This window comes from Thermobia domestica, chromosome 17, assembly GCF_964235325.1.
Source record: "Thermobia domestica chromosome 17, izTheDome1.hap1.1, whole genome shotgun sequence".
NCBI classification, from domain to species: Eukaryota; Metazoa; Arthropoda; class Insecta; order Zygentoma; family Lepismatidae; genus Thermobia; species Thermobia domestica.
This window is the reverse complement of record NC_137470.1, coordinates 168,002,327-168,074,415: the sequence shown is the minus strand read 5'-3', so window position 1 is coordinate 168,074,415 and position 72,089 is coordinate 168,002,327. Positions and strand designations below refer to the sequence as shown.

The following is a 72,089-nucleotide window of genomic DNA, read 5'->3' as shown; positions in this document are numbered from 1 at the left end:
AAATGTATAAACCTAGCATTTTAATATATAGTCTAGCTGAACCTGCGCTCTCTACACAGCGCATCATCCATATGAGCATGTAATAAGCAAATACGTTACGTACACAATTAATTATAATGTCAGTGATATATTGTGTTCATTGAGCAAAACACTCCAAACAATAAATATGAATCTACGACTGGAGAAATGGTTATCCTTAGTTTTTCGTTATAATTAGGGCTTGAATCAAATGCCTGAGCTATATATATACAACCCCTATATACAACCACGTAGTGTTGGAATGCATATCTCGTACAATATGATGCTTTACCTTTTTAGGGATATACACACCTCATCTCAACACCTCCAGTGTACCCCTCAAAAATAATAACAACCATGTTTTTCAAATATTCAATTAGAACTGAACAATCTATACAAAATTTGTAATCGACCAGTGAAAATGGCACTTGTCGTTTTCGAGGTTTCATTGTAGAAATGATTGGAAATGAAATCCAAGTTTTACGTCCCACGGTTATGCCGGTTAGGCTAAAGGAGACAGTGATAATGAGAGATGAGTGAAATGGTGGAATGAACAAAGTGGGAGGAAACGGGAGAACCCCGAGAAAACCCACGAGCACGGTGTTTGTCCACCACAAAGTCCACACGGCGCTAGCTGGGATCGAACCAGGGACCCCAAACACCGGAGGTGAACGCTCTACCACTGAGCCAGCGCGCCCCCTTAGAAATGATTGGAGGCAAACATATAAACATAGCATTTTAATATATAGATGTTAGTCATTCCCATGCGTGTAAGATTTAAGCCCCCCCAAAAAGTCTAGTGATTTTTAAAAAAAAAATCTGAGTGAAGGCTCTCTCAAATTAATTTTCTGGGTCAGCCAGTGTTCGTAATTTATTTTCCAACAAGAAATCCATTCCGGCATATACCTAAATTAGAAATTTACCTAAAATTAGGAGACAGGACCTACCAACAGTATTCATTTCCTATATAAGGGGTTACTTTGGTCCTGTGCAAAGTAACCCCGATTAGAGGCTGAAAGCCATTTCTCTTAGTTTTATTTTTTATGACTTTAAAACGTTTCACACTTCAATTTCAACTATTGCTTCAATGTCCCATTATACACAATACTATTCTACGAAACTGACTTAACTTTGACTGAAATTCTTGTAGGTGATATTTTTTAAATTTTGTCAGATTTTACAATAACTGCTTTCCATACCTCTAAAACAACAGATCCTCCGAGTAATTACAACTGATGTTAACCGCCAACATTATAATCAAAATACAGTTAGATGTTCTATCTTATGGTGATAGTTGAAACTTCCTTTTTACTATAATGGTTTTGCTGACAGAGGACTGTACAACTCTTTTCAAATTTTGTGCAAAGTAACCCCTTCTTACGATGTTTTAAACTTCAAATTCCTCGACAGAATTCGCGATGATAAAAGATTTTGAACTGAATAATACGAATTTCCTGTTTTCAGTCGACCTTTAATTTCTTCGTGGATATAGTTTTCGCCTGTTAACATCGATCCTAGATATTTGAAAATATCCACTTTGTCGAAAGTATTATTTGATGTTTTGACACATCCATAATTTTCAATACTACGATCCCGACGAAATAACGTGTATTTAGTTTTCTCTTTATTTACTTTCAAACCGGCTTTCCTGGAAGCGTTTAGTAAGACATCTGCATTTCTTTTATTGTTCTCCTATCTTCTCCTATTATATTTACATCATCAGCATACGCCATAACCTGGTGAATACCATTCAAGCTTTAGGCCCCGTTTGCTGTCTTTGATTTTCCTTATTTCTCTAAACTCAAATCTTTCTACTAAAATCGGAAGTGGTAAAATATATTCTATCGCTTTCAGTTTCAATATTAATTCGGAAAATATCACACTATAGAAACCAAACTCCTTCTTGTGGTGTACACGTGATAGTGTTACTTGTTTCTGAAAGTCGCTATCACCACACAGAACTGTGACAATGCAGGTTTTGCCACAACACATTAACGAATACTGTTAATTTCAACAGCAATACTAAATATAATATTATACGTGAATTACATAAAGTACTGTAACTTACTACATTATAAGAAATGAATAAATAAAGTTTTGTTTTTCTAATTTCAGATTATTACAACGGTTTTTAATATACTACTATTCTGTTTCTTGGATTCAAATCTTAAATTTCACACACTTCCATACCAGGTCTAGCTACAAAATTTTATACAGATATAAATCCGACGACAGAATAATAAGTTCACACAATCATCCCTGTAGCTTAATCGTTTTACTGTAAAATTATTTTCTGAGTTATTACTAAAGCCCGCGATTAATGGCAAAATGCCATAAGTGTTACTATTGAAATTTTCATGATATTCTCAGGAAAAGTGCAATTTCACAATTTAGAAGCAATTTGTTGCCATTGTCACAGGTTTTCTCTTCCACTACTCTTTATTTACTCATGAACGACAGCATATCACAGACCTGAGTTGCTCTTATCTGGCCAAGTGATCTCAGTGTCTGATAATAACAGGCCATTTCCCGTTGGAATGTGACAAGTGGAGGGGCGGGGATGATAGTGCGTATTCAGTTCTTGGAATTTTGAAGGAGTGTTCGGTTCTTGGAATGACAAACGAAGATTCTTACTTTCAAGAAGTAGCCAGGTGGGCAGTTATTGTGAATCTTAGGCGTGCGTGATATAGAACTGGCATTTATGTGCGTTTCAGTATTTCAAGATGCCGAAAGTTGGTCTTTCTAGGCAACAGAAGTTGGAAAAATTTGTGAGTGAGTTCGGGCGTACTGTGTTTTCAACAGACGGTACTGTATTTTTTGTAAGTTATGTGAAACTGTGGTTTTCGATGAAAAGCGTTATTTTGTAACACATCATATAAGCACTGCAAAACACAATTCTGCAAGGACACGCAAATCAGCTGGTGAAAAGTTTCAAAATTTTCTTGGAACAGTCACGAATTCCGCTTCATGTACTAACAGTTTCGCGAATGATCTGTGTGAAGCTCTAATTAACGCGGACATTCCTTTATGGAAGTTAGAAAATGTTTCCTTTATGGAAGTTAGAAAATGTTTCCTTTAGAAACTTTCTCGAGAAATACACAAAACAAAAAGTTCCAAGTGAATCATCTTTGAGAAAGACTTACGTTGATAGCGCGTACAGCAGAACTAGTGACACCGTAAAAGTGTTGCTGACAAAAATATATGGATTTCAATCGATGAAACTTGCGATATTCTAAGACGTTCCATTGCCAACGTTGTAATTAGAACTTTCGGAGGGGAAGAAGGCACACAAACATTTTTGATTGCATCAGAAGTTCTGGAAAAAAGTAAATGACATGGCAATTGCACAGGTTTTTACAAAATCGCTGAGTATTCTGTGGCCAGAATGTGTAAAATACGATAAGGTCCTTCTTTTTGTCACAAACGGAGCTGCATACATGAAAAGTGCAGCAAAAGCCCTTAAGGTTCTATTCCCACGTATGCTGCATGTTACCTGTCTGGCACACGCGCTACATAGAATTGCAGGGGAAGTTTGTTCTCACTTTCCTGACGTTGACCTTCTTGTGTCAAATGTGAAAAAAGTATTTCTGAAAGCTCCCTTGCGAAGAAGCGCGTTTCGCGAATTAGCCCCTGAACTTCAGCTTCCAATACAGCCTGTTTTAACGAGATGGGGTACATGGATTACAGCTGTTCTCTATTATGCTAACAACTTTGAACCCATCAAAAGAATCATTGATACTTTTGAAGAGGATGGTGCATCTTCAATTAAGGTTGCTCAAAGTTTGCTTAAGAAAAATTCCTTGAAAAAGGACTTAGTCTTCATTGCAACACATTTTGCAAAGTTACCAGATGCTATTCCCAAGCTTGAATAAAATAGAACAGACTCTCGCTAGTTCTCTGAAAATCTTCAATGATACTCCCAACGATCTGAGTGTTGTGCCTGGTGAGAAGGGCGAGTACATTCGGCTTAAGTGTGATCGTGTTGTAAGTGCTAATCCAGATTTGGGAAAATTGAAAGACATCGCTAGTGTTATGGAAGGTGATACTGATACAACTGTTGACAGTGACATGGATCCTTCCCAAATTACATGTTTCAAGTATGGTCCAGTGACATCTGTAGATGTGGAAAGATCTTTTTTTTACATCTAAAGCGAATTCTTTCTAACAGGAGACAAAATCTTTCCTTTGAAAATCTTAAAAAGATGTTAACAATTTCAGAGAACAAAAATATGGAAAACCTTTCATAAGTGAAAATAAACTGCTAGTGTAGTATAAAATGACCTCACTTTAGTATTTCTTATGCTTTAAATGTTTGTGCTAATGTAACCGCGTGTGAATAAAATGTGATAGTGTTTTTAAGTTATTGTTTCATTGTTACTACTAAAGAATGGCGAATGAATTGTTAGATGTCGTCACTTCATGGGTTGCGCAAGTTTCCAGAATTTTAAGTGGTAACTACAAAGTGCAAAATGAAACATTTTATTCGATTAGTAAACGAATTATAGCCTATTATAGATTTTACATAATTTAGTATATATTTTTTCCCAAAGTTCGTGATTGCTTGTTTATTTTAATTTGCCATTTTACCTGCCATTTTTGGGTGTTTATTTTGCAATTTAGCCAGCCATTTTCAGGTTTTTATTTCGCAATTAATTCCGGGCTTTAGTTATTACGTTCATTCTCTTGCCATGCTGAGCTCATAAAGTGCAAGGGCTTGCCGCTAGATGTCATACTAGTACAAAAACTTAACAAACTTTTAGTTTCGCTCGAAAGATAATAGATGGCTCTGATAGTTGTAAGTCTAAGTTAATACGAAGTAAGAAATAATTTCCTCAAAATAAATAAATAAAATAAATAAGATTAAAAAAAGGCCTGAGAAGCTTTTACACTTTTTCTACCGAGTATTCCTATCGGAAATCGAACCCGAGACCGTTTAGCAACGTGTCTATATGAGATGTGGACCTACAAATTAACGGGGATTCGAACCACATGAGCACACATCAGAAATTGAATCTGGATCTTCCACGATAAAAGAGAATAAGTTATGAGCTTAGACTCGAAAGAGCTCTAAAATACTTATAAATAATCTCTGTGTGTATATATATATGTAAATAAAAGTGATATTTTGTGACTTCGGACTGCTTTTAACCACCCGACCGATCTCGATCAAATTTCGATCATAGGTGACATTTGGGCCTGGGAGCTTTTTTTTTTTTTTATCATTTCATGTTGACCATACAACATAGGTAACGGGGAGATATACATATAAAAATAAATAAAATTTAATTACTCATGAACTATGAGACCGATCTCGATCAAGTTTGCCACATAAATGAGGTTCGGGCCTAGGAGTGTTTTTATCATTTCACTTTGAAGGTACAACATAGATGAGGGAGAGAATATATATATATATATATATATATATATAAACTTAGTAACTCTTCAACCACGAGAGCTCGTTCGTAGTTAAACGGTTAGAGTATGCAACTCTGGCGTGGGACACCCGGGTTTGATTTCCGGCTGGAGCTCATGTGGTTCGGATTTCACGTTAATCAGTAGGTCCACGCCTCATGAGCCTCGCTGCTGAACGGGACTATAAACTCAAAATCAACTCAACTCTTGAACCACGACACCGATCTCGATAAAATTTGCCACATAGATGAATTTCGGACTTGCAATGGATTTTGACGGTGCAAGTTAGAGGAGGGGGAAGGGTAAGATATTTATAAATGATCGAAAGCGGCTGTTGTTGATGTCGAAGCTATAGTTTTGGGGGTGCTTGAGATGAACAGTGACAGTTCGGATGCCATTTAAATCCAATTTCAGCACCACATCTTTGGGAGGGGGAGGAAGAAGATATATGCAAATGGCCGAAAATGACTGACGTTACTTTCGGATCTATAGTCTTCAGGGTCGTTGGGGTGAACAGTGACACTTCCGATACCGTTTAAATCCAAATTCAGGCTCGCAACTTGGGGGCTGAGGGGTGACAAAATAAAAAATGATTGAAAATGGCAGATAAATGGTTTTCGAGATCGCTGAGATGAACAATATAACTTCCGATGGTGTTTAAATCCAAATTGAGCCCCGCAACTTGGGGAGGGGGAAATACATAAAAAAATGATCGAAAGTGTCCTATATCAGAGACCGCTTTAGTAATAGTAAAAAGTGTCTGACTAAGGAAACATTACAAATTTATCGTATTTTAACCCAGGAAAGCGAGTTTTTGATGAAGTGTAAATCCACTGACTGACTTACTGATTCAATCATCAACAGATTTCCGAAACTGATATGCATAGAACCTTGAAATTTTGTGGAAATGTTTTCCTTGCATCCTAGGGCAAAGCTTGAATGACTGTTTGCAGTTTGTCACATCTCCGAAGCCTTAAAACGTATAACCTTGAAATATTTGTCTAAGTATTCTCCTTACACTCTAGGCTGTAAATCGGACAAACTTTCGGGAATTTTGTGTGCTAAGTGCTGTAGGGCCTTAAATATGTGTTTTTTTCGATTTTGTGTTGATTACTTGCATTCAACATTGAATATTTTATCTACACATGTAGGGGTTGACATCCCTCGGCGAGCACACTGTCTAAGGAAATGGTAAAGTAAGGTAGGAAGGGAGAAGGAAGGAAGAAGCCTAGAACCTATATGCTAGGTACCATACCGACATTGGCCTGAGTGAACGAGGAAATCCTCACGCAGCATGGTTGGCCTGAAAATGTTGTAACACATTTCCGACCGAGTATCACCACTGGATATCGAATCCGGGACAGCTCGGTTCCTTCCTCTTCAACCAAATGGCCCTGTAGCACTTTATAGCTCATTTTTAAAAAATCTTCTCCTTGTCTTTAGGCAGAATAGGAGTTCCTGTTCTGCATAATCGTTGCAAAATGGGATATTTAGCTTTCAGGGAAATGTAATAGGAATTATTTTCCTGACCAATTTCAGTTGCTTTTAGGACACCTTCATATTCCTATATAATTTCTTACATCATATCAAGTATTAATTGCATCTTAAACTGGGTGTCATAGAAGTTTAGTGTTTTCTTTTCGACATTTGGTTAGAAAAATAAAATGAAATATTTCAGTTTAACGTCCCACGTTTGTGTCCACTAGGCTAGGGGAGACGATGTGTAGAGCAGGTGAATAATAATGGAAGAATTGGTGGAATGAGAAAGTGGAAGAAAAACGGGAGTACCCCGATAAAACTCATGTGCACTATGTTGTCAACCACAAATTTATTTGGCCGGAAATCGAATCCAGGGCCCCACGCACTAGAGATAAGCGCTCTACCACGAAGCCAACGTGCTTCTCCTGATTGGTTAGATTTTTACTGTACGAAAATGGAAACAAATAATTGACTGTGATTGGCTGGAAATATAGACTCTTCCGCAATCGGTATATTTGTTTTGATGTATGTTGGTAGCATACACGAATACAGCGAAGTTTTTCATATTTCGAAGTCACGAAAAAAAAGTTCGAATTTTCCATAAGTATGCATCGTCAAACACCTAGAATCAAGCAAACAAAATTACTGTATCAACAATGAAAGAAAAAGTAATACAGTTGAATTTAGTTTTAACGATCGAGCGGAAAACGAATGAGACGTTGTTAGAAATAGTGAGGGAGAAGAGAACAATTTTAGATATTATTAAGAAGAGGAAGAGAAACTAGTTGGGACATGAATTAAGAAGGAAGTTTATCGTGAGGAAGGTGCTCGAGGGTATGGTGGTAGGAAAGAGAGGGAGAAAACGAAGGAGACTCCAATTAATGGGCAATATGAAAACAGAAGAATCGTTCGTGAAGACGAAGAAGTTAGTGGAAGGCCGTGGAGCATAGAAGCTTCTCGGTTGCAGCAAGTGATCTGCCAATAACGGCGATAATACATATGATGATGATGATTACCTTTAGGAGACCAAGTCACTTCTTAATGAAACAATTCGCAAACAAACAAACGACATCTAATTGCACACAAATTAAACCAAAAGTACCATGGGGAAATATACACACGTACAGTGCCACTTACATTGAATTAACACATAAAACCACATACTCAAGTATCAGCTTTGTCTGTTCTCACTTCTGACTTCTGATCTAAGTTTCTGACCTTAGTTTGATTCAATTTAATTATTTTTCCACGGTCATTTATTGCCTGAAATACGGAAAAAAAACTTTAAATTAATTTATTGCCCGAAATACGTTATTAGTAAGATTTGGTTTACATTCAATAAATAGACATTAACATTTTCAATCATTTCAGATGCAGATGAACTTAGCACAGTCTATTCTTACTTCATCAATGATCCCATTCTCTTCTTCATAATCAGAGAGATTGTGTTCCGGCGTCACTCTCTCTATGACTGCCTCTGCATAACTGAAAGCCATTTAAAACACGAAAATCTTGTTTGGAATATGTCCAAAGCTTTAAAAAATATATTGTACTATATTACTTCGAATTATCCAAATAGAGGTTCAAAATTTCGAATTACTCACGATTTTTTACCATTATTTTCAATACAGATTTCAATGGGGAGAACTTTCATTCGAATTATCAAATATTTAGGATTATCCAAATTCGAATTAACGAGAGTACGCTGTATATCATTTTATTGAAGCGCAGATAATAAACAAAATTTGAAACTTGAAAAATTAATACGAAAAATGATTATTAATTTGTTCCATAGTATTTCAGAAGTTGCTCTTATGGAATAAACACTAATGTCCATTCATTTTTTTAAAAAACAATCAGTTTAACATCCCACGATTATGACCTTTAGGCTAAGAGAGACGGATGATTAGTACAAGAGAATGATAATGGAAGAATTGGTGGAATGAGAAAGTGGGAGGAAACCAGATTACCCTGAGAAAACCCACGGACACTATGTTGCCCATCACAAACTTACTTCGCCGGGAATTGAACTAGGGACCTCACACACTAGAGCTAAGCACTATACCACTTTTTTTTCAAAGTTAACTGATTTATCGAACGTTACTCAGTAACTTAATTTTTCCTAATGACTGGAGGTTTTACTATTTTCCATTAAGAACAGAGACACGAACACAGAAATATCAAGGACAGTTAAAATTCGAAAGAATTTCCCACGTAGAGCGCTTACTTCTCGTGTGTGGGTTCCCAAGTTCGACCCTCGGCCAAATAAGCTTGTGGAGGACAAACGATGGGTGCGTGAGTTTTATCGGGGTACTCCCGTTTCCTCCCACTTTCTCATTCCACCAATTCTCCTATCATCATTCATTTACTTTAATCATCGTCTCCCTTAAAATAAAAGGGCATAAACATGGGACGTTAAACTGAAAGTTAATATACAGACAGCAAAGTATCCAAATGTATTGTTCTTCAGAATTCATGAAGGTACTCATTGTTTTGGCAATTGGTTCACAGTTGAGGTAGGAACCTCTGAATTATAAACATGTCACGGGGAAGTTTAATCCTCTCTTTCACTTCTACATTTATTTCTACGATTTGTTTTACATTTTCAATGTATAGCTACATGTGATAGATTAATACTGAAGGTACGTCTGTTTGATGTGGAGCAAAGGCACCGGCGTTGGTCAAGCGCCAACTCGAATCACTTTGTCCTTTCCAGTCCATACTTGCATCGATATAGCCAATGCCGACCACAGCAGAGATGGTCATTTTCCCAGCCCTCATTCACACTCACCCTTACCTATTTCTCTATTTTCAGCTTCTTCTTCTAACTCCCAATATTTTCTTATCTTCTTCAAATCACCGATCAGTTGTCTTCTCCTGCTTCCTACTCCTCGTTATACGTCTATCTTTCCTTCTATGGCTGTATGGAGAAGACAATTTATTTGCAAGGTATGTCTAATCCAGTTGACCTTTCTACGAAGGATACTGGCTAAAAGTGTCCTCTTCTCTCCTACCTGTATTAGAAGTTCTTCGATAGGAAAGAAAGGATAAAACAACATGAAGATGATGTTAGGAAGAAAAAAGATACCAATGCCATATACAAACATGTTAAGGAGACGAATCACGCAATTAATTGGGATAAGACGGAAGTATTGGAGATGGAGAAAAGAATGATAATAAGGAAGTGGAAAGAAGCGGATTGGATAAAGAAGGTAGGAAGAGATAAACTGATGAACTGGACGGGGGCTTACCAATTAATGAATCATGGCAAGGAAGTTTGAATAACATAGAGAAATAAATAAATAAAAATAAAAAAGTACAATGACTATGACTGTTAAAAGAATTTAAAATTTTTTTATAACAATGAATATATATATGACGGTTAAAGAATTTAAACTCTGTTATAACAACATTTATATATATGTCTGTATTTTCATTAATTTCGATCGTGTCTGAAGAAGGATATGCTAGATATCCGAAACAATTACAAATTATAATTTAAAATAAAGTAAAGTTTTAAGCTTTGGTCAGTGTCTCTTTTGTTAAAATAATAGAAGTTCTTCGTTTGTTACTCTCTCTGTCCATTTTATCTTCTTCGGTTGGATAGGTCCGTTTCACAGAGATGTTAAGTCTGCGTATTTGTCTTGGGCGACTTTCAGTTTTCACAGGTTAAGCTTTCCGACCTTAGAAACTTTTACGTTCTTCTTGAGGCGCTTAAGTTGGAGTTCCTTGTAATCTAATTGTAGGTGGCTGGTATTATAGAAAATAGTTGTGGGTAGTGACGTAACTAAGGGGGACGGGCTTGTGCCACAGGTGCCGGATTAGGAGGACGCAAAACTGGGCAAATAAACATTTGTTTACACTATAAGGCATTGGAAGGAGTTTTAGGAAACTAAAGATCATTAAAAGAAAAATACCTTAGAAGCTTAACAGGACAACAACCTTATAAGCCTTAGGATCATATCCATAGAACATAAGTTAGCTTCAAAGCTATCTTTTGAGAACATTGTAAAACACTTTTCACACAAAATAACTCGCCAAGTTAAATTTTAGTTCCAGCTTTTTGCGTTTTCACTTAACTCACATCGATTTAAGAAATTTGCAAAATGTCCGAGTATAATACTCTAGAGAACAGCTCGACTGTTTGTCGTAATTAAATATTCTATTCTAAAGCAACAGACTGTTTTTTTTTCGTTCTACACATATGCACACCCCGATATAATTTCAAAAACCTTATGATTTGCACTTATAAGTGTAAGACTATAAGAGTATGTATGTCAAGCATGTTATTCTCAGATTGTTTGGCAATCAAATACTAATTAGTTTGGTGTTTTATCTTGTGCTAAAAAATTAAACTATGTACTGCAATTTTGAAATCAAGCTTTACCACTTCAAGAAAAAAATGGAATAGGAAAATTACTGTGTCATGCCAATATGATGTATAGTCAAGGAGCGTATTGGTTTGGCTGGTCATGTGGGAGTTCTTGCCCCGGGTGATAACTAGCCTATTTGCTTCGTTGATTGTCGGTGACGTCTCCAAAACTCTTATTTCAATCGTGCTCTTCCAGTTTACGTCTTTTGCATTACTTCTCCCTGTTTCTCGAATTTGTAGAATTCTAAGTTCTTTGGAGAGCTGTTCGAAGTTGAGGAAATCAATATGCTGTAGTTCCACTACCTCAAAAGATTGCTTTCTACCAGCCAGCTTGATCACACGGACCAGTTGTAAAGGCACATAAATATTTTCTGCTTCCTTAAACATCACATTAAAACAAATTATGCGTTAAGGTGAACACACATACACACACACAAACAAAAAGATAGAAAATCGTTTGAGATACGACTCTGTGTGAACAATAGAAACTTACCTTAATTTTTCTTGCAAACTGTCGTATCTTGAGTTACGGCAGTTCGAGAGAAATTTAATTCTCTACAATTGAGATAAGACGAACGTCAAACTGCTTATTCTACAGTTAGGGTCTTTAGGAATTTAGATACGGTTATTAAAGAGATACGACACTTTGCAAACAAAGGGACAATATATTTTCTTACTTTAAATTTGGAATGTATAAACCGAAATTCCACTATGCAACCTTCTGACATTTAGCACTTTCTGACATTTAGCACTATGTGAGTAAAGCAAGGGAGATTTGAGTACTTTAGAAATATCCCCAGTTTCGGCCTGAGCAGGGGACGCTAAAACACATATTTCATAATGTTTAAATAATATTTTGTATACTGAATTTCATGTCCCCAAGTAGCAGTTCATCAAATTCTGTGCTTCGTAAATAAGGGAGAAGTAATACGGATGCTATAGAAATGACCCCCCATTTCCGTCCTACTCCTGACAATTCGGCGATTTCTAAATAAAGATAAGGAAATTCGCTTGTTCTAAGTTCAAAAATGAAATCTCTGAGTTAACGTTCCACGATTATGCCCTTTGGGTTAAGGTAGACGTATGATTAAAGCAAGTGAATGATGATGGAAAAATTGGTGGAATGAGAAAGTTGGAGGAAACGACAATACTCCGAGAAAATCCACGGACACGATCTTATCCATCACAAACTTACTTGGCAAGGGATCAAATCAGAGATCCCCACACCAGAGGTAAGCACTCTACCACTGAACCACCGTGATCTCTTTCCTGTTCTTTACTCAATGCAGGTATTTGATATATTAAGTTAAGTATAATTATCAGAGGAAAGAGTGGTCTTACGATTAACGTACGCAACTACAAGTCGGGAGACCAAGGTTCGAATCCCGACAGAAACACAAGTAGTTTGGATCCCTCGCTAAGTATTATATACATATCTTATGTAGGCTTGGCGCCAGCACGTAAAGGAGTTCATCTAGTCCTAACCCCTCTCCAAAACTTCCTAACTCAAGAGGCCCATAGACGATCCACGGTTTGTGCAAACGGTTTGTGCAAAAAAACGGTTTTTCTCCAAAGTCGGTTCGGTTTTTCACCGAAACCGATTTCGGTTTTCTCCAAAAACCGGTTCGGATTTATACCGAAAACGGTAATCGTTTTTTTTTTTCGAAAATCGGTTCGGTTTTTCACCATTAGGAACACCTAAGCGCAGGTGGGAGGATAATATTAAGATGGATCTCGCAAAAACAGGAATACAGAGTAGAAACTGGTTACAGTTGTCTAAGGATAGAAATCAATGGAGAGCTTTTGTGAACGCTCCATAAACCTCCCAGTCCCATAGGCCATAGAGTTTATTATTATTATTATTATTATTATTATTATTATTATTATTATTATTATTATTATTATTATTATTATTATTATTTCAAGGAACAGTTCTAGGAATGTAGTGAATATATCGGTTTGGTTCGGTAGATTTCCCCTGTTGGGATACTTCTCAGATCAGTAATCCTGAGTTAAGTTTTCCTGGGTTTTCCTCATTCACAGTAGACAAATGTAATTATACCTAGCATACAGGTCCCTGGTTCCTCCTTTTCTTCCCCTTTCCTTTGTTCATTTCACTTTCTCAGGATAATACGCTCCCCAAGAGACGTCATCCTTATATAAAGGTAACCAAAAAAAAAAAAAAAAAAATCTGTCGCTTTTTCACAGACCACCTTCGAACATCGAAATGTCACCTGGTCACCTGGATAAGACGTACCTGGAAGATCAAAAATAGCCCCCATCAGCATCGACCACCTTCTTCCAATGTTATGGAGATCCATGGATTCCATCACGGTAGAGCTTGGTGGGCCGTGAAGCGAAGAAAGTATCTACTACATTTTGCACCTCTACTAGGGATTAGAACTGGCGTCCTATAAGGTGATAGTCCAAGGTCTCTAACAGGTGATAATCGGATGGTGCAATGTTTGGGGAATATGGCGGATGCAATAGTGTTTTCCATCCGAGGAGTAGAATGGTGTCCCGGATCATCCTAGCCACGTGGGGCAGCGTTGTTCTGTAACAGGAGGACCCCTTTGCGATTTAGAAGTACTGGTTCAAGAGTTTTGAGTTTTTCTTGTACACGGCTCAACTGCTGACAGTACATAGTTGCATTGATGCTCTGATCAGCTGGTATCAGTTCCCAATGCACGATGCCGCGAGCAGTCCACCAAACACACAGGTTCTTCTGGTGCAGTGTTGGTTTCGGCTGTTTTAGAACCGGTTCATGGGATGGCAACTAACGATGACGGTGCCGTGGAGCTTCGTACAGGACTCCTTCTCGTCACATGTCAACACTCTGCCCAGAAATGGCTCATTCCTCAAACGAGACAGCAAAGACACACACGCGTCTGCTCGCGTTGCCTTTTTTCTCGGAGTCAAATCAAGTGGGACCCATCGACCCAAATTGTAGTGCTTCCCAAGTTGATTGAGGTGCTGTCAAATGGTTTCTCCACTCGCACTGATTTGTAGTTCCAGTTCCTCACATGTATGGCCATTGTTCGCCTCAATTCCTGACTGAATATCTTCATTCTGTACATGTGTTTGTCTTCCGGCACGTGGTGCCTCTTCAAGTGTTTCGTCAACGTCCTTAAACTTGTTTAACCACCGCTGTACTGTTCGCGTAGTCACGAAACCCTCATCAAAGGTATCTTCCGCCCCGCTGCAGAGGCATTTGACCCCAGTTTGAACTCGTACAGCATACACGCCCTTATGACGCTCTGTGGGGTCCTATGTTCACCTTGTCCTTACGCAAGTTCACGGTGTAACTGAACTGCCACAACTAGGTAGTATGTTGGATATACCCACACCAACAACTGACCTTCACCTTATCTCCATTCTCATTCAAGCCACGGTGTGAGGGCTAATTGTACACAAGCCTCCACAACAAGCGACAGAACTTTTTTGTTACCTTTATACGTGACAGTTTTAAAGCCACAGATGTACATAATGCCCGAACATATAAATAAATAAATTTTTTCTATTCGCAGCACATATGCTTGTGGATCTATTTGATGGTACTTCCACAGCATAATAAAATTTCAATTCTGTAATGATTAACGTTTTCTTTCATTAGAAAGAGCATCCTTTTCAATCTCACATGATTGATTTCATAGCGTAACTGTGTCGGTGTATCTTTGAAGTCTGCTTGCTAACCAGATAGCCAGCTTTGATCCCCACTATCGGCAGCATTTAGATGGTTCTAAGCTCGATCGAAAGTTTATCAGAAGTTTCACCGGCTTCTGAAATCTCGGTTCTTTGGAAAATCTGGAAGAGTTGAAGCATGGTACAATATCACTTAAGAAAAAGAAAGGGGTCCTAACTTCACACTGCCCGTAGGCCACATCAACATTTTCGGAGTGTGGGTTCCACATGTCTGATTCCTTGTCGGGAGCGGACACAGCGGCTCAGTAATAAACGCTTATCTCTGGTGCGTGGTTTTCCTGGTTCAATCCCCGACCAAGTAAGTTTATGGTGGACAACATCACGTTCGTGGATTTTCTCGGCTACACCTGTTCCCTCCCACTTTCTCATTCCACCAATTATTCCATCATAATTCATTTGCCTTAACCAATCTCTCCCTTACACTAAAGGGCATAATCGTGGGACATTAAACTGAAAGATTTCATTTCTTATTCATTTCAGTTTTTGACTCCTTGTGGGAAGAAAGTCATGACATTCATTCTCCCTAAAGAAAAGCCACAAATGAAACACTACTATGAATTTTTTTTAAAAAAATCTATGGAGCCAAGTTAAAGCTCTCACAACTTTGATTTGCATAGGATACTATCTGAAATGCCCGTTCTTCGCACGAAATAAAAGGTTAATAGAAAATATTTGAACCCTTTCCCTCTTAAGATACTCATCGGAGATGAATTTGGACCTAAACAGGTTCTGGAGTGTCACTATTTATCTCCGCGACCCCGAACTATGAATTGGGCACTAATATTCGTTGTTTTCGATTTTTTATACACGTCATCATCTTTTCACCCACACCCTTACCCCACATACCGATCAGGTATAGATTTGGACTTAAACAGTATTGGAAGTGTCACTATTTATCTCAGAGACCCCGAAAGTAATATATTGGACCCTAATATCGATTCGCATGCGCATTTGACGCGGAAGACCCGGATTTGATGGCCCGCCTGAGCTCATTTGTTTCAGATCCCATGTTAAGCTATAGGTCCACGTCTCATATAGCCTCGCTGCTGAAAGCGACGATGAACTGAAATTAAAATCAAACTAAATCTATTGGTTTCGATTATTCTTTACGTTACCCTTTCTCACCCGCGCTTAGCTTATGCTGATGGGATATTAATTTGGACATAAACGACATCGTTATGTGTCACAATTCATCTTAGCGACCTAGAAAACTATGGATTCGATACTAATATTAGTCGTTATTCATGATTTCTACACAGAGCCGGTCCTAGGCAATTTGCCACCCGTGCAATGGCATAATTTGCCCTCTCTCTTTCAGCGGATAAAGCAAACACACCTGTAGAGAAAAGATGGCAATCCTTTTCATAGAATTAAATATCGAACTTCAATCTCAATATATCAGTTTGCAATTCCAGTGCAACTAGCTCTTTTATTTTTATTTCTTCATTTTTCTTCTACATTTGTTAATTTAAAAAAAAAAAAAACTTGTTTCCGCCTTCAGTGATAAGGAACTTGTTTGTGACAAAGACAAGACTAGTTTTCATATCAAAACTGTGATAACTAACTAAATGGAACAGGTGTTTGCTACTGTTCGAGAGTTTAGTTCTTGTATTTGGCAACAATCAAGCAATTATTCATGCTGTGATTAGACTGACCATTTGCTTTAGCACTATCCATGTGACTTTAAACTAATACAAGCTAAATATGATCTATTGAATGTAGTATTCAAATAGAATGTCAACGTAGTAAATTAACTACCATCATCATGAAAACTGTTTCCAACAACAAATATTATTTTAAATAATGTAGTTATGACAGATTTTGCCACCCTTCGAAATTTGCAGCCCCGTGCAAATCCACGTGTTCCATATATGATAGAGCCGGGCCAGTCGGAACTATTTCTACATATTACAAAATCCCTCACCCTTCTTTCTCTGCAAAAAAAATATGTCTAAAGTATGTTAGGACAACCTTCCACTCATGTACCAAAATTAATCAAAATTGGTGCAGCAGTCTAAAAGAATTCATCCAGACCCTCTGTAAATTTCGTAGCCCGACACACATTTGTACACTTTTGTTAATAAAACTATAGTTGTATAGCAAAGAAATATTTGATAGAGACTAAAGATTTGACGCTATTTATGGGGACACGGTGGGCCAGCGGTAGAGCACGTACTTCTGTTACGTGAGGTTCCTGGTTCGAATCCCGGCCACATGAGTCTGTGGTAGACAACATTGAGTAAGCGGGTTTTGTCGGGGTAGTCTCGTGTCCTCTCACTCTCTCACTCATCCAATTCCTTCATCATTATTCACTCTCTTTAATCGTTGTCTCCCTTAGCCGTGAGACCTTGAACTCAAAGATTTCATTTTAATTATTTCATTTTTCAACTCATGCACCAAACTTCATCAACATCAATGCAGTTAGAGAGCATATAAGGTCGCAGTTATTTTTATTTATATAAAGTCAAACATTGAATGTTTACTTGTTAGGGCCTTACGTGAACTGGGTAATGACTTGAGTTGAATTGGTTTTGAGTTTAACATCCGTTTTGGCAGCGAGGGTATATGAGACACGACCTATTGATTAACGTGGAATCCGAACCACATGAGCTCCCGCCGGGAATCAAATGCTGGTCTCTCACGTCATGGAGCCTACGCTAACCGCTTAGCCACGAAGGATCTCTTAAACTGGGTAAATGTAACCTAGATGGCGTATATATATTACATACATACATACATACATATATATATACACACACACACATAAATATATATATATTTCAAAAATACTACTGCTAGCAAATTATTAAGAAAGATATATCTACGCCATCATATGTAAGTTTTAAATTTGGTTCTAACTGAACCTTAGTCGACCCATCGGAAACATATCTACCCCCACCCTCAGATATATTTTTCTTAATAATTTGCTAGCAGTAGTATTTTTGAAATAGATAGAGTGAAAATGCATTATTTTGTATTTTTATTTCGTTAGAGTGCTTACCTCTGGTGCATGGGGTCCCTGGTTCGATATTTGGCTAAGTCAGTTTGTGGTAGGCAACATCGTGTCCGTGGATTTTCTCGGGGTACTCCCCTTTCCTCCCACATTCTCATTCCACCGATTCTTGCATCATTGTTAACTTGCTTTAATCATCCCTCTTCCTTAGTCTAAAGTGCCTAATCGTGGAACGTTAAATTGTAAGATTTCATTTTCATTTTTTTAAAATTTCATTTTCTATTTTCAAACAAAGAGTATGGCCAAAAAATGGGATAAGAAGTGACCTTAAACGGATTGCTGTGATATTTATAAAAAAGTACTTCATATCCAAAGATAACATTAGTCAAAAAATCAACTTCAAATTCCTTCGAATTTCCAAGTTATTGTGGAAAAGTTGAAAATGAAAACTTTTCATGTCTCAGAAACGATATCAGTTACAAGTGTGAAACAAAACATGCATATTATTTGCTAAAAAGGTCTTACAAGAAACAAGAAACAATGTATTTCGCCCTTCAAATTTATATCGAAAAACACGTCGAAAATATTCGAATTCAAATCTTGTAACTTTATCTTTGAGTAACCGCCTTCTATTTTCCACCATAAAAGTAGCATCAACCCACCTATAATATATTCTCACCATGGTTTGATTTCTTAGGTGCAACTTGGTGTAAAATAAGGAAAACCAAAACTGGGATGCTGTATTTTGCCTGCAAGATAGGCAACCCAAGTTGCACCATAATTTGGGGGGGGAGGCACTAATACTGTCAGGAGTCAAAGATGGTTGACTTTGAGTTTGTGCCTCGTCATGAATGACTACATTGCAATATAACTCCCACAATGGTACCTATTCCAGAAACCGCGTGAGAGCGCTAATGCTACCGATTTTCAGTCTATCTTAGTAGGATACCAATATTTTAAATCGTGATTTACAGAAAACAACTTTCTGGAAGAAGTACGATTGTGAGAGATATATTGCCATGCAGGGTAATTCATGACGAGTCAGAAACTCAAAATCGACCGTCTTTGACTTCTGAAAATATTCGTGCCGGCCAAAACATGAATGGCGTAAAGTGGGTTGCCTATCCTGCAGGCAAAAATACAACTCCTGCACTTCTTTTTCTTTCTTTTTTTTTTTAATTTTACACCAAGTTTCACGGAAGATATAAACTATGGTCCAAATATATTATAGATTGGTTGCCTTTGCTTCTGTGGTGGAAAATAGAAGGTGGTCACTCAAACATAAAGCAACAAGATTTGGATTCGAATATATTCGACGCGTTTTTTTTTCGATAGAAATTTAAAGGGTAAAATACATTATTTCATATTTCCTATAAGGCCCTTCAATCAAATTACACTCTTATTTTGTTTTACCCTTGTAGCTCAAGTCGCTTCCGAGATACAAACTTTTTATTTTGGATTTTTTTGCAATAACTTTGAAATTCGATGGAATTTAAAGTTGATTTTCTGGCCAAAATTATATTTAGATATGAGGTACCTTTGGCATAAATATCACAGCAACTAATGTAAAAGCACTTTTAATTTCGTTATCCGGATATACACTTTGCAAAAAGGAAAAAAAAGAAAGAAAGGAAATAACAGCTTTTCGAGTGCGATTTGTCCCCCAATATTCCACACTTGAGGAGTTACTCCCTTTCCCCCATAAATGTTTAAACTTTAAAATTACGTAAAAATCGAATTTACAGCTTTATTCACCAGACAAATGAAATGAAAAATGAAATCTTTGAGTTTTACTTCCCACGGTTATGCCGGTTAGGCTAAAGGAGACGGGGATGATGAGTAATGAATGAAATGGTGGAATGAAGAAAGTGGGAGGAAACGGGCGAACCCAGAGAAAACCCACGCACACGGTGTTTGTCCATCACAAAGTTCACCACTCTACCACTGAACCACCGCGGCCCCTTTATTCACCAGAAAAAACACGGTGGAAAACACCATTTTCTCTTACAGCACTGTGCCTACTGATAACATTTTAACCATTTGAAATGAAATATTTAGTTTAACGTCCCACGATTACGCCTATTAGTCTAAGGGAGACGATGATCAAAGCAAGTGAATGATGATTGAAGAATTGGGGAAACGAAAAAGTGGGAGGAAACGGGAGTACTCCGAGAAAACCTACAAGCACGATGTTGTCCAACATAAACTTACTTGGTCAAGCATCGAATCAGGACCCTCAGGTACCAGAGGTAATGACTATATCACTAAGCCACTATGCTCCCCGTCTTTTTGTCTTTTCCCCTGACAGTCCTTTTTCCTACATTCGTGAAGTCTATTTGAGTCTTTGATTTCAACAATAGGAAAAACAGGCGCGCGCCCAGATATATTTGCTGGGAGAGGTCGAAAGTATTTTGGGGGGTCCAATACATCTATGTAATATTGAACTTGCTTTATTCTACATCCAAAAAGTCGATAAGTAATTGTTAATTACTGCCGCTTATTTTTTTAAATGATAGAACTATACTATTTTTATAAGAAAAAAGGGAGTATAGATGAAGCATAAAATCAAATCTTTATCCTACATCAATCATTTCTCTGTTAAACGAGTATAGTTCTGTAAAGAAGGCCTACAAATGTTGCAACTCCTTCGTGGCTAAGTAGTTAGCGTACACGCCTTTGGCGTGGGAGACCCGGCTTCGATTTCGGTTCGGCGGGAGCTCGTGTGGTTCAGATTCCACGTTAATGAGTAAGTCCACGTCTCATATAGCCTCGCTGCTGAACGTGACGTTAAACTTAAAATCAACTCAACTCTACAAATGTTGGTCTAGTTACGAAATTTTGGAGTCTGGACCAGGTGGAGAAATATACTTAAAGTCAGTTTAATCATTATCATAATATAGTCTAGAATTTGTTTGAAACAAGAATATTTGTCACAAATCTATAACGTGACTACCCTTTGGCTAGCTGGGAGCTCCGCCAACAGACTCCCACGTTTGCTCGACCTCCGGTCTTGCATTTCTTAAACCCACAATTCTACCGAATTTGAAGTTTCTTTTCCTATTCCAACTACCTATTCCTATTCCAACTACATTTAAGATTTTGTATCCCAAGAAAATGCCCATTTAAATAACATGGGAATTTCTGCATCCTCCTTTAGACCCCCTTAAAAACTAAAAATATTCAGTTTTGGCAATTTTCCTGTCGGTTAATTCTCAAAGTCGACAATCATGCCAGATTTCATTATTCTAATCATACCGGATGTAACTAAACATTTTGGGGTGTAGAAGATGTCCCATATAAATAACATAGGAAAGATTTTTCAGATTCCCATAAAACCACTATACCTTTGGAAATTTTAATTTTTGGCGATTTATTTAGGTAACACTAATGAAAATTTACAAGTATATCGAATTTCAAGTTTTTATTCCAATTCCAAGAACGTAAGATATATATATATATATATATATATATTCACTTTGGCAATTTTCCTGTGGGTTAGTTTCGGAAAACTACAATCATGCCAAATTTCAACTTTCCATGTCAAACGGAAGCACCCGTTATTTTATGACAGTCAGTTCATTTAGTTTTATAGTTAGGATACAATAGAATTTAAAGTTGATATATTTTGCAATAACTATTTCAAATGAAAAACATTCTTTATTCCTATAACATAATGATGATAATTTCTAATTTAAAGGAAGGGAATATATAAAGAAAATATTTGTGGGTTTGAGCTTCTGACGCAAAGAAATAATCTTAAAAAAATAAAACATGTGATAGTCCAGAAACAACTGTTGGATACCTCGATAGTGTCAATTTATTATTATTATTATTATTATTATTATTATTATTATTATTATTATTATTATTATTATTATTATTATTATTATTATTATTATTAAATGTCTAGAAAATCATATTTTAAGTATAATCATCATAAATTTTGAGCGAAATATAGACGCAATAAAAATATTAACAAGTAAATTTAGGTATTGTTTATTTCTTAAAAGTGGGAGAGGCCTTGTAAATACTGCTTTTTTTTTCGCTTACGACATCCGTATTGTTATATTAATCTATAAATACGACGCACTCCTAAGGAATGTATAGCGAAAATATGCGTTAGTTACTGTTGTATCCTGTATGACACATCTTCTTCGTAACTTTAGTACCTGGCGGAAGCAGGAATATAATACAAATTGACGTCACATATCCTGTACAGAATGTTCGAGAATATTCTAGAAGGTTCTAGAACCGCATCACTTCCTGTGCTGTTAGCACACGTGACGTGAATTTCGTCTTATAATTGGTCTTCACAAACGGGCGTTGTTCTTCTTTCTGATTGGCTGAAATTGTCTATAAAAGGAGCCCGGCTTGTGGCCAGTCCATCTTTTCTGCTGTGCTTTCCTTGGAGAAACATTGGACTTCTGAGCTTGGTTCTAAGGTAAGAGCAATTGCATTGTATTAGTGTGCTATTCAATAACACGTGACATGTTCTGTGATTTTAGGATAGGGACAATGTAAAGGTGTTCTAACATTAGAAAACGTATTTCAAATTTAGCAAAGTTTTAGAAACTTGTGAGTTAAATATTTTTGACATGATTTTGTATCGTTACGTAAAGTGAGATGAATTACAAGTATTTTACGAAGAATTGCTTTAACAAATTTCTATTGTGACAAATGTAGTTTAGTTTCTGTTTCTGAAATATGTGCATACAATATTGTCCGAATTCAGTGAAATTTCTTAACAGACTTAACTTCGGAGATTTTCTTTAGAATTGGACTTCAAGCTGATTAGGGAATATTTTACTGTTTATACTGTGTATGTATGTACGTGTAAGTGTGTGTGTGGTGAATGTGTGTTTGTTAAAAGTGATATGTTCCAATCTTAATTTTAATATTTAATTTTTGTTACTTTTTCAGATATCATCAACATGACGGCAAGACTTTTCTTGCTGCTAATCACCGCCAACATTTGGTTCTTGTAAGTATTTTTTTGTTAATTTCTATAAAGAAGAATAGAGTTATCTAGTTAGAATAAGGCAATAATAATATTCGTAAAACCAGTGAAGACTGTTCCTAGTGAAAAGTTCTTTGAGGATAAAATTAGATTTTTTTTATTAAGAGGAGATAATTTGTTAAAACATTTCTTAGGAATAAATTCCCTTGTAATACACGCAATAGCTGATATAATGGATGGAAAAAGATGGAGAGGAAAGAAAATATTTCACTTGATTCGTGAAAGAAAAGAGGACAATTCTTACGGCAGGTTGAAGATATGAGCAGGAAATCGTAATTCATACATTTTCTTTTCATTTGCCTGCTAGTTGACTTTGTAGTAATGGCCGAAACCTCATAGGCATGAGATAATGTATAAAACATAAATATCTATAATAATCGTGGCCATGATGACTTAGAAGTAGAGGGTTCACGCCTGGTTCAAGGGGTCTCTAGTTAGATCTCAAGCCATGCTAGTTTGTGGCTTTTCTCGAGATTTTTATTTCCTCTCACATTATCATTCTACTTATTATTTTGTGATCACTAAATTTTAATAATCATCCATTTTTAGCCTACATTAAATGAAAATGAAACGTTAAACTGAAATATTTTTTATACGAGTTATTGATAATCCATATTTGATATTTAGGGACAGTAAATACTCTTATAGGTTTAGTAAGTCTTCCCGGGCTATCGCCCGGGTGAAGATATTGGCATCCGACGTTACCTGTAACATTACAATCCCTGAAGATGAATGCGATGTCTTCATTCGAAACGTTGGATGTCAATATCTTCACCTAGCTGATAGCCTGACAAGACTTATTAAACTCACGTCGCCAGGAAAAATTCAATTGAATCGTTGAGTTCAAAAACCGGTCATTTGCATCGAAGCTAATTTGAGAGGAGTGACAAACAGAGCTAAATTAGTCAATATGCATCTGGCATATGGGGCTGTTTTCAATTTCGGACCGTATAACTGACATTTTTCCACTTTCCGAAAATGAAAATAACCCTATATGTCAGATACATATTAATTAATATAATTTTGTTTGTCACTCCTCTCAAATTAGCTTCGATGGAAATGACTGGTTTTCGAGCTCAACGATTCAATTCTTTCTAAATTATTGCAGTTCTATTTCGAAATGGCACATACTGAGTAATAACATTGAACAAATATAACTCTTTTTAAGTGCTCCTTCGTGGCAAAGTGGTTAACGTACGCGCCTTTGCCGTGGGAGAGCCGGATTCGCTTCCCGGCAGGAGCTCATGTCGTTCGAATTCCACGTTAATCAGTAGGTCCACGTCTCATATAGTTTCGCAACTTACAGAGGCGCTAAACTCAAAATCAACCCATGTTTTTTTTTTCAAAGTTAAGTTCTGGACCATTCACCAAGCAGATCTAGATACATAAACTAATCTACTATAACAAAGAAAACGTGGCCAGTTTTTTTTTCTATCTGGTTCTAAAGAACGTTTTTTTTTTTTCGTTAAAGATTAACATTTCTTTTGTAAATTGAGGGCCCATGAGACACAGACCTATAGTTTATAATGTAGTTCACAAACCACCGTAATCTGATCAAATGCCCCCACAGAGAACTGAACCCGAGACGACGTTCACTGAATGCGCACGCGAAATCCACAAGACCAGAGGGATGAAAGGAATATGCAAAACTGAAAATTTTGGAACTGAACTGGAATTAAGAAAATTGTGAAAAAGGATTCGATATCACATATATGAGAAATAAGAAAAATTGATTACCCATTCTTCGCACGGGGAGAATACATTGAAGTTGAACACAAAAGGGGCCAACTTGAATTTAAACGGAATCGGAAGTGTCACTATTCGTCTCAGCGATCCCGAAAACTATGGATTCGGCACTAATATCGGTCATTTTCCATCATTTTTAAATATCTTCTTGATCGAGATTGGTTGGGTTGTTCCAGAGTTATTAAAACACAGTCGTAGTCACTTTTATTTTTATATATTAGGATATAAGTATATCCTAAATTTACACTTTAGAGGGATGACGTCCTTCGAGCATTCTATCCGGGGCAGGGGAAGGGAAAAAGGAACGAGAAAGAAGGAATTTGCTTGTGATATGTATGTTAAGTACCATCCCGTCAGTGGCACCGCGTAGCGTAGTCGCTAACGCTCTCGCCTTCGGTGCGAACGGTTCCGGGTTCGGTTTGTGGTGGGGTCACTCGGTTGAAAAAGTGTAACACGCTTTTTCAGGCCAGCCACACTGAATGAGGTTTTCCTGGGTTTTCCTCATTCACACCAGGCAAATGACGGGGTGGTACCTAACTTATAGGTCCCAGGCCGCTTCCTTCCTTCCTTCCCTCTCCCCGGATAGTGTGTTCGCCGAGAGACGTCATCCCTCAAATCGTGATGGGCTAAATGGCGTTAGATGCCGAAAGACCAGAAATATAAAAATCCTAAATCCTACCATCCCGTCATTTGCCAGGTTGAATTAGAAAATCTCAAGAAGAACTTAATCTCAAAAGAAAGCAGTTTACACCTTTTAAATCGAGTGTCCCCGTCATTATATTTTAAAAGAGAAACATTGTTCAAGTATCAACTTGCCCAACTTTGTTTTATTCTTTTATTTTTCCTTTTTTACCTTTAGGAGTGGGTAGATTTTTAAATTTGATTTGAGTTTAGGGTCTCGTTCAGCAGCGAAGCTGTATGAGACGTGAAAGTACAGAGTAGCACGGAATTCGAACCACATGAAATACTGCCGGGAACCAAACTCAAATCTTGCGCAGCGAAGTCGTGTAGGAAAACCATATAGCGACGAGGAAGCTTAGAGTTTGATTAGAATGCTGAAAATAGCCGAACGGTATGCAACCAAACTGACTTTTAGGTATTTAGTTAGCTCCATACTACAAAGGAGCAAATCATATATTTATAATAATCCTCTATGGAAAACTTGGGAGTATGCCTACAGAATAATCGAATGCTATGCAACTAACCTGATTTCTAGGTGTGATTAGGTTGTATATTATAAAGGGGCAATTCATATAAGTATAATAATACCCTATCCAAATGCTTGGGAGCATATTTACTGAATAACCGAATGGTATGCAACCAACATGACATTTATGTGCAGTTAGGTTGCATATTATAAAGGGACAATTCATACACACACAATTAATCCCTATGGAAATACTAACGAGCATACGGAGTAACTGAATGGGATGCAACCAACCTGACTTTATGGTATAGTAGGCTTACATACCGTAAAGGTGTGCTTCATATACGTATGGTAACCCTCTATAGAATTACTTGGGAGTATATCTACGGAGTAACCGAATAGTATGCAACCAACATGACTATTACGTGCAGTTAGGTTGCATATCATAAAGGGGCAAATCATATACAATAATAATTCCATTTAGAAATACTTTTCAGTATATCTACGGTAATACCGAATGGTATGCAAGCAACCTGAATTTTAGGTGTGGTTGGGTTGCATATTATAAAGGGGCAATTCATATACTTATATAATCCTTTATGAAAATACTTGGGAGCGTATCTAGAGACTAACCAAGTGCTATGCAGCCAACATGACTTTTAGACATGGTTGGGTTGCATACTATCAAGGGTAAGTCAAATACGACAATCCCCTATAGAAATACTTAGGAGCATATCTAATGATGACCGAAATGTATGCAACCAACTGATTTTAGAGTAGAGTTGGGTGGCATACTAGTAGGGACAATTCATATACTGTACTTATCGTAATCGTCTATATGGGAGCATATCTACGGAATAACCAAGTATTATGCAACCAACATGGCGTTTAGGTGCATTTAGGTTGCATGCTATAAAGAGGCAATTCATTTACATATAATTATCGTCAATATATATACTTTGGAGCATATCTAAGAAGTAAACGAATGGCATGAATTAACCTGACTTTAGGTTCAGTTGGGTTGCATACTATAAAGGGGCAATTGGTAAACATATAATAATCCCCTGTGGAAATACTTGGGAGAATACTACTGAATACTTGGAGGAACCTACTTAGTAACTGACCTGGAATGTACTTGAACCTAAACCCACAAAGTGGGGGTGATGCATATATTTCCTGAGAGCTTGGATCAAGGTAAGTTAAAAACCGGTTTCCAAAATTGGGAAAGTCTTATGCATTCCGCTTGGGGGCAGCACTTTACTCATTGTTATTAAAATCTTTGAGCGTGTCCATAAAGTCCGTTGCAACCCCGAAAAAATCTGAAACGGTGAGACATAAAAACATATCTTTCATCATTTCAAAAGTACAACGTATTAAAGTAAAATAAATTGCCTGAGGGTCCCCAGCAGGGTCCCAAACGGGATCCAATTCAAAATTTTTAAATCTAAATGGGGATCGACTTGCATATCGTATGAAAGTTGGTGTTAAATGAAAAATGATAAATCAAGTCTCGACTCTCTACTTTAACCTTATGCAAAATAGCGGTGGGTCAAAATATCAACACAATCTTCATTGCAAAGTCTATGGCCACTCCTATGAATCTGAACGGTGGGATAGGTGTAAAAACAAAAACACGGACATGCCATTATATTTTAAAAGTGTAATGATTTAAAGTAAAAAATGTTCTAGGGTTCTCCACAGGTTTCCAGACGGAGTCCAACTCAAAATGTTGAAATGGGAAAGGAATTCTCAAGTTGAGGTTACAAATGATGTCCTAATTTCTTCCCTTGGCATTTGAAACTTTTGAGTTGGACCCCGTCTGAGATCCTGCGGGTGATCCTGGGACATTTGTTTTTTACTTTGATGTATTCTAGTTTTTTTTACGCCTCACAGTTTCAGATTAATAGGAGTGGCCTAGACTTTTTAATTACGCTTGTGTAGACATTTTGACTCACCGTCATTTTGCACAGGCTTATCATCTAAACTGGAGACTTGTTTCATCTTCTTTCACCTAACATCAGCTTCCATGCGATACTAAACTTGAATCTCTTTCCCATTTCAACATTTTGAGTTGGACCCCGTCTGGAACCCTGGAGCAATTTATTTTACTTTCATACGTTGTACTTTTAAAATGATGAAATACATGTTTTTCTGGTTTCATGTCTGTCTCACCATTTCAGACTTTTCAGGATTGCAGCTGACTTTATGGACACGCTTAAAGATTTTAATAAACAATGAGTAAAGTGCTGCCCCCAAGCGGAATGCATGAGACTTTCCCAATTTTGGTAACTGGTTTTGATCTTACCTTGACCCAAGCTGTTAGGAAATATATATATATATCACCCACTTTGTGGGTTCTGGTTCAAGTACATCTCTAGTGAGTGTTATGCAACTAAAATGACTTTTAGCTGTTGTTAGGTTGCACATTATAAAGGGCAATTCATATACGTAGAATAATCCCCTATAGAAATGCTCAGGAGCATATCTACGGAGTTATCGAATAGTATGCAACCAACCTGACTTTTAGAGGCATTTAGGTTGCATATTATAAAGAGGAAATTCATATATATAATTAAACCCTATGAAAATACTTGGAAACATAACTGAGTGCTATGCAACCAGCATGACTCTTAGCTGCGGTTAGGTTGCATAGTATAGAGGGGCAATTCATATACTTAAACAATCCACTATTGAAATGACTTAGAGCATATCTAGGGAGTGACGGACAGGTGTAATTCATATCCGTATAATAACCCCGTATGGAAATACTTGGTAGTATATCTACATAACAATCGAATGGTATGCAACCAACCTGACTTTTAGGCGCGGTTAGACTACATACCATAAAGGAGCAATTCATTTCCACTTTGAATTTCTTTGACAGCATTTCTCTTTGTTAGCCCACTACCTAGATTTCTGATTCGATTCCGGATCACAATTTCGAATTTAAGCCTCATCTAGAGTTAAAATTCGGGAGCAAATTTTGTGGAGATTTTCTCCGACTAATTCCGAAAAAAAAAATCTACAACTCTACAGTCGACGTTGCTTGACGAACGGCATGAGTATTTTCGGTACCCAGCGCACTCCTTTTTTTTCGTTTTTATTTTTCATGTTTAATTGTTTGTGCAAAATTTTTCAGACTCGTTCTTTACTTATCCGCAACTGTCCCGCTATTTGACACAATTTTGCTTTTCATTGTGCCAGAACTATATATATTTTTGAGAAGCCTTTTCTCGGCAACCGTAAGTCATAAAGAGATGATGTATGTTCGTTCGTTCTGGCAATGCTCTTGGAGTATTCTCAGCTGGTTTTTAAATCTATCTATCTATGCTATGTTTTCTTTAGTGTTCCAATCATATTATTTGCATGTCCCTATCATGTACCTGAGTGGAGGAATTCCTGCCCAAAATTTATTAAAAAGTAGCGGGAAATTCGAATTTTCAAATATTCCCTTTTACGGAAATTATTGTTCTCAGATACATGACAACGCAACAGCAGTGGTACCGTTGGAAACTTTGCAACATTACAAACAAACTGAGGTGAACGATGATCCTACGACAAATAGGGATGACACTGTGGCTACTTTACTAAACACATTGACTAAAAATGTGTAATAGGGGGAAAATTCCGTTATTTTTTTAAAAAAAATCTTTATTTATCCTACGATCATGATTCGTACCTCGTTTTGTTTTGAATGACGCTAGGTTTTAAACGGTACCACTCACATATCCCTATCATGTACCTGAGGGGAGGAATTCCAGAAAAAAGATAAAATCTCCTTTTAAAAAATCCCCCTTTTTCCAATTTTGGGCGAGATATTTCCGCTTCTGATACATAATATAGAAATTTGAATGGTAAAGTTGGAAACATTCCTTCATTGCAAACCCAACGAGGTACGGACCATGATCCTAGGATTAATAGTGATGTGTCAGGATTTTTTTTATTATTTTTTAATAAAAAAGGTTTTAAAATTTACCCTTTTCTGTTTTCCATGTTTGGAATATCACTGTCCCCAGGCATCGCACGGTGACTGCAAAATGCAAATGAAACATATTCTTTGATGCTTTCCCGCATGAACGAATGAAAAAACGGTGTGCAAAGCGTTGCTATAGATTTAAAAAGCAAATTCAGAAGATCGACGCCATGGCACAGATTTGTGCCAAAAGTCTCCAAAGGGATAAAAATCATTGCTAAGTATGCGAACTTATCAGCCGTCCCTCGTACTTAGCACTTGAGTTAAGCTGTTAACGTATATTAATTCCGTCATCATATTGCAACTAATAGCAATATTTTAATCATCCGTTAAAAAACTATTGAATGCCTTTATACAACTACGAGTTTTAATTTATTAAAAAGATCAAAGATATAAGGAATTACACGTTATTCCTTATTTATTTTCTTGTTCTTGGGTGATAAAAACTGAAACCGGAAGTCGTTAATTTGAACCACTTCCGATTCGAATAAAGGGTTAAGGAAGGAGAGAGTAACTACTCTTAAGAAGCTAAATCGATTGCAGAAAATGCTTCTCCAGATCTTTACGGTTCTTGCTCTAAGGAAATCAGTAATGAAACCGGAAGTACTAGTCAATTTCGAACATTCTCGGTTTCGGAGTAATGTTGCAGGTTGTGATGATATGTTCCCTTGAGACCCCGATTCGAACACAGAAAACTACTTGTCGTTCTCCATTAACATCATTTTTGTTCTATTGTGATAAATATTGAAACCAAAGGTGGCTAATTTGAATCACTTCCGGTTTGAATAGAATCTTATTGGAGAATACAGGGTTATCCTTAGGGAAGCCGAATCGACTGCAAAAGTCCGCGTCTCAATATCTTTTACATTTATTTTTGTTCTACCATAAAAGTATTTAAACCGGAAGTAGTAGTGAACTTTAATCACTTCCGGTGTTTCGGGTTGTGGTGTATGTTCTCTTCACACCCTAAATCGATTGCAGAAAACAACTTGTCACTGCCAAATACCATTTTTGTTCTAAGTGGTAAACGTTAAAACAGGAAAAGGTTAATTACAACCATTTCCGGTTAGAGGGTAAACGGAAGATATAGAGCATACTGTTGGAATGCTGAATAAATTGTAAAGAAACTAATCTCTATGTACCTTTCCGTTTCTACTCTACAGAAATAGTTATTAAAACCGGAAGTGATAGTAAATTTGAACCACTTCTATTTTGTGAAGTGTTTTAGTTTGTGATTATATGTTTTCTTGAGACCCTGAATCAATTGAATAATAACATTTATGGTTATCTATTAGCATTTTTGTTTTATGGTGATAAGTGTCGAAACTAGAAACGGATAATTTGGAACCACTTCCGGTTTGGATAGAGAGTTAACGGAGAAGAGGAAACCTATTTTGGGGACGATGAATCGATTGCAGAAAGCCACATCTCGGTATCTGTTACCGTTTTTGTGCTGTGGAAATCAGTAAATTGAGACCGGAAGTAATAACAAACTTGAACCACGTCTGGTTTGATTTAAATATTTTGGAAAATGTTGGCATATTACATTGAGACGCTGAATCGTTTCCAGAAAAACGCTTTTTGTTATCTGTTACCGTTTCTGTATACATGATGATAAACATTTAAACCGGAAATGGTCTAAATTCAATCAATTCCAGTTTGAATAGTGGTTAATGGAGAAGATGATACTGAATCAATTGCAAAAAAATCACTTGTTGATACCGTTTTTACTCTCATTCTTGTCGACGAACGGACAAAGTTCTTTTATAAGATTTTCGCATAGTAGCATAGTTTGGAAGTCTTAAAAATAGAATAAAAACTCATACGATATATATATTACATTGTCCTTGATTTTTCAAGAAAAAACAATGAACGACGAAAACAAGTGGAACGCAGTAGTTGTACCGAATTCGGAAGTTTCCGGTATGCAAACTGTAGAACACTGTATCCGTTGCAGGCTTACTTGCCCACCAAATATCCTTGAGATCGGGTGGTAGTTACCCAGGTATTAAGTACCACATAAAAACAGAACCAACTGAGCCTCTCCCTAGCCAAACTTGGTCACTAAGTACACATATTTTTATTTCCTGGAGGGTAGGCTTCTTGCCCACCAAATTTGGTTTAGATCCGACCTGTACTAGGGGATATCAAAAAATTCGTGCAATCACCTAAAAGAAAAACACTCTGGAGAACCCTGACATCATGATGGTATTAGTCCCTTTCTATGTAGTGGCTGTGCCTAGCGGCACATTTTTGACAACGGTTCTTCACTTTCCGAAGCCCGTTTTGTAGTAGTCTGCAGTTTGGCTTTGAAACCACAGTTTAAACTCAGAAATGACGTCAACCCTACTGTCAAAATGCTTCATTACTGAGTGAATGCTTCATTTCTAAGAAGAGAAAGAAGTCACTTGGTGCTAGGTCCGGTGAGTGGGGTTGAGGCAATATTTCATATCCTAATTCTACTGCCTTTGTTATGGATTCGTGGGTGGAATAAGCTGGTGCATTGTCTGCTAATAGAAACACCCCTTTTGTGACCAATCTACAACGTTCCTTCCTCAGTTCCTTTCGTAACTTAGTCAGGAGATTGGAATAATAGGTACTACGTAGTAACAGTTTGCCCTTATGGTAGATTATCTGTAATGATAACTCCTTCATAATCCCAGAAAACGAAACGAATCACCTTGGCGGCAGACTTCTCACTCGTGCCTTTTTAGGGGTGAGGGAAGAGGGATGTTACTACCTGACACTTTCTGAAGATGCAATTGGTTGTGAATAATATTCCAGACAGAAGCATACCTATTGCACACATAACACTTGCAAAGATTATCCCCATGTCTTCCATAATGATCTTCTCAACTTTCTCCGTCAAGGCTGTATCATCAATGAAAGATTGTCTTCCAGGTCTAGAAGCGTCCGCGGTAGTCATTTCTCCAGTTACACTTGGACATCATCTTATAGGATGGGCTTTCATCCTCATACAGTTATTTCATCTCTTCGTGGATCTGCTTTGCTTACTTCCCCTGAAGATGAAGAACTTAATGATGTTCCGTCCCTCAAGTGTGTCAATCATCGCACCTTCAGTGATTCATATGCAAAAAAAAAATAAAGAGAGAAATAAATAAATAAATAAATAAAATAAAGAAAGAAAGAAAGAAAAAGAAAAGAAAAGAAAAGAAAATGAGTCGTTCTAAGGAGTTTAGAACTTGTATGATTAACATACACGGTCCTAACTATAAAATGCATGTCTGAGGACCGTAAAATGCATGATGTAGTTCGTCACCTTTTAAGTGATTGCACGAACATTTAGATACCACCTCGTAGTTACCCAGAAATAAAGTACAACATACACACATGCACACATGCATACACCTGCAGTGAATGTATAAGCTCTCGTATGCTAAGAAACACGAGAAAGAGAAAATCAATGGTGATTGGAACGAAGCAATCTGAATCAAATATTGAAGTAAGGGCGGAGAAGAAATAGCATAGCTGACTATATTTCAGGTACCTATGTAGCTTTGTTAGTGAGGTACGAAGTGAGAAAGTGAAGTAAAGGGTAGGGGCCACCGCACTAAACTTTGTGCTCTCAATTCTCATATTGAATCATATCAAAACAGTAATTGTCCCGAAATCGTTTATTTACGGAATATGAATTAAATTTAACAGGCCAGACGCATTTGGAAAGCCGTATCCAAGAGAAAACTACCTTTTATAAAGTTTTTCACTTGTCTACTTATTCAAGGTCCCAGAAAATAGTATTTTTTTTGTAGGGGTCATGGTGCTCAGTGGTAGAGCGCTTGTTTCTGTTGTGTAGGGTTCCTGGTTCGATCCCCTACCAAGTAAGCTTCTGGTGGACAATCTCGAGTCCGTTGGTTTTCTCTTGGTACTCCCGTTTCCTCCCACTTTCTCACCCCGCCAATTCTTCCATTAGCATTCACTTACCTTAATCATCGTCTCTCTTAGTCTAAAAGGCATAAGTGTAGAACATAAAACTGAAGGATTTCATTTCATTTCAAGATCAGCGTTATACGAAAGGTCATTTATGAACGAACAGGATATGTACAGCTATCGTTAAAATCTCCATTACTTGTGAAAATGATAACAAGATTGACACCATTAAGATACTTGGCCGAGATATTAGTAGTAAGAAAAACTACTTACTCTTTTTCTTATAGGCAACCAACAATTCTTTGTAACTGTGCAGGTTGCATACACACTAGGGAGTGTTACAGGTTTTAAACGGGATATTAGTCACCGTTACCCATGAAGATGCTAACGGATTAACTCCATTAAGGAACTTGACCGAGATAACACTTTTAACTTTCTGTTGCAAAAATATATATAGAATTCAAAAACTCACTTCCATTTAAGACTTATCTTGCATAGTAACAGACGGACACACGTACTTATAGTGCAATATTATAAAGCCCTCTAATGTGATTTTAATAGCTAACGTTGTGTTAGTAGTATCTTTATGTTTGGGAATCCGCTCCTTCTTCACATTACTGAGTGTATATTCCCGTTATGTACCTTGGGAGGTATAATTGCTCAGTGTTGCGGTGCCCATCTTTGAGGCGAGAGGGTATTGATTCGATCCTAAGCCATGTGGTGATTAAAATTATATTTGTCGGTTTTCTAGGAGTTTTTTCCGTTACTTCCAAAATTCCAGTTCCATCCTGTTTTCATAACTATTCATCTTCACTATTCGTCTGATTTAGCTGCAAGAGTATAACCTTAAAATGATAAATTAAGGTTAATTCACACATATTGTGCCATTCTGATGCCGTGCCCGTCCGTGGTTTGGTCCACAAAGTTTCTTTTCACACTTTGCCATTGAAATTTCATTTAAATTCATAATTCACACATGACGCGCCGTGCCTGTGCCGTTCCCATACCGTTCCCCGTCCGTGCCGTGGTCTACAAAGTTTATCTTCAGACTTTTACATTAATAATTCATTGGATTCCCTTTTTCAATTCACACATGACGTGCCGTGAATGTACCGTTTCCTTTGCCGTGCCCCGTTCGTGCCTTGGTCTACAAAGTTTATTTTCAGACTTTGACATTGAACATTCAGTGGGTAGTCTTTCTCAATTCACACATGACGTTCCGCGAATGTACCGTTCCCATGCCGTGTCCCGTCCGTACCGTGCCTCACAAAGTTTCTTTACAGACTTTCTCATTGAAAATTCATTTAATTGTCATTTCTAGTTCACACATGACATTTCGTACCTGTGCCGTTCCCATGCCGTGCCCCGTGCGTACCTTGCTCTACAAACTTTGTTTTCAGACTTTGACATTGAAGATTCATGGTTGTCTTTTTCAATTCAGAAATGACGTACCGTGCCTCTGCTGTTCCAATGCCGTACCCCGACAGGCCGCTTTGAAGGGAAACCAGCCTGTCGTGGTTTGTCGGCCGCGATACTTCGACTTTCTTCGGAGTACACGAAGCGACACGAAGTTCACCAGAACCAAGGGAAAGGGTGTAGGAAGCAGTAGCAGAACGGCACGATACGACACGATATGATATGATGAGAATTGTTGTGGCCGTGGCACGGACGGAGTATCGCAAGGAAATGGCACTGACATGGCACACTATATATGAATTAACTTTTATAGATTTCATTTCCTTATTGCTCCTTGCTTCAACATTGTTTCCCGAATCCTCGAGCGAGCTAGCGTTTTATACTCTTGCATACCTAGACACGAACGCAAGAGTTTTGGATTAGGAACAGTAAATTTTAGTTGTGTAGTAGCGATAGTAATAAACAATAAACCTACGACAAAGTATAATGCAGTTACGTCTGTATGTACCCCAGAGACTATCCCCGTTGTTAACGTTGCATTCAATTAAACCAATTACGTCGTTGAAATTTAAAATCAAACTAGCATATATTACCCGCTTCGCTGGGTTGAAATGAAAATTTAAATGCACAACTCGAATCTCATTTGTTTAATACCCGTGAAATATGCTGTTTTCGTTTTTAATGGCATCGATTTAAGCAGCATCAGAAAGATCACTGATCATTTCGGCGACCCCAAAAACCATGGTTCCGACCTTAACATTGGTCATTTTCGATCACACACACACACACACACACACACTATATATATATATATATATATATATATATATATATATATATATATATATATATATATATATATATATATATATATATATATATATATGTATGTATATATATAAAGGGTGGTCCATTTTAATTAATCCACGGAAATATCTGAAAAATGATAAAACATAGAAGAAATGTTTGAAGTACACGTTATATATTGCTAAGGGGGAAAACCATTTCCGCCAAAAGTACCCCTCCCCACCCCCTGGAAATGGGGGTAACGGGGGGTAACTTTGAAATGTCAAATGGGAACATGGGTCGAGTAATACCTCGTTCGAAAGGACTTGGAAAACTAAGTAACGCTGTACCAAAATTTGTTTCATATGGAGCACCAGTTTCAAAATGGCCGCCATGATATAGTTCGGAAACTCCAGTAGCCGTAGTATGAAAACCATGGAAGGTAAATGAATGGAACAAAATTGAAATACGTAAATATCATAGGGCATATCGAATGATGTGACCCCTGCGATCCCAGCGGCTTCCCTGAAGGGATCTTGTGAGCTAACTTCAAAATTTCAATGTCCGACCGGACAACGGTTCGGGCGTACGCTTGACCTACCCAATGCTGTTTGGAAGGCAGACTTCAGGGATAGAGAATTAGTGCGCTCAGTTAATGCGGATGGCCACAGTCAAGGGCGCCCATAAGGGGGGCAAGGGGGGCTCTCGTCCCCCTAGAGGAAATTGTGCTTCGGAATATCGACTCAATAGAATTTTTAGAATAGCTACAGCAAAATTTGAAACTATATTTGAAATGTCCCTTTTTCTTGCCTCCCTTGGAAACCACAACATGGGCGCCCTTGGCCACAGTTACATTTTAATTAACTATTAGCACTCATGTCATATTGTGAGCTTGAGGGACGAAACAGTGTGTACGTATATCCCCGAAATGCTTTCCGAATAACCAGCACGCATTGCATAAAAGTTTCTGTGGCGACGGAGATTAGCAAATTCACACGTTTGTAAGTTCCAGCAACTGCATTATTCGACAACTTCTTTCGTATAACGTTCCTTCTGTTTTCGCATCATATCATACTTAGCCATACAGATATGCGTTACCATTCAAATAAAATTTCACCTTTTTTAGTCACTACAGCGTCATCCTTACAAACAAATGTTTCAACCATACCATACCTATTTGTAAGGTAGCCTTAATTTGCGAATTAAAGTAGAGTTCTCATTTGAACTTTCACAGTTACTTTCCACCCCACTCACATACAGAGCACAGGAAAAGATTATTTTGCAGGACTTGGATATCTCTCTATACATTATGGCAATTTTACTCTAACATTTTTATCTCTGTTGTATCATTCTCGAGCCTTGGAACGCCTCCGTGGTTTTCCTATTTAATTTTCGTTATTTTCATTTATCTCTACCCGTATTCATACTATGGGCACTAGAGGTTTTCTTAGACACATTCACCATGTCTTGGCGATCATTTTGAAAACGGTATCTCATGTCGAAAATATTCTTACAGAAGCTGTTTAATATTCATTTGTCTATGTAACATGATGTTACTCGCTTCAAGTTGCTATTTGAAATTTTCAAGTTGGCCCCGGGTACCTTTCAGTGGAGTCACCCCGACAACACCTCTCGATGTGCCTTACGTCAGTTATATACTCCAGTTTTTCTTCTGTTGATTTATCTCCAATCGCTTTCATACTACGGATACTAAACCTTTTCTCTGACACTGATACTATGTTTCGGCGGCCTTTTGAGAACACTGCCATTTCACCTCAATCGTTTTCTCCTGCAAGATGTTTGATTTTGCAAGATTTATCGAACGAGGTACCACTCGACTCATGTTACTATTTGAAATCTTGAATTTAGCCCCCAAGACCCCTTCAGGGAGGCCACTGGGATCACAGGAACCACACCATTCGATATGTCCTATGATATTTATGTATTTCAATTTTGTTCCATTCATTTACCTCCCATGGTTTTCATACTACGGCTACTGGAGTTTCCGAATTATATCATGGCGGCCATTTTGAAACTGGTGCTCCATATGAAACAAATTTTGGTACAGCGTTACTTAGTTTTCCAAGACCTTTCGAACGAGGTATTACTCGACCCATGTTCCCATTTGACATTTCAAAGTTACCCCCCATACCCCCATTTCCGGGGGGTGGGGAGGGGTACTTTTGGCGGAAATGGTTTTCCCCCTTAGCAATATATAACGTGTACTTCAAACATTTCTTCTATGTTTTATCATTTTTCAGATATTTCCGTGGATTAATTAAAATGGCCCACCCTGTATATATATATATATATATATATACAGGGTGGTAGGTAACTCCACCGACAAACTTTGGGAGGTGATTCCTTATATGAAATGAAAGAAAATAGTTCTGATAAACATAGGTTGAAAAAACGTCTCCTTTCAGAGTTATGAACCGCCGAAAATTCGAAAAATCATGTTTCGAAACAATCTGCCTTAGAAACTATAGTTCATATCCCAAGCGCTTTAAGGAATTACATAGGAACTAGTATGCGATTTATCTAAATATCCCTGTTTTAACATCCTCCGTTATTGGCGAAACGAACGCGCCATTAGTACTTAAAGGAGTATCCGTATACCTCAACTTTCCTTTTCCAGTTCGTTTCGCAGATAACGGACTACGGTAGAACATGGATATTTAGATAGCGCATATTAGTTACTTTGTAATTCCTTAAACCGCTTGGGATCGGTCCTGTAGTTTTTAATGCAGAGCGTTTCGAAACGTGAATTTTCGAATTTTCGGCGGATAATAATTCTGAAAGGAGACGTTCTTCGTCCCATGTTTAATAGAACCTTTTTATTTCATTTCATATAAGGAATCACCTCCCAAAATTTGTCGGTGGAGTTACCAACCACCCTGTATATATCGGGTGTTGCAAAATAAGTGTTACAACTCTTGGGAGGTGAATCCTGCCACTGAGACAAGAAAAAAAGTTCTCTTGAACTTTCGGCTATCGGACATAGTTTCAGATCTACAAGGTGCCGAAAGCGTGGGAAAATGACTTTCGGATGCCAATAGTTCGGAAACTATCCAACGTAAAGAGGGCGGGTAAAAAAATCACTGAAGAAGCCATACCTGCTGTATTGAATTTTGCATGTTTCACAATCCTACCATGCACGCGCAAGGGATTCCCCAAAGGAACGTAGGGAGTCCCGAATAATCTGCTAAATGAAAGTTGGTCTAAATGGATATGAATTGATGGGGTTTCTACCAGATAACAATAATTCGTTTGTATTAAGTCGATATCTGGAACACATACAAAATGGCGGAAACTTTAATGTATGTTGTGTGTGGTTGCATAATCGCCAGGTACGGATGATGGCCAACAGTGAAGTTCTGAGTGTTAAGTGCAGCGAATTTGTATTCAGATGCTCTAGAAATACATCTGGAGTGTCGGTAGAGCACAACAAATGGAGCAGGGGATTCACATGTGTGGAAACAAGTAACGAAAAATGCCAAGAAATGCACTCATACTCAGTAAACGTGAGTTCAAAGCGTCGGAAATGTAAAGATTAGCGTCAAGAACATGGAAGTCAATTCACCAATAATATTCCCTCAAACGGACGCAATATGATGTGCACGGTTGCATACCAATAAGGATGCAACAACTGAGGCCAAGTTGAAATTTTGCAAGGGGACTCACTAAGAAACTGGGTAAACTAAATGAATGTCTCTAGTGGGATCACATGATCGATATTGTAATGCGGACAATTTGTGTGTTGATATCGATACGTAACTAGTGGAGGAAGGTCAACATGTGCCACTACTGCTGGGACACCGTCCCACGTGGGAAAAATAGGAAAAGAACTATTCGGGTCTTTAATCTGAGGCCGTGGGCTCCCAGTAGGATTGGAAACTGCGACCACGCGAGCGAAAGCGAGTGCTCTAGCCCTGAGTCTCGAGGAAGCCTCACTTTCTCTGTATACATTTCTTTGAGGAGTACCCACTTTGTTCGGCAAGCGCTCTTGTACAGCCTCCCGACATGTTTGTGTGTTACATTTTGTTACTCCTACTGCACAGTTGTAAACAATCAGAGCTTTAAAACGTTTCTTCCTATTTCTCATGTCGTTTTATTTTCCATATGTATGGTGTTCCAGCTGTAGTGTTAGATGTGCCAAATTAGTTCCTTTTCGTCTTTGTCTTGGCATGTGTACTGTGTGTAAGATACATATTTCTGGAGGTATTTTGATATCGAGTACGTCATATGTCCCAGAAGACGTGAGACATGATACAACTTTGTTATTTTCACGCTCTATCACAATATGAACCATGGATTAAGAGATTTCTTTTCATATGTGTCGACTGTGGGACAATGTCCCAAAATAAGTGGGACATTGATACAATCTTGTTCTAGTTACGTTCTACCAAAAAAGTGCACCAGATGTAATAGCAGAATGTACAACGTTACTTTCCTAGTTTTCGCATGTGAGACGGTGTCCCAGCAGTAGTGGGACATGTTGACATTTGTCCATTAGCTACATGTCGATATCAACACAGACATTGGCCACATTTCAATATCGATCATGCGATCCCACTAGAGACATTCATTAGTTTACCTAGTTTCTTAGTGAGTCCCTTTACACAATTTCAACTTGGCCTAAGTTGTTGCATCCTTATTGGTATGCAATCGTGCACATCATATTGCATCGGGTTGATGGAATATTATTGGTGAATTGGCAATGGCTTTCATGTCCTTGACGCTAATCCTTACAATTCTGACGCTTTGAACTCACGTTTACTGAGTATGAGTGCATTTTTGGGCATTTTTCGTTACTTGTTTCCACACATGTGAATCACCCTGCTCCATCTGTTGTGCTCTACCGACACTCCAGATGTCTTTCTAGAGCATCTGTGTTCAAATTCGCTATACTAATTACTCAAAACTTCACTGTTGCCCATCATCCGTACCTTGCTATTATGCAACCACACACAACAGACATTGAAGTTTCCGCCATTTTGTATGTGTTCCAGATATCGACTTAATACAAACGAATTATTGTTACCTGGTAGGAACTCCATCAATTCATATCCATTTAGACCGATTTTCATTTAGCAGATTATTCGGGACTCCCTACGTTCCTTTGGGGAATCCCTTGCGCGTGCATGGTAGGATTGTGAAACATGCAAAATTCAATACAGCAGGTATGACTTCTTCAGTGAACTTTTTACCCGCCCTCTTTACGTTGGATAGTTTCCGAACTATTGGCGTCCGAAAGTCATTTTCCCACGCTTTCGGCACCTTGTAGATCTGAAACTATGTCCGATAGCCGAAAGTTCAAGAGAACTTTTTTTCTTGTCTCAGTGGCAGGATTCACCTCCCAAGAGTTGTAACACTTATTTTGCAACACCCGATATATATATCAGGGTGTTTCAGATAAAACGTCCAGTGCTTATAAATCCGAAACGGCTGAGAATAAAAAGATGAAACAAAAACTGAGATAGGAAAATGTCATAGGGCACATCACATGGTGTTGTTGTGGAAACCCCCAGGGCCCTCCTACAAGGGGGCCCAGGGGCCAACTTCAAATTTTCAAATATGAACATGTATTGAATCATACCTCATTCAATAGTCCCTGAAATACGAAACAACTTTTGTAGGAAACAAATTTCGATTTGGGCCACCGTTTTCAAAATGGCCGCAAAAAGTGGGTCCTGTATCAGATAAAACGTCCAGTGCTTATAGGCCTAAATAAGAAACGAATGAGAATAGAAAGATGAAACAAAAACTGAGAAAGAAACGATGATAAAGCATATCAAGTGGTGTTGTTGTGGTGACCCTCAGGAAACTCCGTGAAGGGGGCCCAGGTGCCAACTTCAAACTGATACAGGACTTTTTGCGGCCATTTTGAAAACGGTAGCCCAAATCGAAAATTGTTTCCTACAAAAGTTGTTTCGTATTTCAGGGACTATTGAATGAGATATGATTCAATACATGTTCCTATTTGAAAATTTAAAGTTGGCCCCTGGGCCCCTTTGAAGGAGGGCCCTGTGGGTCACCACGACAACACCATGTGATGCGCCCTATGACATTTCCTATCTCAGTTTTTGTTTCATCTTTTTATTCTCAGCCATTTCGGATTTATAAGCACTGGACGTTTTATCTGATATAGGACCCACTTTTTGCGGCCATTTAAAAACGGTGGCCCAAATCGAAAATTGTTTTCTACAAAAATTGTTTCGTTTTTCAAGTACTATTGAATGAGATATGATTCAATACATGTTCATATTTGAAAATTTGAAGTTGGCCCCTGGGCCCCCTTGAAGGAGGGCCCTGGGTGTCACCACAACAACACCATGTGATGCGCCCTATGACATTTTCCTATCTCAGTTTTTGTTTCATCTTTTTATTCTCAGCCGTTTCGGATTTATAAGCACTGGACGTTTTATCTGAAACACCCTGTATATATATATATATATATATATATATATATATATATATATATATATATATATATATATATATATATATATATATATATATATATATCCCTCTTCTCATGTTGCGGATCATGGCATCGGAAGTGCCACCGTTATCTTTGCCACCCCAAAAATGTGGTTTCAGCACTAATATCGATTATTATCTATCATTTTTAAATATTTCTTCTTCCTCTGCCCCAAGTTGCGGGGTTAAATTTGAATTTAAACGGGGTCGAAAGTATCACTCTTTATGTAAGTGACCCTGAAAACTATAAATTCGACACTGATAGTGGCCATTTTCGATCATTTTATATATCTTTCTCCCCCTCCCCCAAGTGGCGGGGCTGATTTTGGATTTAAAAAGGATCGGAAATGTCACTGTTAATATGAATGATCCCGAAAACTATGGATTAGTCAGTTTCGATTATTATTATTATATATAGCTCACCTCCACTCCTCCGTGCGGCGGAACACGGCATCAGAATTGTCACTGTTAATCTCAGCTACTTCTAAAACTATCGATTTGACACTTATTTTAATCATTTTCGATCATTTTTAAATGTTTATCCCACACCCCTACGTTGTACCCTCCTCCTTCCCAACTATCAGGGCTGAATTTGGATTGAAACAGCATTAGAAGTGTCACTGTTTCTCTCATCGACCCCGAAAACTATGGATTCAACACTAATATCGGTCATTTTTGATCATTTTTAATTTCTCTCCTCCTCCCCCTCCCCTTCGTTGCATCGTCATAGTTAATAGCCTAAAGCAATCCTTGCCCCTAAACTCATGTATGTTGAAAATTTGATTGAGATCGGTCGGGTGGTTCAAGAGTGAAGAAGTCACAAAGACAAATTTTAACTTTCTTTTACATATATCTCCCCCTTCCCCTCCCTACGTTGGCTCGTCAAAGTGAAACGACAGAAAACACCAAAGGTTCGACCCTCATATATATCTAAAATTTGATCGAGATTTGTTAAGTGGTTCAAAAGTTGTTAGGTTTTATTAGTTTTTATTTATACGTCCCCCTCCCCTAGGGTCTACCATTAAAGTGAAATTACAAAAATATTTCCAGATCCGAACCTCATGTATCTTGAAATTTTGATTGAGATCGGTTGGATAGTTCAAGAGTTATTAAGTTACAAAAATAGTCACTTTCATTCTTATATAAATTTATTTTTATATATCTCCCCCTCCTTCTCCTTACCTACGTTGCTTCGTCAAATTTAAATCATAAAACGATCCCAGGTCTGAACCTCATCTATATTGAAAATTTGATCAAGATCGGTCGAGTGGTTCAGGAGTTATTAAGTTTTATATATATTTTTATACTCCATCCCCCATCCCTCACTTCTACCATCAAAGTGAATAACTTAAAACCAGCCCAGCTTCGAACCTCATCTATGTTACAAATTTGATCGAGATCGGTCGGGCGTTTCAGGAGATTTAGAGTCACAAACATAGTGATTTTCAATTTTTTTATATATAGATAGATTGAAAAACTGAGGTTTTAAACGGGTTTAACATTTCAATTATCTGCAAGTGAGATATTCGTTAATTCACGATTATTGATTGTCGACAGCAGTTTGTTATAATAGTACCTTTTTTTTCTTTATATTGTTTCACATAAAGTTGTTTATCGATTTAGTTACCCAATTTTATAAATTAATACACAGGGCGTTACAAAAATGTGTCAATCTTTTGGGAAGAGGTTCCTCACATCAAAATAAGATAAAAAGTTAATATGGACTGTGCTCAAAGGTGGATATTTTAGGAGTTACAGGGTTCCGAAAACGTGAAACAACTAAACTTTAAAACTTGAAAGCTCCACTACTATGGGACCGATCGTAGTCAGGTCAAGATATCACTGAGGAACTGAAGTAAGTGAACTTTAAAATTTCATAGATCCACTACTATGAGACCTATCGTAGTCCAATCAAGTTACCACTGAGAAAGCTGATCCATCCAAATATCCATCTTTTAGAACCTCCAGTACTTGCACAATTATTTTTAGAGAGGATGTTTGGGAGTACTTGATCACTCTTCACCTACCTCTCTAAAAATTGGTGTGCAAGTACTGGAGCATTCTTCAACATGGATATTTGGATGGTATATGAATTTTTAGAGAGGTAGGTGGAGAGTGATCAAGTACTCCCAAACAGCCTCTCTAAAAATGATTGTGCAAGTACTGGAGGTTCTCAAAAATGGATATTTGGATGGATCAGTTTCTCAGTGGTAACTTGATCGGACTACGACAGGGATCATAGTAGTGGATCTATGAACTTTTAAAGTTCACTTATTTCACGTTTTCGGCACACTATAACTACTAAACTACGAACTTCCGACCACAGGTTAATATTAACCTTATTTCTTATTTTGGTATGAAGAACCCATTCCCAAAATATTGTGAAGCATTCATGTAACACCCTGTGTATATATATATCATTAGTTTACTTATCTAAGAAATGCATTTCTTTCTTTTATTTCAGTACTGGTTACGACACCATACCAGTCCCTGAAGATGGAATTACCGGCTTGTTTATTATCGACAATTTTGGCGACATAGTCACGGATATGGCAGTCATGGACGACGTTGAGAACGACATCGCAGATATCGATTCACTAACAACGGACGAGAAAGGCAGCAACATTGGTAAAAATCCAGGCATGAACTTACTTGTCGGGAATGAGACAAATGTTGTCAACGTTGATGAAAACGCAGATGTTAACGTAACCGTCTTGAGTAAAACAGTCATTGCCATTCCAGTCAAGGTCAGCTTGATCAGCGACATGGCTTTCACAGAAAATACCGTAACCGACGCAACAAACAACACAATCGATGACAACAACGGAGAAGGTATTGGCAAAACATCCACCGATAATTCAATCATTAACATGGCAATCACCGATGACAACTCAACCACTGATATGGCAGTCACTGAGAACTCAACCACTAACATCACAACCACCGACAAGCCTCTCACAAAAAGGTGCGTCAACGACACGAAAAACATTTGCACAAGCGATAGCAACGCAACATGTGTCGAAATGTCAGTCATCGACAACTCAATCATCGACTTGCCTGTCACCGGCAACTCAACCACTGACAAGACGGTCATCGACAACTCAATTATCGACTTGCCTGTCACCGACAACGCAACCATTGACATGACAGTCACCGACAACTCAATCATCGGCTTGCCTGTCACCGACAACTCAACCACTGACACGACAGTCACTGAAAACACACTCATCGATTCGACAGTCACCGACAACTCAATCACTGATATAACAGTCAGCGACAACACAACCTCCGACAACTTAATCGATGACATCACAGCCACCGATATCTCACACACGAAAAGGTCCGTCAACGACACGACGAACAGTTGCGCAATCGATAGCAACACAACATGTGTTGACATGGAAATCACTGACAACTCAATCATCGACTTTCCTGTCACCGAAAACCCAACCACTAACAGGATAGTCACCGGCAATTCAATAATTGACTTGCCTGTCACCGACAACTCAACCACTGACATAACAGTCACCGAAAACTCAACCACTGATACGACGGTCACTGGCAACACGATCATCTACTCGACAGTCACTGACAACACAATCACTGAAACAGCAGTCAGCGACAACACAACAACCGACAACTTAATCGATAATATCACAGCCACTGACAAAACGGTCACAAAAAGAGCCGTCAATGACACTGCAAACAGCTGCACAATCGAAAACAACACAGCATGTGTTGACATGGAAGTCACTGACAACTCAATCATCGACTTGCCTGTCACCAACAGCTCAACCACTGACACGACAGTTGCTGACAACTCAATCATTGACTTGCCCGTCACCGACAACTCAACCACTGACATGACAGTAACCGAAAACTCGATAATCGACTTGTCTGTCACCGACAACTCAATCACTGACATGTCAGTCACTGACAACCCAAGTATCGACACGACAATCACTAACAACTCAATCATTGATATAGCAGTCAGCGAACAAACAACCACCGACAACTTAATCGATGACATCTCAGCCACTGACAAGCCAGTCACAAAAAGAGCCATAAACGACACCACCAATAGCTGCACAATTGATAACACAAAATGTGTTGATATTACAGTCACCGACAACTCAATCATCGACTTGCCTGTCCTTGACAACTCAACCATTGACATGACAGTCACCGACAATTCAATCGTCGACTTACCTATCAGCGACAACTCAACCACTGATATAACAATTACCGAAAACTCGACCACTGACATGACAGTCACTGACAACACAATCATCGACACAACAGCCAATAGCAACTCAATCACTGATATAGAAGTCAGTGACAACACAACCAAGGACAACTTAATCGATAACATCACAGTTACTGACAAGACAGTCACAAAAAGGGCCGTCAACGACACTGCTAATAGCTGCACAATCGATAGCAACACAACATGTGTTGACATGGAAGTCACTGACAACTCAATCATCGACTTGCCTGTCACCGAAAACCCAACCACTGACATGATAGTCACCGGTAGCTCAATAATTGACTTGCCTGTCACCGACTACTCAACCACAGTCACTGACAAAACAATCATCGACACAACAGCCAATAGCAACTCAATCACTGATATAGAAGTCAGTGACAACACAACCAAGGACAACTTAATCGATAACATCACAGTTACTGACAAGAAAGTCACAAAAAGGGCCGTCAACGACACTGCTAATAGCTGCACAATCGATAGCAACACAACATGTGTTGACATGACAGTCACCAACAACTCAATCATCGACTTGTCTGTCACCGACAACTCAACCACTGACATGATAATCACCGACAACCCAACCACTGTGATGTCAGTCACTGACAACACAACCATCGACAACTCAATAGCTGACACAGCCACTGACAAGACAATTACAAGAAGGGCCGTCAACGATACGACAAACAGCTGCACAGTCGATAACAACACAACATGTGTGGACATGATAGTCACCGAGAAATCAATCACCAACATGGCAGTCGCCGATAACTCAATCATTGATACGACAGTCTCCGACAACGCAACCGTCAACATGTCAGCCACAGAAAATACCGTCACCAACACAACAAACAGCGATGCAATCAACAACGGAGTAGATATTGATATAATATTCTTGAATAAGGAAGCCATCGCCGATAAAAATAACAGTGAGAACGAAGGCATTAGCGTACCCGTCATACAAGAATACATTGCTGTCGTCGATATCCAGACCGACATGGACAAATCAAACACCAACGTTGAAGACACTCATGTCATACATGAATACGTGGCTATAGTCGACGTTCCAACAGTCAAAAATGAATCAAACACTGATGAAGAAGATAATAACGTCAACAAACGCCGAGACCTCAACGACATGGAATATGAAGAACACATTGGCGCAGCAGCTATTTTGAATGCAATGGGTAAAAATATGTCCATGGATAGTACCTGTGTATGCGGAGTTTTCAACGCAACCGTGAGTTACATTGAAAAACCTATAGTACAGTATCCAGTTAAGGTTGAAGAGAACTGTGTGAAAACCTGCGAATGGTCATGTTACAACGAATGTGCTAAATTGGTAAGTACCCGGACAAACAATGTACGAGGGTATTTCCAAAATTTTCCTGCATGACACTGCAATCTCGCATCATTGATAATAATCCGTTTATATAATGTGTTGCCATCTGTGAAAGATATGCTGTATCATCTATCTGGCTGCGTCAGTTCGTTGAAGCCAGTCATTACAATGCTTTGGTCTACAGAGCTACATAGCAATGCTTTGGTCTGCAAGGTTGTTGTTGCTAGGCCTTCAGTGCTAACTCTGGCTGGAGGGCGAGTATTGAAACTCCTGGAAGTTACAGTCTCTCGCCGCAGCATTCGCAACAACAGATGTGTGAACTGGATCATTGCCATGCAGTAAACGAGCCCAACGTATAGTGACTGATTCAAAAACAGCCTTTAATGATTTAATGCAGATAGCACTTAAAACTAATGCATTATTTCTTCCATAAATAGCATTAGTGGCGCAATATTTGTTACCAGTAGCGCGATATTTCAGTGTCAAGCTGCAAACCTTTTTGAATATCGTCGTATATCTAGTTTTCCATAGTCTTCACAAACGTAGAAATCTGTTCCACGTTTTAGTGTTAGGTTATGAGAAAACATAATTTAACCGAATATTGCAATCATAACTCTTGAATTCCGTATTAGTGTATGCGCACAGTACTTCAGTATAATTCAGCAACTAATATACAAGATGTGTTCAAAAAGTATCGAACTTTTCGTTAGCAAAAACACATTTAGTGATTTGGAAATCCGAGAAACTAATCTCCTTCAAAGTAGTCTCCTTGCTAATGCATACACTTCTCCCAGTGCTTCCGCTATTGTTGGAAATACTTCTGAAATGCAATTTTCGGAATGGTGAGCAACCATGCCGTTGCATTCCTCATATCTTCTCTTGACTCAAATCAGTTCCCTTTTAGTGGCATTTTCAGCTTGGGAAATAACCAAAAGTCATACGGAGCCATGTCGAGTGGATAACGAGCCTGACGACACACAAGAATGCTTTTGTCAAAATTTGATGCAATATCGCTGCTCAAGTTCTTTTCTGTAATTTTACAAAAAAAAAAAAAAAAAAAAAAACTGAAATCTGACGACCGCTCACTACACGTCTTCACTCGTTAGCCGACTGCCAGCGACTGATGCTTTCAGCGGGCGGGAAAAAATTCACGACTGCGCATGAGCGTTCCCTCAACATCTACACCGAAGAAAGTCTCCCGCGCTTTATTGTTTTACGCGGGAAAAAAATAAGGTTCGATACTTTATGAATACACCTCGTATTTTAAGATAATTAAATCTGTAAATACACCAACACCGAATAGCATCGGAATATGAAGAAGTTAGAGAAAGATGTCATTACTTTAAGGTTTACAGTTTGAAATATGTTCTGACTTTTGTACATGCTTTCATTTTCTTATGAATATCAAATTACTCTACTTCCAAGCCTCTTAAAAATAACGATTTTTATTTTATACTAATGGGTAGAAATGAGAAATAAAAGTAATCTTTCTTTTTATATAGATTATGTTTGATGGGCTCAAATATAAACACTTAAGTATGACATTCCCTTGAGTAGAACGAGTTAAGACAGGATAGTATTTACGACGGTATTTCTAAAAGTTTCCGACCTGAAAGTGAAATGTTGCATCACTCATAAAAAGCAGTTCATGTCATAAAGTGCCATTTATGAAGGAAATAAGACTGATTCACCCATAGGGTGCCGTGCCCGTGCCATTCCACTGTCATGCTTCGTTCATGCCATGGCCGGGACCATTAACACATACCATGTCGTGCCGCTGCTGCTTTCTACACCATTTCCCACAATGTATTGCAAGGAGGGGTCAACTTCGTGTCACTTCGAGAAGTCCGAGGGAAGCCGAAGTATCACGGCTGTCGAGTCGCGACCGAGGTGGTTTCTCTGCAATGTAGCATTGTCAGGGCATGGCAGGGAAGTGGCACGTCATGTGAGAATTAAAAAAAGAGAACCGAATGAAATTTTCAATGTCAAAATCTGAAAAGAAACTTTGTGAATTAGGCACGGAAAAGCACGCTATGTGTGAATTAATCTATAATAGACGGTTGTCCAGAAAGTAACAGACGTTTTGACTTATTGCATCAGTGGTCAGAGCTAGAATCACCATCTTGATTTCAGAAAGGTGCCACGTTTAGTACGCATCCAGCTGTAGTAGCATGATGACTGTGCCGCTCTTACTATACTTTCTGTGACGTTTTACAATGTGTGCTGCAATAGAAAATCGCACCCGTTGTGAGGTGTGTGAAATACTGAAAAAAGTTAAGGCACTCGATACAAAACTACTGCCAGGGAAAACTTTGCAGGAATGTGTTGTTCTTTCATGACAACACATGTACACACATGGTCAAGCGTATCCGAGAGCTCTTGAATGGTTTCGGATGGGAGGTGTTCGAGCACCCACCATACAGCCCGGATTTAGCGCCGAGTGACCACCACCTCTTCCTAGCGATGAAGATATGGCTCGCTATATTAAGCTTTGATACTGATGCCGAAGTACATGCCGGTATAAGCCAGTGGTTGAAATCGTAGGCGGCAAATTTCTCTCACGACGGTATTGAAAAAAAACTTGTGGCAGTGTATGATAAGTGCCTTAACTTGCATGATGATTATGTGGAAAAATAGCTTAAGAGTGTATCTTTCAAATGTATATACCAGAATTTGGTTTCTTCATTCTGTTACTTTTTTTATTTCAAAATGCCTTTTACTTTCTGGACAGCCCTCGTAATTCAGTTTCAACTCTCTAGCTGCGCCACTTCCTTGGAGGAAATAATTAGCATCAGTTCCTGCGTGTTGTGCTCGCATACTGGCAGACAACGCTCCAGTCAACACAATGTTGTTGCCTAAGTTATGGTGCTACATCTGGGTTGTAGGGTGGGTGATGAATTTCGTTGAAGTCACATTTTACTGCAACATTGCCAACAACCGTGTAAATTGAAGCATTGCTCTGCAATATACGAGGTCAGCACACAGTGACTAATTCTAGTAACGAACTGGCAGTTGAAACTAATGCATTATTCCTTCCATAGATGACGCTATATGCCACGAACGGCTTATTACCTATGGCGGATATTTCAGTGTCAGTCCAGAGATTATTGGAAATACCCTCGACGGGAAACGCTTAGTCCGGATTCGAACCGGACTGTGGTAGGGTTCATTCCTCTTCTATCTTTGTTTCAAAACAACTCATAGGTTCATCCAGTGTGTGTAAAAAGTGGTATCTGAGAAAACTTCGGGTTAAAGGTGGCCGAAACGTGAAGTTTGGTGTACTAAGAGTCCTGGATACATTTACCCTGCCTGTCCGTATGTGTTTGTATACGTCTGTCCGGGAAATGAAAATCTATGTTTGTCCGTCCGGGAGACAATAAATCTCAAGAATGGATCGCCATCAATTTTGACTAGAGATGTAGAGGGTGGTAACTACAGAGGAACAAAACTTATGAGGAGTTGAATGAAGCTCTGGGGGAGAGTGATAGAAGCAAGATTGAGGAAAGAGACTGAAATAACGGAGAACCAATTTAGTTTCATGTCACGACGATCGATGCAACATTTGCATTTCGGATGCTAATGGAAATGTACAGTGAAGAACCGAAGGATTTTCATATAGTTTTTGTGGACCTAGAGAAAGTATATGATAGAGTACCACGGGATCTTGTTTGGTGGGCACTGAAGAAGAAGTGTGTTTCGAACACATACGTCTGCATAATTCAAGTATAATGGATGTGGGACAGGAGTGAAGAGTGCGTACAGAATAACAGAAGAGTAATGGAACTTTATCGGGGATCTAATCTTAGCCCACACCTTTTTGCAATTGTGATTGACGAACTTACAAAGGATATCCAAGAGCCAGCATCTTAGAATATGATATTTGCGGGTAACATTGTGCTGATGAGTGAGACCAAGGTAGCACTGCAAGAGAAATTAATGCCTGGAAAGGATCATTGGAGAGCAAGGGGCTTAGAATTAAAAACCAGGACAGAATATTTACATTGTCCTTTCAGGAAAAATGTAATCGAGAATACAATAATACGACTGGACGAAGAAGAGGTGGTAATGACGAGGAAATTTAAGTAGTTTGAATAAACACTGTATTAAAATGGAGGAATAGAAGAAGTTGTAAACAACAGAATTAGCAGCAGTTCGACAAAATAGAGAGAAGCGGCAGGAGTATTGTGTGACCGAAAGGTACCAACACGCCTTAAAGGAAAAGTTTACAAAACAATAGTCAGACCTGCCACATTTAAAGGAGCGGAATGTTGGACAAGGAAGAAGAGAGAGGAATACAAGCTGAATGTTGCGGAGATGAAAATGCTGCGATGGATGTGTGGAATGACGTGGAAGGACAGCATTAATAATGAAGTGACCCAAAGAACAGTAAAAGTGAGACCAGAAGTAGAAAAACTGAAAAAAGTAGACTGGGATGGTTTGGGCATGTAAGAAAAAATACATTTGGAATACATATCTCACAGAGTGGATACTATAGAACTGAATGTTAAACGAGCCCAAGGCGGGGCAAAAAAGAAGTGGGAAGAGTGTGTTAAGAATGATATGGTGCAATGTTGTGTCACAGCGGATATGACACAGGATAGAAACAGGTAGAGACCAACGATCCGAAAAACTGACCCCAGCTAAGTGGAGGGAAAAGGCTTAGAAGAAGATGATGATGAAAAGTGGGCGCCAGCTCAATTAATTAAAAAGAATCATAAAGTAAAATCCTAAATTAAATGATCTGGAAACCAACAAACCCTCACAACAAGCAAAAATTTCACTTGTTGCCGGCCAAGATAGCAAACAGCAGGAATACGCTTCCGCGTAACTTGCTCAGAAACGCAAATAAACCACCTGCAAGGAAACCTAACAACTAATGGCATGCGGCAATAAACCAAGAAATCAAGTGTATGATTCAAACCATGATATAAAAATCACAAGATTTCTTAGGATGATGCCCAATACTCATGAATAAGTACAAAGCATATTACAATATAAAATTGATTGAATACATACCCGTCCAATGATTTTACAAAATAATAATACTTATAATTTTATCACGTCGTGAAACATATGTATCCCCCTTGATGTATCCCCTTCTTCTTTCTTCTGTGGAAGCCCACTACATGCTCCGTCCAGCGCCAAACTCCAAGTGTTCCAGTCTCTCCTGGTGCTCGCAGATTATAGTTGCTTCGTAGACTCGCCAACTAGGTAGCAGCGTTGCCAGTTTGTATGGTGATGTCACTCGGGTATCTGTATACGTCACCTGGAGGGAACTACCACAAGTGGATGAAAAATTAGGAACCAAGTTCATTGGTGGAGGAAACTCATCTGCCGGAAGTGGTTAAAATGGGACATTTCCGATTTTAACGTTGATCACTAGAGAGGAAAAACGGTAAGAGTTCAAACGGTTTCCTGTGATTGATTAACCGTATCCAAAATATATTTCATCTCCATCCTTAATTCTTTACCACAATCGGAAGAGAAAGCTGTCTATGACCGTTTGTGCTCTATTGTGATCAAGGTTAAAACTGGAAGTGATTGATTTCTACCTCTTCCGGTTTGTATTATAACCTGAATCAACAAACTCGATTCATCACGTTTGACTCTCTACTTTCTAACCATATTTGGTAGTGATTCAGCGAATATTTATTGATTTTTTTGTCTCTCATATACATGGACGTTCTCCTATTTAGGAAGTTTTATATAGTCGGACGAAAGAAGTGAAAAAGGTGTAAGTTCAAGAACAGCGCATACTAAACAATCATTCGATAGGAAAAGAGGACTTCTAATAGCATGAAATGTGTCGTTGGACGTTCGAAAACGATTTATTAAGACTCTGGTATGGAGTGTGGCGCTTTACAGGTCAGAGACGTGGACACTGAAGAAAGCTGAAATATCTAAGCTAGAAGCATTTGAAATGTGGTGTTGGCGCAGAATGCTGTGCATATCATGGACTGAAAGGAAAAGGAATGAAGACGTACTAAAGGAAGCTAATGAAGGACTACAGATCATGAAGGTAATAGGAAAAAGAAGAAACAGTATGCCTGATCATCTTATTCAGCACTCCGATTGGATCAGCGTGTTGATAGAAGGAAAAACAGAAGGAAAACCAAGAAGAGAAGACCAAGGATAGAATATCTAGATGCAGTTACGAAGAAGAGAACTTTTCAAAGTATAAAACAGCTCTCCCAAGGGGCAGAAAAGTTTTAAAATTTCCATGTTTCCCACCTACCTATGGTTGAGGTGACAAAGCGGGAAAAAAATATATCTTTCAATTTTACGTCCCACAGGTATGCCGGTTAGGCTAAAGGAGACGGTGATGAAAAATGAATGAAATGGTGGAGTGAAGAAAATGGGACGAAACGGGAGAATCCACGAGCATGGTATTTGTCAATCACAAAGTCCACACGGCGTGAGGTGGGATCGAACCAGGGTCCCCAAGCACCGGAGGTGAACGCTCTATCACTGAGCCGCCGCTCCCCCCGCGACAAAGTGGAAGATAGAGTACATGGACAGGGTAAATATAAAAAGGAATTTTGGTAAATCGAACACTTTGGAAATGTATCCTAATTGGAAAAATAATTTTTAAAAATTTTAACATTAGTTATACTTAGTGTAAAATTATTTGTAATCTTAATTCTTTTTTCATTATTTTTTTAAAGGGAAAGCTCCTTACAACTTACTTTGAGAAACATCCTTTATGTGCAAGCGAAGACAGTGATTTGGAAATTGTCATGGTAAGATTTCTATGTATTCCTTCACATAATTGTATTGCTTTTATTTGTAACAGAAACATAGAAATTTCAATGAAAACTGCATAAACATAAGACAGAACGAGCCTTACTTAACAACTTTCCTCTTTTAAAAGCAATTAAATGTTTAGTTCATTAATTATACAGACTGGGAACTTAATTAATGTAACAATCGTCGGGAGGTAATTCCTAACACTAAGATAAGCCAGAAAAGGTTCTATAAACACATAGCATATTAGATATATTGGAAGAGTTACCGAGGGCTGGAAATATGGGAACAGTAAGTTCGAAGCGATAGATATCGAAAACCAATAAGCTTAGAGATAGCGTTTGTGTTTAAGACGTTATAGTACAGGAGTGCTGTCATTGTGCTACGAGTGTTGAATAGGACAAATGGCAGTGCTCGACTAAAACATGACGCGTTATTCAAACTGCAAACAGCTGACATCCTATTCATGTACGGTCGTGCATATGGCAATGGACGTGATGCAGCACGACTCTATCAGGAGCGTTTGTCTAACATACACCAACTCAGGATATTCACAGTAATTTAGCGGCACATGTGCAAACCAAGGATCATACTACCTCCCTATGCGGATGTACGTCGACCCCGTCGTGTACGAACACCTGTTATGGACGAACGTGCGTTAGAAACCGTGGACAATGAGCTGGATACAAGTACGAGTGAACTTAGCCGTGAAATATATGTTAGTCACATAACTGTGTGGTGTGCGTTACATGAAAATGCCTTCTACCCCTACCACCTGCAAAGGGTACAAGGACTGATAGAAGAGGGTTTCCCACTATGTGAAGCATTCTGCCAGTTGTTTATTTAACAACATCATGCTGTTTCAGCCACCGGTAAAGTTCACTGAATAGGTCACGTTTGGGAGGGATTGTATCGTCAACATGTATAACACATAAACGTGGGCAGATGCACATCCCCATAGTACGGTTGAAATTATCAACAGCAATTTGAACTCAATGTATTGTCCATGATCAACTGATCGGCCCGTACAATCTATCATGAAGACTGAATGGAACACATTTATTTCCTGCAGGATACACTGCCCGAGTTACTGGAAAGTGATCCCCTAGTGATTCACCGCAACATATGTTACATTCATGATGGGACTTTAGTGCGAATGTCCGCTGTCGGTTTAACAACAAGTTCTTAAGACGTTGGATCGGGTGTAGCTGTCCACTGCAATGGTCTGCATGGTCTCCGGAAATGAATCTACTGAACTTTCGTCTGTTAGGGAATCATGAAAAGTGTGGTGTATGCTACTCCTGTCAACGATGTCAACGATTTGGAACAGAGTACCCATAATACCTATGCAACTGTTCGCTATGGCCCAGGTCTCTTCTAATGTGGTCGCCAATTCATGATCCGGCGTTATGTTCACCTACGCTATAGTCCATGGCAGATATTTTGAACATCTCCTGTGATGTGCTCAACAAACGTACGTTTGTGTCTCCCTGCACGTCGATAACCACTGCTTCGAACTTACAGTTATTCCCTCGCTTTCGTCCTTCGCTGACTCTGCCAATATGTTCAATATGCTATGTGTCCATAAACCTCTTTTGCTTGTCTCGGTGTCAGGAATCACCTCTTGATGTTTTACATTAATTTACACCCTGCATAACTGTATTGTAGTTAAGTAAAAGGTCAAAAGTAATATAACTTCTCAAGTTTTCGTCTTACTAGCTATTTCAACGCCAAAAATCCCGATTCGTACAGGTAGCAAACATACTAAAATGTAGACAGCAAATTTTCCTTTAGAGGACGCAATCCGGGCTCTTGCAATGCAATCAACAATATTTTCATATAATTAATGATAAAATACGATATGATAAAATACATAGTTGTTTTAAATTTTGTTACCCCACAAGCGCACATGTACTTTCGTAAATAAAACATAAGATTCATTTCGTTTCCTCTATAGCACTCTACAGTCAGACACGTACGCTTGAATTTATTTCGGGGGGCGGGGTATAAATTCAATATGAGGATAAATTGAATTTTGTAAAAATCTCCTCTGAAGTTAGATTAAATTTACAGAAAAGTCGGGATTTCAGGGGGTTCTAGACCCCCAGAATCTCCCACTGCGTACGTCTTTGTCTGCAATATTCTTTGTTAATTACTATGACGCATAAAAACAGATACAGCTGCTGCCAATAGTCTAAACCTATTGCCTCGTTGGCCAGTGTAGCAGCATACATATTTTAATGTAATTCGGAGATAAAATTACCTTTCACATCCTGGCCAGATAGCAATGTGATATTTTAATTAAATTTGTTATGCTCTCCAAATAAAATGGTTCAGGTCATCCCAACGGGGAGCGATACTACTGTCGATTTACTGTCGATATGACCGATATTAGTGTCGAACCCGTAGTTTTCAGGGTCACAAGGGATGAACAGTGATACTTCCGATGCCGTTTATATCCAAATTCAGCCCCACAACTTTGAGAAGGTTAGGGGAGGTATATATATATATATATATATATATATATATATATATATATATATATATATATATATATATATATATATATATATATATGTATATAAATTATCGAAATAGATATCAGAGAGAGCTTCAATAACCGTAAAAAGTTACTGACTAGCGGAACGTATTGCTATTTTTTTCTTATTTTAACACAGCGAAGTGGGTAATTGATGCTAGTTATTAATATAAAGACTTGGTTTGGTCAGATTTTAATTTTAGTCAATGTAAACTAATTTTATTCTTAATTCCTCTGTTCTCATAAGTTTGTAATTACTCAACTCCCACTCCCAAACCTTCAATTCTTGTCAAACATAATTGTCATTATAGTTATTTAGAAAGTTTTCTTTAAAACAAAATAACCATAAGATCAACACAATTAACCCTTGCACTACAAATGGGTGGGGTTCTTTGTGCTCACCATGGTATGTTTTTTTTTAAAATTACTCTACTAATCGTTTCTTTAAAATTGTTTTAAAAAAATTGCTCAACATTTTTAGGTAAAGCAATTGGTGGTGCAAACTGAACGTTAATATGTCTCATAAATTTGCTATTTTAAGTTGCTGGGCACAAAGTATCCCCTCCGCCGTTGATAGGAGATGTAACTGACAACTAGAAGTGTCATTTCTAGATGGAAGTATAATAAATAGCTGTTAAGACTTATCCCGTGTAATGTCCACTTCAGTCCCTGGAGATTTTTGTGAGAGTTTCTAATTTGTGTCTTTTGCGGGATATATTTAATCTTAACAAATGGGTACAAAATGACCACCCCTTCGTAGCCCACATTACAAAAAAAAATCTAGGTAGTGCGAGGGTTAAAGTTCTTAGTATTTATGTAATTTTCAAACTATCTCGTTTCATTTGACAAATGTTTTCTGTTATTTCTTCTAGCACGACATGTATTACAGCTTCAAGAAGGGCACCTGGATGTCCACAGGAGTAAGTTTCCATGCTCCTTCCTGCGCCAACTTTTATTTTGGTTAGTGACGACACTTACTCTGCCAACAACCGAACTTCGCTGAAGATGACGACCCCGGCCTGATTAAGGAACACTCTTTGGAATTTTCAGTCTTTGGGTTACAATGGCTCACAAACGATTATCCTGGTGAACGAAACTAGTACGAGAGAGGTTTCTGGCGTGCTGAAGTTTTCTCTCACAGAACTTTACCATCTGTTACTTAAACACCGTTGTCATGTAGCCTGAAGACTTCACTTTTTCTATTACTATCTTTCTTCTTTCTGTTAACTTTCTTTAAGGAATAAAAGCAAATTAAAAAATCATTTTTGGGTTTGCATTTCTTTTAAAAGAACCAGTTCGAATTTATATATAAAGCAAATATGCAGCTCAGGCGTGAACCCAGAAATTTTTGTTGGAAGGTGTACTGCTACCTACCGTCTCCCTTGGGTATTGGCTTCCAGAGTAATCCGTAAAGAAACAGTTGATAACAACCTGGTTCAGAGTTCGTGTCCTGTCCAAGCGTAAATTGACTGTAATAATATAAAATAAACATGGCATAAGTAGCCTCAGTGGTTCGGAAATTCAGGTTTAATCGTATTTACTTTTGTACACACATTTGCGTATATACGACTGGCAAGCTGATGATACATAAGCATTCGCACATACACAAATAAAAAATATAATATTACCTTGAGCGAATTCCCATTTATTGAATAGATGTATATATATGTAGTAAACGAAAAGATATTAACAACACACAAAATTTTCACTTAATATAGCATGAATGCTTGAGCGAATGACACTGCGTACTCACTTGAGAAATATAAAACACTTAATATCACGAATATATAACATTAAGAATATTGCCCCTTGGTTATTTTTGTTATCACATTCACTAAATCACTATTCACGTTGAAGTTGGGCTTTCACTGCGAAATAGGAGAAATGAGTGTGGGGATTGGAGAAAACACTAACTTTCGACGAGGTTCTGCAATTCCAAAGATGATGCAATTTATGAAGTAGTTACGTAAGCAACACCTCATCCACTTTTCCAGTTGATACTGTAATTATGATTCCACAAAAAACTTAATACTTCTTCATAGCCATTTACATACTAACACATAAGTTTGTCTGCCGTATATTTTTCGTTCCCCCTCTCAATACCAAGCGCCAACTCCTCGCTTCTGCCAACGCCTGGGAAAATCCCGGTTGTCCTATTCCCGGTTGGCAGTATATTTTAAAATTTAATAAGAGAAATACAAAAGTTTGCATATCCATACATGACACAAATATGGTTGTGGTATATTTAATAGCTCTGGCAACACGTATTTTAATTCCATGGGAACAAAAAAATGGAGATTGCAATTAAATAAGTGTTGCAAATCAACTTTAAGAATTCAGTCCACAACTGATGGATTTTTCGCCTCATAGTTAAATACAAAATAGTTTAGTAATAAAGAATGCACATTGGCAATTGTGGAAATTAACCATTCTGTCTGCAATTCATGCAGACTGTGAGCACTGTTCTCACGATAGTTAAGATAACAAATCGTTAGTTCGTGGGAAGGCAACGTTCAACGTGCACCTACTTGCAGTGTAACAATTTCGTCTCTGAAAAGATTTAATAATTATAGATATGAAGAGTATATACAAAATAGTCTCAGTAGCGAAAATCGTGAGTTGGTAATTTCACTCACGAAAAAGGAAGATAAAAAGTTTGCTGTTTCGAAGCACTCTGCTAATGAGATAAGCGTTTGGTTCAGAAAGAGTAATTTATTTGTATTATCGACGGCGACAGTGAGTCTGGGGAACATATACAAGCAAAGAAAGAACAGAGTTTCTCATCAGCTCGAAAACGTTCAGAACGAAGCAAGAAAAATAAGTTCTCCTTTTACGTGAATAAAATAATAATTTTGCGTGATGATTAAAAGTTGAGAAAATACACAGTATGTCCAAAAAGTGTGACGTTGTGGCCATGTTGACGGCCATAGTGCAATACTACAAACCACTACGTTTATGTAGTATTGAACAGGTATTATTCTGTACCCAAAAAGTAATAACAAAATATTTGGGGTACAAATTAGTTTGATCTGTCTTCAAAAGATGGCTCTGGCTGTTATGAATGTTTCTTAATGACAGCTGATTTCGGTGGTTTCGGAAAGGTTGGAAATCTGCCAATAATATTCAGATTATATCGCTTTGAGTTTCACACAAAACCTCTGTTTTTTGCTGTTTTGAATATGTCAAATTTTGTGTTTACTAAGCAGCATTTGCGGGAGGTTTTAGTTTTCTGCTTTAGTTGGAAGGAGAGTGCAGCTGAAGTGCATCGAATGCTTGTAGAAGTTTATGGTGACAATGCTCCAACTGTTAAATCATGTAGGGAATTGTTTCATCGTTTCAAGAATGGCGATTTCAGCGTTGGAGACAAGTCTCGCTCTGGACAGCTAAAAATATTCAAAAAAACAAAGAATTGGAGGCATTACTCGATGAAGATTCGAGTCAAACGCAAGAGGAGCTTGCAAAATCATTGTTAGTTACGCAACAAGCAGTTTTAGTACGATTGAAATCCATAGGAATGATTCACAAGGAAGGAAATTACGAGAAAACAAACAAATACATGACAAAATTATCGGATTCATGTCGCAAAACTCGTAAAATATTATTTGGAAACGCCCAAGTGGAATATTTTACTGCACCCGCTGTATTAGCCAAACATGGCTCCTTTGTATCACTGGTTGTTCCGCGATGCAGCACGATTTGATCGGACACCGATTCACTTATTTCGCAGAAATCGAAAACTGACTCCTAACTTGAATCGCCTAAGAAAGATTTTTTGAGGGGGTGTGGAGGGGTGGAGTTCAAAAATTGCCTGATATATGAGAAAAGTAATATACAGTCATGGACAACACTTTGAGTAATCTGTTCATTCATTGTGTTTTGAAATAAATGCATTTTTAACCACAAACAAACGGACCGAACTAACTTGTACTCCCAAAACTTCCACCTATATTAAAAAAAAAGAAAAAAAAGACAGAACTAGATCGATTTTATAAGAGAAAGAGTACAGATGAAGTCTAAAATCAAATTTTCATGCTACATCAATCATTTGCCTGTAAAACAAATATAGTTTTATTGGTAAGGTTATAAATGTCGTTGGGTCCGGAGCTGGTGAAACCCTCCCCGTGTTTGCTCCCTGATGAAGCTACATTGCATATTTAGTTTTACATATTACTCAACTAAATATTCCAAAATGTTCAGCGGAGTTTCCAGGTAACGGCGTTGAAAGCACTCCCTATATTTTCCGTTACTGTAAAAAAAATACTCTTATTTTTATTACTTGCTTTATGAAATCAAATCTTTCAGTTTAACGTTTCATGATTAAGGCAACTGAATGATGATGGAAGAATTCGAGGAATGGGTAAGTGGGAGGAAACGGGTATACTCGAGAAAATCCACGAACACGATGTTGTCCACTAGAAACTTACTTGGATGGGGATCGAACCAGGGACCCCATGCATCAGAGGTAAGCCCTCTACCACTGAGCTACCGTGCATCCTTGCTTGTTTCAATTAAACCCCTCTCAAGTTAACTGATGTAGCTCACAAATTAAAATTTTCCAGAAAAGTGCTTTGAACTTCAACATCTCATGTAAATTTCATGACGAGTCCGTTATCCACTATCAGCATTAGAAAAGCATACGTCACTTCATCATTATATTTTCTGTGGTAACTATAAAAGAAATATGAATTTTTTCACGAGATATTGAAATTCAAAGTCCCCTTCTGAAGTTCCGTCCAAGTGGTGTAATTATTTGATTATAGAGTAGTAGTTAGTCAAATTATTTCAACATAAATCACCAGTGTAACAGCAGAAAGGAATTATCCCAAGTTATCACAGGTCCTCAAGAAACTGTTAGCTATAATGAAATATGAGTACTGATCCAAAATTTATTACCAAATAATTTTACAAGTATGTATAGTATGAAGTTCAAGAACTATTAAATTATTAATTTATACAGGGTGTATCAAAACGGACTTTACAATTTTGAAAACTCATATTGATTTATTCATTTATTTTACAAACATGGTTTTGGTGTCATTTTGTAACAAAATGCATCAAGTTTTGACTCACGTAGTACACTAATTTAGAAACAAGACACAGCACGCGCTAGCGGCAGTTGGAACAAAGATGTTGCCTTTACTGGTCCCGAGCGTGCTAGCTGTGTGTTTTGGTTTGAAGAATCTAAGTCTGCGACAACTGTGCAACATAATTTTCGTACAAAGTATGATAAAGATCCTCCCAGCAGGCCTACTATTTATCAGTGGCATAAGTATTTTATTGAAACTCGATGCTCAACAAATCCAGGTAAATGGATAGGCCGATGTGGGCCCATTGTATAGGCCCACCTTCACCGTATCTGACACCTCCTGATTTCTTCTTTTGGGGGTTCATTAAGGATATCGTGTTTCTTCCACCCTTACCGGCTTCTCTACCAGAGCTCAGAGCTAGGATCTACCTCTCAATGGAACAAATCACACCTGACATGCTACAGCGGGTTTGGTAAGAAATCGACTTCAGATGAGATGTGTACCGGATCACCAATGGAAACCATATTAAACCTCTTTAGGTATAAGGTAAAAAAAACTTGATGAATTTTGCTACAAATAGTTCGTACTGGCAGAATGTTTCTAGTGATTCATTGTAGCTTACTGATTTTTTTTAATGTATTAGGTATGGAACCAGTGAGAGAGCTGATGAACACCATAAGCAAGACAGACATACACAACATAACAAAGTACAGACAGATTTTGTGCAAAGCGAGGTTACAAAAAAAAAAAGAAAAGAAAAAAAGAGTAACTAAACCACTGGAGAAACTTGAGAGAAGACGGATCGGTGAAATATCTGGAGTTTTATTACTGAGCTCTGGGAGAGGATTCGCCAAGGGTGCTAATTCTTATATGCAAAAGATGGAGCTTTGGATAGATTTTATTACCTTTTCTTATGATGATCTGCGAAGAATTGTGACGAGAGACGCTTACTGCACCAAAAAGGACAATAATTGCCATAGTGAAAGAACCATTCATCAAAAAAAGATCATACTTAATTAGCAGTCTTAATATTGGACTAAGGAAGAAGTTGGTCAGGTGCTATATACGGAGCATTGGACTTTATGGTTCAGAGACATGGACATTACGGAAGTTAGAGAATAAATATTGAGAAGGCTTCAAGGAGATGGTGCTGGAGGAAGATGGAGAAGAAAAAAAATTGACAGAGAGAGTAACACGTAAGGATGTTTTAAAACGGATAAGAGAGAAGAGGATGCCTTTAGGCAGCATCCTTCCTAGGAAGGCCAATTGAATTGGACACATGTTCCGAACAAATTGTCTTCTTCACACCAGCATAGAAGGAAAGGTGGAAGGAAAGCTAGGGATAGGAAGACGAACACAACTGATCGATGATTTGAAAAATAGAAGAAACTATTGAGAGCTAAAAAAGGAAGCTGAAGATCGAGAAACGTGGAAGAAACATTTCCAGGTCGAAACCTAAAATAAAAAAAAAAAAAAAACTCATTAGTACCGGACCTGCCAATAGGCTGAATACTTAATAATTAGAGCAATCCAAAAGCATAAAAAGCATAATAGCAATTTAGACATATGGTTGGTACCTTGAAAATGGTGTGGTTGTTTAAGGGTCCAGAAGAAACTAATTTTAAAAACATAATAAAGCATAATTTTAGAAAATAAAGCATAAAGCATAATTTAAAATATATAGCACAATTCTTGGAAAATTCTGTTTAACTGCAAGTTTAACATACTGTATTAATATTTCTTAAAACCAATATTTACAATGCAAAATCATTGAGAACACAACAATGCAACAATGAAAAGCTAATTTTTATTTCTGTGAATATTTTGGTGTAATCTTTTGATGTGGTGGAAAAAAGGAAAAGAAGAATAAAACTTTCCGCCAACAATGAATAGTACACAAAAACTCCATACTATATTGCTATGTGTACCTCTTGAACTTGAGTACTTTCTGTATTTTTTAATGGCATATTTTACTTTTCCTCTCTGTATATATGCACCTCTAAGGAGCACACAAGTGATAAAAACTGACTCAAGTAAAGTATCTCTTTAGAGTGCATAAAGTAGAAAGTTCATTAAATATGAAAGAAACTGGTTGCATAAAATATTAATAAATAGATCAAGATATTTAGAATATTTAATGTATAGTAAATATTATACATTATACACAATTAATATAAAGCAATGATTGAAATTAAAAATAAAGCATAATTACACAAAAAATAAAGCATAATGTGGGTTGCTCTATTAATAATAATGACAGTAATAATGACGGTAGAATTTTTCATTTTTGCCTATGTGACTTCCTGAAGAGCTTCCACTGCATTCAGGCTAAGCAACAATGTCATTGCTCGCCAATACTAACACAATGAGAATTCTGATATTATATATTAATTTACTAAGCAATAACCATACCGTGTTAACTGGCTGGACATTATATTTGCACCATCAACAAGTAGGCGGAGTCAGATCAGAAGTTAGTCAGTTAGAAGTTAGAAGTCAGCGCCGTAACCGTAGATGAGGAAGCACTTGAAATAGTATATTGGTTGATCGGTGGGTTGCAGTTGAAAGCACCTTTGCAGCACCTTGGCTACCCGAAACTAAACCTGCAGCTCAAATAGAGGCCCAAACCACTAGTTGAATGTTTTGTTCGAGACAAACACCCTTACCGGGCATCGAATTCGGAACCACATGCAATGAAGCATGTGCGTATCAAGCAGTATTGTCAGATCTATATATTAAAAAAGTAGCGGGGATATACTTCAAAAGTAGCGAATTTGAACTCTTTGTAGTCCAATGGAAACATCTGAAGTTGTAAATACGTCAGATTTATGGGTTGGCAACGGTCTGGCGGCGACTGCAGCTCCGGACTGTTAGCGATTCTGCGTTAGAGCAAACTCCGTACTACATGAAGGGCAGCAGAACGACAGTATGCAATAAATGAACAGATCGCAATAGTGTAAAAAGTTCAGCTTTTGTGATTTGCAAGGACCCATATTCAACGAACTTAAAAAGTTCGTTACTGAATTCTCTATGTTTGTGTGTCTGTCTGTCTGTTCGTCTGTCCGTCTGTCTGTTATTTGCGGTTTTTTTTTCAATTTTGAACCCTGCATTCGACAGAGCATCAAAAACTATCTGAGAAAGTGATTAAATTTTTCGCATCACTCTTATCGTTCCCGAGATATTGGCCAAAAAATGGCCGACTTCCAGAGATCTAAAGAGCCATATTGGGAACCATAAGTTATAGAGAGATCATATTGGTGTTGATCAATATCTAAAAACATGATAAATATTTTGGTACAAAATAATAACCGGCAGCTACTGTCCAACTGGCCACTGGTTCGGCCAATAGCCAGTTAGCCAGTTGCCACCAATTAATATCGGTACCAAAATGTTTACCATCGTCTTAGGTATTGACTAACACCAATATCATCTCCCTACGACTTACTGTTCTCGTGATATTGGCCAAAAATGGCCAATTTTTAGATATTTAACGAGTCATAGCTCGGGAGCAATAAGTTGTAGAGAGAAGATACTGAAGTTGATCAATACCTAAGTGGATGGTAAATATTTTGGTACCAAATAGTAACCGGTGGCCACTGTCCAACTGACCATCAATTAATATCGGTTCGAAAATGTTTAACATTCTATTAGGGATTGATTAACACCAATATCATCTCTCTATGACTTACCGTTCCCGTGATATAGGCCAAAAGATAGTTCCGATTTCGGGAGATTTAAGGAGCGAAATCTAGGGAGCCGTAAGTCACATGGAGATCATATTGGCGATGATCAATACCTAAGAGAATGATGAACATTTTGGTACTAAATAGTAACCGGTGGTCACTGATTAACTGTCTCTGGCCAACTGGCCACCTTTCCCCAGATATTGGCCAAAAAATTCGAATTTCTAGATATTTAAGCAGCCATATCTCGAGAACTGTAAGTCATAGAGAGATAATGTTTTACTAATTTTTTGCGAGAGAGAGAAGGTGCGGAGAAAAGATTTACTTTTACATCTAGGAACAATGACAATTATCCTTCCGCTCCATCTGTCCATTCTTTTAAAATTCGTCTGGCAATGCTCTTAGAACATTCTCAACTGTTTTTTGTTTTGTTTTGTTTTGTTTTTTCTGAAATTGACAAAGTTGTCTTGAATATATATCTTTGGTGCACAGTAAGCAAAAGAATGTGAGATCACAAAACTTAACATTCTTTACGTGGACGTGGACGTGAACAGAGATATTCGATGGGGGAATGTCACAAGTTTACGGTTCAAACTATCATAGGCCTTAGAAAAGAATAAAAAAAATCAAATAATAATAATAATAATAATAATAATAATAATAATAATAATAATAATAATAATAATAATAATAATAATAATAATAATAATAATAATAATATCGTGACTAGAGACTGATTTCAAGGCAGGTAAAAAAGAGGAAAAAGCACAAACAGATTCTTCTTCAGATAACAACGTGCATTCCGAAGGGTTTCTAAGTGTGTATTATCAAAATGTGAGGCGGGCTAGAAGCAAAACTGAATCCTTCTATTGTAGTGTGCTGTCAACGAACTACGATTTCTTGGCAATAACAGAGACGTGGTTGCATGAGGGTATCTTTGACTCAGAACTCTTTGATGCCAGATATTCACTAATCCGTAGTGACAGAAAAACCGGCAAGAGTAGGGGGGGAGGGGTAATGCTTGCAATACTAAGAAATAAATGTAAAGTGTGTTTGATATATAATGATGACCTAAATAATGGCGTAGACTGTCTTTTGGTGAAAGTAAGTGGGGAGAGGGTAACAATGTATATATGTGTTGTGTATTTTCCACCAAATTCTGTCATTTGTAAATATGATGAAATATTTCAGTACATTGAATCGAAGTGTCAACCAGGCTGCACCCTTCTTGTACTTGGTGACTTTAATTTACCAGACATTAAAGGTACGGGTTTCGATTTCATGAGCGCCCCGGGGCAGTACAAATTTGTAAATAACTTCATGTCATTATATGACTTGAAATCATTCAATGATGTTCAGAATAGTTTAGGTAGAACACTAGATTTGGTATTAACAAATTTAGATAATGTAGTGGTTGAGAGAGAAGAACACCCCGTACTTAAAGAGGATAAACACCACCCTGCGCTATTAATTAAAATCAAACAGAACAATAAGGTAAAGATAAAAAGTCAAAGTAAAGTAATGGGTTATAATTTCAGTAAGGCAAACTACAATCAACTATATCACGAATTGGGAAAGGTAGAGTGGGAGGTAGTGGGTGAACATACTGACGTTGATTGCGCTGTTGAAAAGTTTTATTCCACCTTATATAATATATTTGACAAATGCATTCCGAAAAAGAAACAGAGCACGGGAAACTATCCTAGCTGGTTCACGCTAGACATTGTAAATAAAATTAAAATGAAAGCTCGTCACCGCAAAGCGATAAGACTCGGAAAGTCAAATATAGATTTACATAAACGCAAATTTAATAAACTTCGAAAAATGATTAAGAAAGATATACAAGTCGCATATACAAACTTCGTTAAGAGAGCGGAATATTTAATACAAGAGGACCCATCTACGTTTTGGAACTTTATTAAGAGTAAAACAAAGCATTTAAATGGTAATGTATTGTGTTATGAGGGTAAAGAGTTAGCATGTGATAAAGATATAGTAAACGCATTTGCAACCTACTTTAAATCAGTGTATACAGACGGAGCACCACTGCTAGTTGAAATAGATGATTCGACATTAGTTGAAATGTATGAAAAAATTGATATGTTGCAAATAGCGGTAATAGAAGTGGACGAGATTCGAATGGCAATCAGAAAACTAAAATCAAAGTGTTCGATAGGTATCGATGATGTACCATCATATGTAATAAAAGGTTGTGAAGAGAGTTTCTTATTACCTTTACACATGCTATTTAACCTAATACTCCAAACCAGCACGTTTCCAGCAAAATGGAAACTTACAAAAGTTTGCCCTATTCCTAAAAATAATGACAGTAAAGAAATTCAAAATTATAGGCCGGTTTGTATTCTAAACTCATTTGCAAAGATATTTGAAAACATAATTTATAAGCGCATTGAAAATCACATTAAACCAGTAATATCGGATTATCAACATGGATTCGTTCCTGGCAGATCCACCGTAACAAATCTTGCTGTCTTCACTGACCATCTAGTTGATACATTGGAGAGTAATAATCAAATAGATGTAGTTTATACAGATATTGCGAAAGCATTTGATAAGGTAAACCTCACGTTGTTAGTGAATAAACTTAAATTTCTCAACTTTTCTGATCAGTTAATTGCTCTTATGAAGTCATATTTGATGGACAGAAAACAATATGTGGTTTATAAATCCTGTAGATCATTTGAATATATTCAATTTTCTGGAGTCCCACAAGGATCTAATTTGGGGCCGTTACTTTTTATAATATTCATTAATGACCTTCCTAATTGTATTAAAACATCACATAAACTACTCTATGCAGACGATTTAAAATTATATAGGAGAATTACAACAGCACAGGACTGTGTCAGTTTGCAGGAGGATCTAGACAGAGTAAATGAATGGTGCAAGAACAACTTGTTAAACATAAATTCAGATAAATGCAAAACCGTGTCCTTCACTAAGAAACGGAATGTTGTTGAATTTCAATATAAGATAGATGGTAAAGAATTAAAGGGGGAACAAACTGTCAAAGATTTGGGTGTAATATATGATAACAAACTATCGTTTGAGCATCATATAAATCAAATTGTAAATGAGAATGGGAAGGGAATTTAATAAGTCGAATGTTTTACTGAAATTATATTTTTCATTTGTTAGATCAAAATTAGAATATGCGTCTATTATATGGAACCCCCACACGAAGAAAGACTCTATTAGAATAGAAAGAGTTCAAAATAAATTTCTGCGGTTTCTGGCGTACAAGAGAACAGGCATCTTCCCCACATATGAAAATAGTACTTCTCTTAATGAAAATTTTAACACAATGTCTCTCAATCACAGAAGAGTGTTAAATGACATGATATTCTTGTACAAAATATTAAATAACAAATTAAATAGTAAGGATTTGGTCTCTGCCTTTCATCTCAGGGTACCCAATGGAAACATACGTGTGAGCAATGGAAATTTCTTTTATTCTAAGAAATCTCGAACAAATGCAACAAAACAGTCACCAACGTGGAGGATGGGTGCAGTCTACAACAAACTGAGTAAATGTAAAAAAGTTCTGGATATACACAGTATGAGTCAGAATAGATTTCGCAAATATATTATAGATATTCTATGTAACTCTGGTATGAACACTGTAATTGGGTAGAATAACCTGTTGTGTTCTTGTTCTTAAATAAATAAATAAATGTTTTCTATTTCAAATACATATTTGCTTAAGTTAGATTTGTAGGCTCTGAGATGCCCATTACAAACCTTACGGTACGTTTATTCACTGTTATTCTTCACTTTAATTTGTTTAGTAAATTCCTTAGCCATGATTTTGGGGAGCTTCAGTTGTACTTTCCGCATTATGTTAATATGGATAATACAGAACAATTAAATTTACAATGATTACGTTCACACAGCTCCGTTCAATTACTAAGCCTAAGCATTAAATGTGACAGAAACTTGGTCAGTAATGATGCAACAACAAAAATCTAGTGTTGTCAGATCTTAAGCTTAAAATATCCTAAAATAAGAATTGAACTAGTATTGAAGATATTAGTTTTAGTAATACTATTTTTCATTACGAATAGAATATTCAACAAACAAAATTTGTATGAAAATAAAAGAGTAGCGACTTCTTAAGAGTTGTAGCCCTCAGATAATTAAAACTATCCCTAAAGGTAGCGTGTCACCCTATTTGAAATGTTGGTAGTGAGGACACGTTAAAAATCGCTACTTGCTGCTCAATCTGAAACACTGGTTCCAGGATCAATTGCGTCCAATAAAAAATTTTCATGTTATCATTTCTTCTATTACAAAAAAAAAAAAAAAAAAAAAAACTCGATTGAATGCGAACGAGCAAATTCAAGTTGTTACATTAGACGTTGAGATATCAAACTCGTTTACTTTACATCATATCCTGTACAGCTGCAAATTCGATGAAAACTCGAAGAATGAAAAAATGCGACTGGGTCGAGAATCGTATGTTACCATTCCGTTACGATAAGCCACTGTGCTATCCATTGTGCTACTCTACCAGCCACAGATTTCTACACTTTCGATTGATGCTCAATTACCCAAATTATATGCACTTGACTACAACTTCCAGGACCTGCTATACCACATGTGCAACTCGTGTATTTCTACAGGGCGGTATGTTTCAAGGGGCAGCAAGATCTGTGTTAACTCTATTATTTAAAATAAATATTTTTACTAACATAATTGTTTATTATTTAAAGAAAAAACAGGCACAAGGAGGTTGTATTTGTAATGTTTAGTCTTGTTGAGTGCGAGTGCTTTACCCTCCCCTTCGTTGTTCATGATGGAATAGCACACTTAAGTCGTGGCTGTTAATATTTGTTCTTTCTAAAGAAAGGGGAAAGCAAATGATGCCATTGCACGGGGTGAAAAAAGTACTAGGGCCAGCCCTGATAATTTCTATTAAGTTTGAACCAGTGCTGTTATTTTATTATTATTATTATTATTATTTTTTTTTTTTTTTAATAATTCATTTGTCATTATTCAGATAATCGGATATTCGTTTTCAATGTTCAAACCATTATTTCAATACTTGTCCAAACAATTGTTCAAATAAAGAATATTCTTTTCTTTTTTTTTAATAATATGGCTGTAATGATAAAAATACTTATATTAGTTGAGCTGAGCGAGCAAAGCGAGCGAAGCTCTAATACTCGGGTTAGCCGTTTGGTTGTCCGCGAACTCCTCCTAGACCGTTTGGTCGATCTCAACCAAACTTAGCACGCTGATAGAGTATGTCGTGCTGAGTGACAACATAGGTCGAAATCAAAAATCCGATGTACCATCGAGGAATAATCACCGAAAAACGCTTCCATGGACTTAACATGGGGAAAAAGTTTTCACGTGATTTTTTTGTCAACAATTAAAATCTGCGCGTGATTTTCAAAAATTCCGGCGAAGCCCTTTTATTTTTTTAGCGTAAAAATTTACAATTTTAATCACAATTTAAAAACAAATTAACGATTTTTTAAACTTTTTTTAGCCGGAACAAAAGGTCAAGACGAAGAATTGTGCGATTGTTATGAAAAATACTGATTGTTTTAAAAAGTCACAATAAACTGATTACGTTGCTTAAGCTCGCTCAGCTCATTTCATTGCAATCGAGTATATCCATTGCATTCCTAGTTATAAGAGATGTTACATGTACATGGTTGAGCAGGTTTAAACACAGCTGGAATGCAGGAATCCTTATCTGTTTTGATAAGAGGTCAAAAACAACGTTTTAAATTAACAAAGGAATAAGTACAACGTAGTTAGGTGGAGTTGGGAGGGAATTTGGAAAAGAAGAACTTGTATCATTTTCAGTTCAATGAAGATTGCTGCTACCACTCGCTCAGAGAGTAGGATTCCCGTAGCGAGGATCGCTGCTATACTTCTGGAACAAAAGCGTTTGAACTTCAGAGAAAAAACGAGTTCTTGTCAAAAAATCAATCATCCAAGTGACTGTATCTACACTTGTGTCTGTATGTATATGTGAGAGAAAGTAATTTAAAAAGTGAATTCAAAATACGTGAGTGGCTGGACTAGATTGCTTAGGCCATATATAAAAGTAAGTAAAATAAAGT

The 72,089-nt window shown here is 37.6% G+C and overlaps 1 protein-coding gene across 1 annotated transcript; it reads left to right on the top strand.

The window, feature by feature from the left end:
- Nucleotides 1-22,323: 22,323 nt before the first annotated feature.
- Nucleotides 22,324-58,543, top strand: LOC145674477 (uncharacterized). Its single transcript, XM_081744591.1, has 5 exons — nucleotides 22,324-22,377; nucleotides 22,857-22,917; nucleotides 44,857-47,998; nucleotides 54,664-54,738; nucleotides 58,154-58,543. The coding sequence occupies exons 2-5, from the start codon at nucleotides 22,868-22,870 to the stop codon at nucleotides 58,244-58,246; spliced, it is 3,360 nt and encodes a 1,119-aa protein (XP_081600717.1). The 5' UTR covers nucleotides 22,324-22,377; nucleotides 22,857-22,867; the 3' UTR covers nucleotides 58,247-58,543.
- Nucleotides 58,544-72,089: the final 13,546 nt, after the last annotated feature.

What these genes read in the sequence shown, in the direction of transcription:
- LOC145674477 (XM_081744591.1), top strand. Translation starts at nt 22,868, where the DNA reads ATGACGGCAAGACTTTTCTTGCTGCTAATCACCGCCAACATTTGGTTC. An exon ending in ACCGCCAACATTTGGTTCTT is followed by an intron (nt 22,918 to 44,856) that starts GTAAGTATTTTT and finishes CTTTTATTTCAG; the next exon opens with TACTGGTTACGACACCATAC. An exon ending in GTGATTTGGAAATTGTCATG is followed by an intron (nt 54,739 to 58,153) that starts GTAAGATTTCTA and finishes TATTTCTTCTAG; the next exon opens with CACGACATGTATTACAGCTT.